Raw genomic sequence first — 72089 nt, 5'->3', positions numbered from 1 at the left:
AATCCAGAAATTATGCTTATTTCTCTGGAGCAACCTGAGCTGTCCAAATGGCTTGTTATGCCCAGTCCAGGGGTTCCTGAACACAACATGAAAATACCATCTTTCAAATTGAATCAGACTGGCTCGCAAGGTTCAATCAGAAAAAAAAAAAAAAAGAAACATATTTATTTACAATATGAAGTGGGTTAACAAAAAACAACTGATTTAAAAACAAATCAGTGAAAAGAATTCTAAAGTGAGCCAACGCCAAAATAACAAACAAAACAAATCATATGCTCTCACTCAACTTGTCTTTCCTGTCCTCTCCACCCCAACCAGTCGAGGCAGATGGCTGCCCTCCCTGAGCCGGGTTCTGCTGGAGGTTTTCTTCCTGTTAAAAGGGAGTTTTTTCCTTTCCACTGTCGCCTCATGCACTTTCAGGATGGGGGGTTGACTCGATGCAATCAGTTGGTTTCTATTATAGGATATTTATGAATTGGCTTGAAATTACGTGTATGTTGATTTGTGTATGTAAAGTACCCTGTGACAACATTGTTGTCAAGTGGTGCTAGACAAATAAAGCTGCATTGAATTGAGAAAAAAAAGAATATGAAAACAAAAACCGGTTCTTACCTCTTTATGTAACAATAACAGCAGTGAGCCTGATTTGATTGAAAACAGTCTATTTTGGATCGAGTAGAATGAAAATATTGCTGTTTCTTGTCTCTGAATCATAAAAACATTCTGACTTCTTCTACCTCTGATCTGTACATTTGGACTACTTCATTCACAGTGTTGCTAAAATAACCAAGAATTTTCTCCAGTGACCCTGCCACTGTTATTATTATTAAACTTCTCAGTACAAGAATAGTAAGCTTGACAAGTGTAATAACTGTAATTATGGCGGGGAGACGCCACTTAAGCAGTCAGCTGCTAATTTAGTCAATCATAAAGAAAGTGAATGGCTCACATAATGGGCAGAATATTTCATGACACTCAAGTCATCACAGCCTACTGCCATCAGCTCTGTCACTGTGGCAGAAAACCGATCATCCTCTGCGATAACTCCCTCTCCTTGTTGTCTATGAGCTTAGAGACTTGATGCAGAGACCGGGCTCTCTGTAGCAGGCTTAGGCTCAGATCTGTTCACCAGCTCAGCCATCTAAGCGCTACAAATGACCCACAATATGCTAGAGTGCCCAGAGGGGAAATAAAGCTTCCAGACATGAGACTCCATCATCACTGCATTCAAGTGAGGGAAATGGAGGGGCAGAGAGCATTTAACCATGCTTGCTTCACTGGCCTCTTGCGTCTTGTTAAAAGCCAATGGGCACTTATGACAGAGGGGATAACCGAGATGATGAAATGTAATGGGCCGAGAGGAAAGGAGCTTGGCTCAAGAGGTCTGGAAAGTCATGCAGACAGATGCAGATAGGGGGGTTGAATGCTCTTAATGGAAAAACAGAAAGTATTTTTTATCAAAATGCATGCAGCATGTGGGGGATGGTTAGTACTGGAGGGGTCTGAAAACTGGAAGCCCAGTAAGAATGTCAAACACAAAAAGTCATGAGGGTTAAGGATGAAGGTTGAGCATTTTCACAGTTAAAGTTATGGTACTAACAGAGTGAAAAGGATGTGCATAAGCATGTATAGATGGTTTAAAGGTGGAGTAAGATTTTCAATATTTTCAAAATAAATTAACTAAAAGAATAACTACAATCATAATTAGATGATTCCAGTCTGTCCATATTTGATGTGTTATTAAATTACAAGTTTAATTAAGGACAAAGACCCTTCTTAAATATTTGCCTACCAGTAAAAAAAAAAGTGATGCGTTATTAAATTACAAGTTTAATTAATGACAAAAATCAAATATGGACATACTGGAACCTACATGTTCAAAAAACTATCTAATTATGATTGTAGTTATTGTATTAGTTTTTTGTTTGTTTGTTTTTTTTTTTAAAATATTGAAATGTTAATGATGAGAGAGAGAGACATTTCTGCATGACAGCTGGAACTGCTTGACAAAGATCAGTCGGATCAGCAGTCTGGTGAAAAATGTTGTCACGGGCAACCCCCTGTAGCAGATGAGCCACGTTACAAGAACGCTTTTGATCACAAAAGATACATGTCTAGTAGTGTGCTTAATGATAATAACAATAATACCAAATAATTATAATTGTAATAGTCATCTTTTTTAGCAATAAATGTGGAAGTTTGTCCAGATTTGGTGGTTTTAGATTATTATCCAACCTCATGTGTTGTTTATTCATGCTTTATCTTAGTTCAATGGAAAGATGATACTTAGCTTAAATAAAGATATAAAGGATAAACGGGAGAATTATGGACTCCTTCAGATTATTTCTGAACATTAATTAAGCTGAGTCACCAACTAAAAACCATATGTTTACGTATTATATTCTACAGTCATTTAGCAAACACTTATTTTTAAAGCAACTTACATCTGAGAGTGAGAACAACACAACCAAGAAATCAATCAATAGGCGAAATCATAGATGTACTACTCAGACTGCTGCAAGTCCAGCTGGATGCAGGTTGCCATATAATCCTGGAGGCAGTGTTATTTTATGTTATGTTATGTTTTATGTTATGTTTTATGTTATGTTATGTTATTTCATTTTTTGTTCTTTTCCCATGTAATGTATGCATGTATTCTGGCTCATTTTAGACTGAACTGGTTCCCATTATGTTCCAGATGGATTGCATTCATTTAGATTGTCTGGGTACACCTGTTGGCAGGGTCCTACTGGTTATCACCCTGCTGGGTGAAAAATCAGCGCCTCAATGTTCCAGAAAGCTGTGCAACCCACCCTGGAAGCAGTCCTGCCCTTATCAACATGCTCGAAAGCTGCCTTTGTGACAGCTGATTTACCAACTGAGATAGGTCAATCACATTTTAGAAATAGATTGTATGATAGCTTTTTAAGGGAAAAAAAATAATTAAATAAATAAAGACTTCTCTTGTATCCATCTTATTTTTGTGCATAATTCAGAGAAATAGAAACAACAGCCTGAGCCAGATTGTGTGTGGTTGTAATTGTAAAATTAAAAGTGGTGCGTTCGGTAAGATAACACCGCAAATCGTCTCTCATCATCCAGTCTGAAAACTGTTGTGACTTTAGGAAGAAATGTATATCTGTGAAATGAGAGAGGTCTTCCATCCTACCATCTCTTCTTCATCCTTTGGCCTCAGCTGTCTTTGGCTCACAAAAAGAGATGAGACAGCCTTATCACAGCATTTCTTTAGTGTAATACTTGCAGGATTAGGATGAAAAAAAGAATGCTGTTATCTCTGTGGTGACTTATTTCAAAAAGGATTTAAGTTACTGAAAGTGAGGACAGTTTAGTTAATTTCTCTCTTTATGATGAAACGTTTACTATTGTGAAAAAATAATCTGACAACACATGGCCTTGTCTCAGTCTATTAATGCATAAATCCTGACTTATATAAACATGGAAATTTGAGCTCTGTTAATAAAATATTTAAAAAAAAAAAAAAAAAAAGAAACATCACCTGACATCAAATTATTGCACTTGAAACCCATAAAGACCTGACAGTGAAAATATCGTAAGATAAGTCTTTTTTTTTTTTTTTTTTAATGAGGTTTTTATCGGCCTGTTTACCAAAATATAAAATAAAGTAAATACATTTTTTGGGGGGGGATTTACGATTAATTACCATGTGATATGTCAAAATTTTTATAGTGTAATCTTTAGCTTTCTGGTGTCAAATAAGGGAAAAATAAGATAAAAATCAAATTATGCTCCATGAGATTTTGAGCGAAGTTTGTACCATAAAGTGATGCCAAATGTCTGCATGTGTCATATATTTTATCATGTGTTCTTATGCGTAAAAACTGAATATTCAGTTTATTATCTTAAAGCTTTCACATAAAAAATGTGCACAACACTGCTGTCAGTTTATTTGATTAAATTAATAAAATGCTGTAAAAATGCAATAAAAAAAAAGTAAGCAGACAATAAAATAAAAAAAAAACAAAACAAAGGATATAATGTGTACAAACAGGCAATGTTTCAGTAATATGTGCTATGTAAGCTGCCACAAAACGATACATAATCACATCACACTAAAAGGAGAAAAAGCTGTTCATTGTGACTCAAATGAAACAATAAGTCGAGCAAACAACAAACCCAGTGTGTTTTGATACAATATGGTATTTGCAGGAGGTGACTAAAAACTTCAGCCAAGTTTTAAAGCATGGCTTTATATGGTGTAATTTTCACTTCTCATCCACTGAGAACACTGGATGCATAAGAATGACAAAAGTGAGAACAAACATCTGGAGCAGATTAAATTTTACACTGAACAAGAAAGATATTTTCTTTTGACAGCTATGACAGCATTTTTTATTCTTTTTATTCTTTTTTTTTTTTTAAAGTTATACAATGTTAACATATTGTAGGATGCATTCTTGCATGTCATGCATTGGCCTACTGTTTTTTTTTGTTTTTTTTTTACAAGGATCTGGATGTCTTTAAAATTTTGGAGAGCCAAACTGTGCTTCCACTCAGTCTATCAACAATCAATTGAACAGAGAAAAGATTCAAACAAAAATAAGCTACCTCAGACTACAATGGCAGGGGTTTATTCTGTCTGTTCTATATTTTGGCTGAATATATCTAAGTCGAGGAAAACTACTTCAACTCATCTTATAGGACAGGGGTGGCCAACTCCGGTCCTCGAGAGCGCCAGTTCTGCATGTGTTAGTGGTTTTCCTGCTGCAACACACCACACCTGACGTACATCACACTTATTTAGCAGACTTGTGCAGAATTTGAAATCAAGCTCTACACAAGTCTGCTAATCACCCAATGATTTGAGTCAGGTGTGTTGCAGCATGGAAACCACTAACACGTGCAGGACTGCGGCTCTCGAAGACTGGAGTTGTTATAGGAGGTGACAAGGATGTGTTAAGTCCGACTGATTATAAAACTTCTTCCAATCTGTGCCAGCAATCCTACTAACCTGCAATCATGAGAGTTTTACTAGTTTATAGTAGTGAATGCCAGAACAGATTTCCTTAGAAATTTTATCAACAACAAAACTGCAGCAGAGCATCTGACAAAAATATTAGCACCAACGAGTGTTCTACAAACAGCAATCACATGAGGCTTAAAGGTCAGCTTGTCATCAATTATGGTGTTCAAATATTTGTGCTGCTGCACGCTCTCACCAGTCTGGACATCGATGACCGCAGGAGAAATGATGGTTGGATTCTTCTTGAAACTGACAATCAGCTCTCTGGTTTGGCAGTAATGTTCAGGAAGGATTCCCCACATTCGTCAATACAATCAATCCCTACCTGACTGTGATTTGAGTCATCGCTTTTTAATAAAGATGCAGTTACAGGGTCATCAGCGGACTTAATGTGGTGCATGTCAATTTTCTTTTTCTAAACACCAAAGTGAGAAGTTTTAAAAATAACCTATATATGTTTGTACATTACATCCTTTGTCATTTTGCTTTATGTGTGGGCATAATGTAGCCTATCAGATAACATCTGAGTGTTGCAAGAGCATAAAATGAGGTAAATACAACCTCAGATGACCAACAGTGTGTGACATACAGCACTGTGTGAACAAAATAGAGAAAATGCACAACACAATTCAGTTGTTGGTACAACATTTAGCAGCAACAACTTGAAGTAACTGGTTTCTGTGTCATGTTATCAGTCACTTACATTTTGCTGTAGAGAATATTTTCCCCACTTTTCTTAACCACAAGTTTTAAGTTCATAATGTTGAGGGTGTCCGTGTTTTCCACAGATCACCATTGCACATCAGTCAAGTTGAAGTCTTACCTTTGGACCATTGCAACCTTGAGTTGGCTTTTTCAACAATTCTGTGATGTTACGTGCATCATCAAACTTGTCATCCCTGTTATCTCCAGGTGTTTCCAAGTAGCTGAAGTGGAGATCTGCCTAGCCTGGGATCTATTGGCTGGTTCAAATTCAGATGCTCCAATCAGCACTAAAGGCACCCTTTAAAAGAGCAGCACCTGGAGGCCATCAAGCTCTTCTTTGTTTTGGCTTGTGTTTGTTAATGGCATGGTGGAACAGGTACGTGGGGAGGCATGAGGACCAGGTAAGTTTGGGCACCCTTTACATTTTCCACATGTAGAAAACATTGTATAGACACACTAGGGCTAGAGGCTGTTGCCACCCCTTGTAAACGTTTTGGTCAAGCTGGTTATTAGATCAGTTAGATAGGAGTTTATTTGGTTTTCATTTGGTTCACAGATACAGTCTGAGTTAGACCTCGTTTTGTTTTGTTTTCTTTGATTTTGGCACAGCCTAAATGTCCCATCCTCTCCCACAGGTTCCATAATCCTGCCATATCCAAAACTTGTAAATAAACGTGTCAACCCTTTATACTTGTCCTGTCTCCCTCTGTGGTCGTCAGGTTGCGCCTCTCCCAGGGGACGTAACAAGTGACTTAGTCTACATTGGATTAAGAGTTAAAGGAGCTGTATATAACAGAGTTGGAGAGGGAGGGAGGGGGGTAGGCTATGTATCATACTGATTCATAAATGAAATACAACAACTCATCAAAGGAAGACAGAAAAAAGCAAAGAATGCTAATAGATAGATAGATGGATAGGATGTTGGTCCAGCTGTGTTGTTAATTTCTTTCTTCTGAAACCCTTCCATACATCCATGCTTGTTCTAACTGTATTGTTGTGATGTTTTCTTATTTGTGAATAATCGTTCAGTCTGTAAAATAATGACATCTAACTACTGTGGAAATGACGTTAAAACTCTTCCCACATTGATGGATAGGAACAATTGCTTCTCTATGATCACTGCTGACGTCTTTCATCCTTGGCTCTGTGAATACACACCTGAATGCTCCAGCAAACAACCAAGATTTCTGCTTTTATAAGTGCCCACACTTATTGATGACATAATTATGAAGTGTATTGACTATAGCAGCGCCTGGATGTTATTCCCTCTTTTTAATCACTTGGAAGCATTGAAGGCGAACTGTTATCACACACTGCTTCTGCATTTTGCTTTAGTTTTTGTTAAATAAATAATGGCGTGATTCATGTCAGGATGTATTAATCTAACTTAAAGACCTCATAAAAATCTGATTATTATTTTATGTTATATTTCATATGTAAATCCATACAATTTAAGTAGCTAGTCCTTTCATTTTTCACTTGATTTTACTTTGTGTCTTGACTTTATGGTAACTGCCTTCATAATTTTATGAAGGTAAAAATTCTCAGTGATTTTGACAGCGAAATGAGCAAGTTTTTTGTGTTATCACCAAGCACAGGAAGCACAGAGAATAACATCAACCTGGACAAAAAGTATAATGTGTTGGAGTGTCTGATTTTTCAACATTAAAATCAAAAGCAATGATTAACAAAAGAGAAAACATAAGACTCAGATATTATCTTTATATGACTCAGATTGGCCTTTCAATTATTCCACTAGCATGATTCAACACTTACACTAATGTGATTCATATTAAAGTGTAGTGTTAAAGAGTCATGATATACAGTCTTTAAATGAGAATGTGTGTTTGCTGTAGCCTCCAGCACTGTTACTTGTTGCAGTGTCACATCTTACCCTTAACCCTTATGAAAATTTCTGCCATCTTTCTGTTGGAGAAAAGTGCTCAGGGACTCTTAATCTGTGTTCAGCTGTCAAAATGATTTATCCAGCCAGCAGAAAAACATATGGACTTGTGTTTGTGTGTGTGTGTGTGTGTGTGTGTGTGAGCAACACATACTCTCCATGCTCTGTCTTTCCACGTTGTGTGCTTATGAAGTATATGTCAGTGCAAACGAGGCTGGAGACGCTGGGGCCGTGCATCCAAAATATTTTTCCTTCACACGAGCACGATTGTAATTTCAAGCCTCTCAGGGTGTCATCGTGTGCTGCATTGACTGGGCAGAGATAGCTGGCCGAGGCGAACGAACACATCCCAGTTCTATTCTATCTTCCCGTACAGCCCACTGCTCCCCGTTTAAGCGTGCGTGTTGGGTTTGCATGTTCAGAGACAACAAAACGGAGGCAAACATGAAAAGAAGAGCTTATAGCTGTGGATGTTTTATGCATTGCTCATAATGACACGGTGTCATATCTCTCCCCACTAGTGGATACCTGCTGTCACATCTTCAGCGCGTGTGCACGCAGATATCTGCCGTCCCCACAGCAAAGCCAGCTAAGCCAGGTGCCCTTGCTCCCAAAGATAAAACCCTAAAGCTTGAATGACAGGTTGAGCACTTTGAGGCCACACACAGACACCCATACCCACATGTGCACGCACAATCCCTTCCGCTGTCTTTATTTCCTCATGCTTTCGCTTTTTATCTGTAATGATTCTCTTGTCTCCCTGGGCACAGATCAGTCAGGTTTGCTTCACTAAATGCAACTAAACACAGACGTCATCTTGTCAAAAAGTTTCCTGCCATACTCTCTCCTCACAATTCATATTTACCCTCGTATGTGTGTATTTTCTGAAATAAATGCTATATGATGAATGCTGATACTCCTCAAACCTCTTTTAGAAGCCGCTGTGGATTTAAGATTGACAGGGAAGTGTAATAGGAGGAAGCAGCGCTCACAACCAAGAAAACTTACAGTTGATAGACTGCTGTTAGAGATAGCTGAGAAGAAGCAGAGAAGAGACTGCCAGTTCTTATGTTTTATCAAGGGAGAATTCAGATTGTGCTAAAAGGATTTGAAGCTCCAGATGAATTCAAAAACATGCACTTCAATGATTGTGCTGGCAAATGTACAGGACAACATGCAACTGCTCTTTCTGCTGTTAGGGCTGTTAAACACTGCTTACTGGGAGTCTCAGCTATTTATTCTCTTTGGATGTATACACACACACACACACACACACACACACACACACACACAAACATAAACATATATATAACACACACACACACACACAAACATATATATATATATATATATATATATATATATATATATATATATATATATATATATATATATATTAGCTTTTTGGATATCAGGAAAGGATGGAAGTAAAGACAAGAAAAAAAAGACAAGGATACGTCAGACAGAAAGCAGCAGCATCAGCTGTTCAATATAAAAAGGAAAGAAGAGACAACCAGCCGCTTCATGTAAAAAGATAGACAAGCTGGAAAAAAATATATCACAAGAACAAAAAAGAAAAAAAAAGCATGAACACAACTGCAGTATTTGGTGATTAAAGTCTCAAGCCATTACAATGATTTTATCAGCCTGCAGGTTGGTAAATGCAGGGCCAAATGTTTACAAATGAATGGTGATCAGTGATCATGAACTGCAACAAGGCCCTGCAAAGATCAGAAGGAGACCAGCCGTCACCTAAGAACACATAGATTACCCCGAGCCCATGAGGCACTCTGTCCAAGGATGGGCAAAGTACTGGACCAAGGGCCCCAAGAGCGCGAGAGGCAGGGTACACCCTGGACAGATTGCCAGTCCATCATAGGGCGGAGCCAGAGATGCTCATTGATATTCTTGGGCTTTACATAATTCTTTATCATCATTCATCAATATGTATGATAACTTTCTGGCACACAATGTGGTTTTTGAAAAATTGACTACAAAAATGATGACGTCGTGGTGAACTTGAGACAAATTCTGCAGCTGAAAGAAAGCAGAAGCAGAGCTTTGCACGCTTATCAGAGATTGCAGATTTCAGTCGGAGTGAGTTGACAAGCCGAAACAAGGTGGAGGGCTGTGAACGAAGAAAAGATCCAGACACAGTGCAGTACATTCTGAGATAACAAAAATAAAAAAAGAGAAGAAGAATGCAGTGGTGAGCTCTGCAACATGAAAGTCATGTTTATGCCAGAAACCAGGAGCAGATAATCACAGCAGTCTTTCCATAAGACCCCCTGCACAAATAAAAACAACATTCTCTATAGCGGGCACGTTATTACCAAAGTACAAAAGCAGGACTACAGATGGTCCATCACAAGGTGCAAAACCTGACTAGCATTTATAATACAACTATGAAAATACAAAAACAAAGCTTGTTCAAGTCAGAGAGGTTTGAGAACAGCTTCTAAAGCAGCAGAATTGCCGGAATATACGTCAGTACTGTCCAAACTATGTTTGTAACGCCAAACGAAGTTTGAAGAAACTTGTTAGTTTTCAGAGAAATGGGTATTTCTGCTGCCCTCAACCAGTCTGAGCAACCCCCCCCCCCCCCCCCCCCCCCCCCCCCCCTTTTTGAGGGCGAAGCTAAAAATATAAAAAAAAACACACTGACAGTAGATCAAACAAGAAGAATCCCAATTTTCATAGGTCTTCGCAGTGCACACAGCCTCTCCAGGAAATGTGAAGAATAAATATAACATTAAAGCTTTGAAACAACAGCTTCTACAATTTTGTTTCTAAAACTTTCTTTGTGTTTGGATGTCATCATTCTCATATTGGAATATCTCTGTTAGTCCGTCACACCATCCATCCATCCATCCATCTTCTGCCACTTATCCGGGGTCGGGTCGCGGGGGCAGCAGCCTAAGCAGGGAAGCCCAGACTTCCCTCTCCCCAGCCACATTTGCCAACTCTGCGGGGGGGATCCCGAGGCGTTCCCAGGCCAGCCGAGAGATATAATCCCTCCAGCGTGTCCTGGGTCTTCCCCGGGGTCTCCTCCCAGAGGGAGGCATCCTAACCAGATGCCCGAGCCACCTCAACTGGTTCCTCTCGATGCGAAGGAGCAGCGGCTCTACTCTGAGCCCCTCCCGGATGACCGAGCTCCTCACCCTATCTCTAAGGGTGAGCCCGGCCACCCTGCGGAGGAAACCCATTTCAGCCGCCAAGTCTCCGTCACACATGTAGCAATAAATGAAATGTGCTCTGGTGAACAGCTAACGAAAAACCTATAAATCATATCATGTCTAGCCCCACCCTATATGTGCCAGCTATTTTGCTAAATTATACCCATGTTTTACTATAGTTATAGCAAATGTTTGATTTAGCACACCTTTAAATGGAAAACAAACATTTGGTTGATAGAGAGCTGAAGCAAACAGCAGTTGGTTGATGAGACTGGGCCAGAGCTCCATAGGAGTCGCACAAAACTCCAAACAAGAAAAGCTAACTTCAGAACAACTCAAATCATGTATCCACTTGATCTGTATAGCTCTTTTAATCAGTGTCCTGCTGTGATTAAGTGGGCATGTGAATGGGCCTGGCATGGCATGTCTAAAGTCAAGGCTACCAGAACATTTCTGCAACAGAATCACGATTCTCTGATGCTCTCATCTCTGTTCATATCAGTCTGATGACTTTGTTTCACGAGTCCCATGAGCCCAACATAAATCCCACCGGAGTAAACCATCCACCCCACTATAAATAATAAACAAAAACCAGTCAAAATAATGCTAATCACGTGACTCCAGTGACCTAAATCTTTCCAGTATGTTCATGATGGAGCTTTTAAAGAGACAGTTGGGCTTTTTCAGTTTGTGTGAGCATTGTGCAGTCTGACCTGGGGTGATCTTCCTGGGACTTCCACACCAATGAACATACACGTCATTCATTCATTTATTATTCAAACAGCTTAGTCTGATTAAGGGTCGAGGGTGAGCAATCTTTGGGCGAGAGGCGGGGTGCACCCTGGACAGGTCACCAGTCTGTCGCAGCGTCAACACAAAGAGACAAACAACCACTCACACTCACTCCTTGGTACAATTTAGAGTAACCAATTAACCTAACACGCATGTCATTGGACGGTGGGAGGAAGCTGAAGCACCAGATAAGAACCCACAAATACAAACTCTATACAGAAAGGCCACCATTTGAGCCTGATTTCATAATCCTCAAAAATGACATTTTTCCTTTATATAACAAGATTAAAAACCACCACTGGAAGTCTTATAATTCATCATAATCTCCACCTACGCCAAGTGTCTTGCTTATGTTTATACAGGCTGGTATGGTCATAACATTGGCACAGAAGAAAGACATATAATGTCATATCATATGTTTGTTCTGATTTCTAAGACCCTGTGAGTGACAAGGTGGGCTTAGGAGACAAGGTGGGACAGTAGACCTACAAGCAAAGAGTATGACGCACTAGGAGGGTCAAGCATGGATTTACACCCTGAAGCAATTTCTAGAGAAAACACCACTGTAACCAGAGTTGGTCATGTCGAGTATACACACACATGCTCAGGCAAGTTACACACATGCATAATGACCCAACACACACACACACACACACACACACACACGGTTTAGTCATAGCTTTGGCAAAGGTGCACAAGCTGCTGAAAGCATTGGCAAAATGACATATTCAGGCGTGAAACGAGGGGAAAGAGTTGCGGGGAGGGGGAGTTGGGATTTTATCAAAGGATCATTTGGAAACATCTGGGCCCACAATCAGTATCGCCCTCCTTCTAATTAACTTCCCCTGCATCCTCATTTTTGCCCTCCATCCTGTCCTTTCCGTCTTGTATCGCTCTTTCCAGCAACAAATCGCTCCTCTGCTCTTCATTTTTATTCCATACTCTTCCTTTTTTTCCTTTCAGGATACTTTTTTTTCTCCGTTTTATGACTTTCATGGAAGCAAATGCAGAAGCACACACACACAAATGCATAAACAAATGGGGAAAAATAAAAAATAGCCCAAAAAACCAAGAAGACACAGATATACATACATCTGTTTGATGCAAGGTTGGTTTCTAATGCCATCGTCATGGTAACACTCCCTCGCTTCTTTGTTTGCACAAATGAACAGAGCGCCTATCCCAGGAATCTGTGTGGATTCTTATATAACTACACAACCCCACGCACAAAAAAAAGAGACGCACGGAAAAACAGACAGATAGATGGGAATGAGTCAGTGCTAGACCACACAGTGAGAGCATCTGTCATCAACGTTATACCTTTCACTGTGACAAGAACAGTATGTACCGCTGTGCTACTTCAGGCTCATTAGAAGACACATTCTCGCACACATGCACTCACATACCCATATCAGAGGCTTCTTCAGTGCTTCACTACAGAACGAAGGGTGGGGTGGCTGTTCAACTATGGCAACACCACTGGCTCATGTATCAGCATACTAATTACAATCCCTCCTCCCTGAGGGCTCCCAATATGGATATGGCATCGGGTGGACAAATGAGAATAGGGTCAGTAAGGGCATTGCTGTAGATATAATAAAGTGACCAGTAATTTTTCGTGGCAGAGCAACATGAGATTAAATTGTGCTGGAAACAGAAGGGGGAGATAACGCCTTGTGCTGGCCTGTTTCTATGCAGTGTATCGATTGAAGTGTGAAGAAATGAGCAAAGGGTAAGTGTGAAAGCACATGAGTACATGGCATCTTGTATCTGAAAGGGAAGATGATAGATCGTTCCAGGATGCCACGCTCCACCTCCTCAGCCACATGTTTACCTTTGTAAGAATGGAGCATTTTACAACCTGTTTTAAATCAGTGTGTGATGGAGTTTAGTGCATCGGATCACTGATGTATAACCTAGAAATAGATTTTTTTTTTTTTTTAAAAGATGGATGAAGAGAAAAAGGAAACAGCTTGATACATGCCTCATGGAAACAGGGAATACCAGTTTATATCAGGTTGATGTGAGGAATCAGGATGAGTTGGATTGTGGCAGTGACAAGGCTAACATAACTTACACTAACATACTTACTGCTGAATTCATCTAGTTTGTTTGCTTTTTTATTCACAACAAGATGAAGCAGGCTTTAATATTTCTGACAAAAGTTTACATTGTCCGGCAGGAGAGGAGCTAAAAGGGGGGGCAGGGTGGAATTGGCCACCTCTGAAATCTGATTGTTATAAAGGTTTAACCTTTATAATCATTGATTTGGCAACACATTTCTTGAAGAATTTGTTCGTCATGTACACCTCATAATATTAAATAAGGCTATTAACCTAATGTCAGCTTGAAGCTACATAACAATGCTAATTTACGTCCCTGGTATTTCTAGATTGCTACTATCATTTAGGAACCACAAAGAGCTACATGATCAAGTTTAAGTAAGACAGAATGCGACCAAGGCTGGTATCTGATTTTAATGGAAGCTACAACAGAAAAATGTATAGAAATATAGTCTATAACGATTTTCTGTTGTCAGAGTAAAGACAGGATGCAATTCATATCAAAAGAGACCCCAGCCATGATGTTAGCTGCCCTGACAGCTTCCAACTTGGAGATAACCATGTAAATCATTGTCTTTAGACACGAGGATCAAGTCTACCACCATCAGAGAGTACACCAGAACCATTAATGGGAGAACCCATTGATCCCCCTACTACCAACCAACTTCCATTTATCTGAACCTTTCTGTTTCACATATGTCCACTTTGGCATCAATATTTTCACTGTAAAGATGTGTTATTTCTTATATGGTTACATGTGTTAGTGTCAGAAAGAAGGACACAATAAATTCTTTCTTAGTATCTGGCTTCCAAACAAAGTCTTGCCCACATATAAAAGTCTAGTTCTTTAGCTGTATACCAGATAGTAAATGAACTCAGTGAAGGAACAGCATACAGTCATATTCAGACTGGTTCTATGCAAGTCAGTCAGGTTAGATTTACAACACACCTCTGCATTCTGCTGCTGCAAATCCTGCAGACACATATATACCTGTTTTGGAGTTTTGCTGCCATTTGGAGGGAATAATCAGAAATATGAGGAACAGACTGAGATGTGGGAAGCTCTTTGTTATTTCAGTACTGCCACTGTTGACTATAAAGATTTGCTTTGTGTTGGAGTGAAACTGTTATATAATTGTACACTGCAGTTATTGTTTGTGATTTTCACATATTTTCCTTGCTTGAAATCTTCTCTGCTGTTTTATCCTGTTTGTTATATAAAAATTGGTTATTTTCTACCACAGCCAGGCTCTCCTGACTCCATCTGACTAATTTTCAGTCAACATTAGAGTTCCAAAGGGTAGGAAAATTTCTGGTAAGTTTCCATTGTATTTTTACAAATTGAAAATTTTCAATTGAGAATTCATGGAAATTATCTGGAATTTGGGGATAATTTGTACAAACTATCAGATCCAAATGTAAATATTAAGATTTTGTTTTGTCAAAAGTAAGCAGTAGAAAGTAGATAAATCTAAAAACAAAAATTCATGACATTTGAACAAATTTTTTTCAGACTAGAACTTTAAAACTTCAATTCTTGTACCGAACAAAAAATGATTTAATTGAAGAATAGAAACATATATATTCAATAATTTATTTCTCACATAAACCTCCAATCCCCAACCCACCCTCCCGCCCACATCAGAAGGCCAATTGGGCATTTTTCTGTAAAATGAGGACACAAAAAAGCTTTTAAAAACACTGATGCAATGGCATGAACAGATATCTGTTCAAAAACTGGGTTGTTGTTCAAAACATTATTTACAATTGATGTATAAAATAAATTTACCCCATAATATTACCAAAAGTTATTTGAATTTATGTAGTCTGCCAACTCGAGTGTGGCCTTAGTAATCTTGAGTTGCAGAAATCATCATTTTGTCAGGGTTTTGTTTTTTATGATTTGTGTATTTGCTCCTGTGGTAATTTGTTTTTCCTTTTTTCCCCTCTTTGTTTTAGGCTGTGCAGCAGCCCTGGGCGTGCCAGCACACCTGCATTTCATCATCGCTCCCTCCAGTACTTAAGGAGGGTTGTCCTCTCAGTCTTTGCCAGATGGTCGTCAGTGGTGTACAGCTCTTGGGTGTGTGTGGCTGCCCAGGACTGCTGCCTGCATTGCTCCTGAGTTAGACTTTATTGTTTTTCCCTAGTGTTTTTGTGAAGTTGCTCATTTTTTTTATTTTTTGAGCAGTTAAAAGAATTATTGCCCCCTGTAAACCTTCTGTGGTTGTGTCTCTGTCTGGCATTTTTGGGTCTGGTTCCGGCAAACATGACAGAACCATCTGGCCAAGAAGACCCCGCCAGTCCAGAGACATTACGACAAGCGTTGGCTGCACAAGGTGCACTTGTGGGCCAACATGACCAGTCCCTCCATCAAATTATGGCTTCCTTACAGACTTTGGGTTCCAGTGTATCTGCTTTAAACCAAGAGCTAAGGACAGTAGCTAGTCACGTGTCGGGCTTTGTGACTCCACCAGCAGACACCGCCACTGCTGTGTCTGTCCCAGTGATCCATCCACAGGAGCCCCATAATACCACACCTGAGAGGTATGACGGTGAACTAGGCTCTTGTGGTCGTTTCCTTCTCCAGTGCTCTCTTGTCTTCAATCTTCAGCCAACCACCTATACAAGCGACCAAGCTAAGGTCGCCTTTGTAGTCAGTTTACTGACCGGGCGGGCTGCCAATTGGGCCACTGCAATATGGGATCATAATCCAGCGCTTCGCTCATCCTTTGATCTCTTCACCTCTGAGATGAAGAGTGCATTCGACCGTCCTATTCGTGGACGAGAGGCTGCCAGTCAACTTCTTTCGCTAAAACAGGGTGCCAGGTCAGTAGTGGATTTTTCTATTGACTTCTTAACTCTGGCAGTAGAGAGTGGATGGGCGGCGACTGCTCTTCAGGATGTTTTTTTGAGGATTCTAAATGATTCAATCCGTGATGAACTAGTTCTCCGTGACGAATGTGACTCTTTGCAAGCTCTCATGCAGTTGGCCACCAAAATGGATATCCGCCTCAGGGAGAGGCGGCGGGAATGTGGTGCTCGCTCTGGCCCTCCTCCTTCCCGACAACCAGCTCTTCTACCTACAGCTGCCGTGGGATCATCCCCCACGCTACCAGGTTCAGCTCCGTCTCCGGCTTGGCTTGACGAACCCATGCAGCTGGGTCAAACTGGGCTCACCCCTGCTGAGCGAGAGAGGAGATTCCGACAGACTCTGCTTCTACTGTGGTCAACCTGGTCACCTACTGCCGAACTGTCCCTTGCGGTCAAGATTAGACCCATTCGAGGTAAGAGGAGTCCGAATGGGTCGTATCTCAAATCCTCCTCTAGTCTCCAGTCACCATACCCAGTTAACCTCTGTTTTATTAGTTGGTCAAGCTTCAATACCTTTTTCACCTTTTATTGACTCTGGGGCAGATGAAAATTTCATTGATGAATCCATTGTTAAAAAGCATTCCATTCCTTTAGTGCAGCTCTCTGAGACCCGAATCATTTATGCAGTTGATGGCAGAGTTTTGGCTATGGTAACTCATCAGACCCAGCCAGTAACCCTGTTAACCTCAGGTAATAACCGAGAGGAGATCCAATTATTGGTCATTCATTCTCCCCACTCCCCTCTCATCCTTGGTTAAAGACACATAATCCCCATTTGGACTGGTCAAAGGGTACTATAATTTGTTGGAGTACATTCTGCCATGTACATTGTCTGAAGTCAGCTTTATCTCCCCAGGGTGTTCTAATGCCTAAGGTGCCTGATCCACCAGACCTCTCCTCCGTGCCCGCTATTTACCATGACCTTGCTACTGTTTTCAGCAAGGAACGAGCACTATCCTTACCCCCCCATCGTCCATACGATTGCAAGATTGATATTTTGCCTGGAGCCAAGCTACCCTCCAGCAGACTTTACAACCTCTCTCACACTGAAAGAGAGGCTATGGAGACATACATAAAGGACTCCATGTCAGCTGGAATCATACGCCCATTTTCCTCTCCTGTTGGTACGGGTTTCTTTTTTGTGGGTAAGAAAGACGGCACTCTTCATCCATGTATCGATTACAGGGGTTTAAATGAGATCAGTCAAGAATAAATTTCCTCTGCCTTTGCTTGATTCTGCCTTCCATTTTCTTCACCAAGCCTCCCAGTTTACTAAACTGGATTTGAGAAATACCTACCACCTGGTCAGGATCAAAGAAGGAGACGAGTGGAAAACTGCCTTTAACACCCCACTAGGTCATTTTGAATACCTTGTTATGCCATTTGGCTTGACAAACACTCCTGCGGTTTTCCAGGCCCTTGTTAATGACATTTTACGGGAGATGCTGAACAGATTCGTTTTTGTGTATCTTGATGACATCCTCATCTTCTCCCAAACACTAGAGGAACATTGGAGTCACATCAGACTTGTTCTCCAGCGCCTCCTAGAAAATGGCCTCTTTGTGAAGGCGGAGAAATGCAAATTTCATTCAAGATCTGAGTTTTCTCAGTTTCATTATACAAGAGGGCGAGATGGTTCCTAAACCTGCAAAGATCAGAGCTGTGGTGGAATGGCCAGTCCCTGAGTCCAGGAAGCAACTTCAGAGGTTCCTTGGATTTGCCAATTTTTACAGACGCTTCATCAGAGACTACAGTAAGGTAGCTGCACCTCTCACTCAAATCACTTCAACACTGCAAAGATTCAAATGGACACCCGAGGCAGACAAGGCTTTCATTAAGCTAAAGACATTATTTACCAATACTCCAGTCCTCACTCACCCGGACCCCACCAAACAATACATCGTTGAGGTTGATGCCTCTGATTCAGGAGTAGGAGCAGTGTTATCACAAAGGTCGGCTCAAGATGACAGAATACACCCTTGTGCCTACTTTTCACATCGTTTGTCACCTGCAGAACGCAACTATGACGTTGGGAACCGCGAACTGCTAGCAGTGGTATTGGCATTGGGGGAGTGGCATCATTGGCTGTAGGGAGTAGAGCACCCATTCATCGTCTGGACTGACCATAAGAATCTCTCTTACCTCCGGTCAGCCCCAAGAGGTTAAACCCCCGACAAGCCAGGTGGTCCTTGTTTCTTGACAGATTCAACTTTACACTTACCTACAGACCTGGATCCAGAAATGTGAAGCTGGATGCACTCTCTCGTCAATCAGAAGATAAACCAACCAGCACCCCATCTGAGACAATACTTCCTCCTTCTTGTGTTTTGGGTGCTGTCCTATTGGAGGTGGAACAAAGGATTCAGGAAGCTCTTCAGGTACAACCTCCACCTGACAATGTCCCTGATAACCGCTTGTTTGTTCCAACTCATCTCAGATCCCAAGTCCTGCAATGGGCTCATTGCTCTGAAATCGCCTGTCACCCTGGAATTCACCGGACTCTGGAGCTCCTCCGCCAGTGTTTTTGGTGGCCATCCATCTGTAAGGACACACGTGAGTTTGTTTCAGCTTGTACAACCTGTGCCAGAGGAAAAACTTCCAATCAGTCACCTGCAGGTCAGCTCCATCCGCTCCCTATACCTCATCGTCCTTGGTCCCACATTGCAGTGGATTTTGTCACGGGTCTTCCTGTATCTCAAGGAAACTCTACAATCCTCACCATTGTTGACCGTTTTTCCAAGGGGGTGCATTACATCCCCTTACCCAAACTGCCTTCGGCCTTTGAAACAGCAGAGTTATTGGTCACCCACGTATTCCGTCTCCATGGTATACCTAAAGATATTGTCTCTGATCGTGGTCCCCAGTTTTCATCTCAGGTCTGGCGAGCATTCTGCAGGGCGCTGGGGGCAACAGCCAGTCTCTCTTCTGGATATCATCCTCAATCCAATGGCCAGACAGAGCGGGCCATCAGAGCCTTGAGACAGCCCTTTGATGTGTTTGTGCCCGACATCCTGCCTCCTGGTCCCAGCATCTTCCCTGGATTGAATATGCCCACAACTCCTTCTCCTCCTCTGCTACTGGTCACCATTCATGTGCATGTTTGGGTTCCAGCTTCCGCTTTTCCCTTCACAAGAACTGGAGGTGGCAGTTCCATCTTTCCAGGAGCACATCCAACGCTGTCGGCGAGTGTGGCAACAGGCACGGGATGCCCTGTTAAGGACAAACACCAGGTACAAACGCTTGGCTGACCGTCATCGTGCCCCCACACCAGTGTATCGGCCAGATCAGAAGGTTTGGTTATCATTCAAGGATCTTCCCCTCCAAGTTGAGTCTCGTAAACTGGCTCCCCGTTATATTGGTCCCTTTGAAGTGGACAGGGTTGTTAATCCTTCCGCTATATGTCTCAAGATTCCCCGATCTTTGTCTGTGCACCCCACTTTTCATGTGTCCTTGCTGAAACCTGTTTTTTCATGTCCTCTGAGCCCTCCGGCCGTTCCCCCTCCACCTCCCCGGGTTGTTGATGGTCACCCTGCTTTTACCGTTGACAGGGTTTTGGATGTGCGTCGTCGTGGGCGGGGCCTTCAGTACCTGGTTGACTAGGCAGGCTATGGTCCGGAGGAGAGGTCTTGGATCCCACGCCGTTTCATTTTGGACCCTGGGCTTTTGAGGGCTTTTTATAGGGATCGCCCGGGTGCACCTGGTGCTCCACCAGGTGGCGGTTCTTAAGGGGGGGGTACTGTCAGGGTTTTGTTTTTTATGGTTTGTGTATTTGCTCCTGTGGTAATTTGTTTTTCCTTTTTTCCCCCTCTTTGTTTTAGGCTGTGCAGCAGCCCTGGGCGTGCCAGCACACCTGCATTTCATCATCGCTCCCTCCAGTACTTAAGGAGTTGCCCTCTCAGTCTTTGCCAGATGGTCGTCAGTGGTGCACAGCTCTTGGGTGTGTGTGGCTGCCCAGGACTGCTGCCTGCATTGCTCCTGAGTTAGACTTTATTGTTTTTCCCTAGTGTTTTTGTGAAGTTGCTCATTTTTTAATTTTTTGAGCAATTAAAAGAATTATTGCCCCCTGTAAACCTTCTGTGGTGTCTGTCTGGCATTTTTGGGTCTGGTTCTGGCAAACATGACACATTTCTTGTGATGTAGGAATGCACAGTGCATGTACAGGAGTGGCCTTGACAGCCCTGCAGTAAGCAGTGTGCTTCGTGCATGTTATCAAACACCATATAATTGTGCTTGCCTTAAATTATGCTATTTCAGCCAACATTGTGCAACAATACATTTCCATTAACAATATTTAAGTTCTTTATTAATTCAATGAACCTTAAATTTAGTAAATTTCCATTGTATTCCCATATATTCCAGTTAATTCTTATGAAGTTTACAACTTTTAAAATTCCTAGAATTTTGCAACCCTTATCAACATTCTGCACGAATTTCAAGAATTCTGCTTCGTGTTTTTGGAAAAGTCCACATCTTTTTGGGCTGAAAAGATGTCCAACTACAGAAGTTGAGAGAAATGCAGACAGATACCTTCAAATAAGTAAACAATTACTTTTATGTGACATGTTTTTTTCCCAAAAACACTGTTGCAGTATCCTGTCAGATACCTGTGCCTCAAAAACTCAGTCATAAGCTGCTTTTGTTTTCACCATCAATTTTTGAATGCCTGTTCAACATAAATGACAGTAACTACAAACCACCACTAACTCCTTTTCCACTGCAGAGATGACATCTATCTACTTCAGAGTGAGAAAAAAATATGACTGAAGGAACACCAGAAGCACATGAAGGATGACCTCTCAGTGTTGCACTTACTACAAAGTGAATGAAAGAAGACTGCAATGTAAAGATTATAATTATCGAAGATATATTAATTCCTTTTTGTTGCTATGGTCAAAACACCAAAGGCAGACAAAAGCTCCTTTTTCACCAGGCATTCACACCTCCACTCACAATGATGTGCATTGTTGCATGAAGCTACCAACTCAATCAACTCCTCGCCTCCCTTTCACAAGGTCGGCCTCTTTTGAAATCAGAAATTCTTAAAAACCCTTTGAGCATATGTGTACCAAATGCGACCTGCTGAACTGATAAAGATACAGCTGACTTTTTTTTCATATTTCACTCATTTGCAAGTCGACCCTTATCAGATGATACTGACCTGTTTTTGATATGCATTTTGGTCAAGTGTGATATGTATGCTGAATTGTTGCGGTTTTTTGAAGCAATGTCACAACAAACTGGCAGGTTTCTATTCAGGTCAACAAGAATGTAGTGATTCCTCTTCATAAACCCAGAATAATGGTAGGAACAGGTGATTTTATGGGTTCACTTTAGAAATGGAGGAGCCTCTGATGATGCATTCAGTGACAAAAGAAAATTTGAATCATCAAGGTTAAAACTGGTGATTAATTAAACTTGTGATTAACTTAAAAAACATAAATAAAAAGGTTAAAAAATCAGGTTTTCACATCAGAACCAGTTTGTTTCTTTCTTAAGAGAACAATGAAAAGACTTGAGTTTTTGAGTAGTGACTTCAGACTTGAAAAAATCCTGTTTCATCCATCCATTTTAATGCAATCTAAAACAAGCAATATACAGTTTTATTTTTCCAGCAGCTTCTGGGTCTGACCTGGGTTTCCACCCAGTTGGCTATGCCTCAAAAACCCTTCAAAGAGAAGCAACAAGGGAACATCCTAATAAGACGTCTGAATCATCTCAGTGTAGTGGCTCCACTCCAAGCTCCCCCCAAATGTACAAGCTCTTCACCTTATCTCTAAAGCTGTGTCCAGACAACATCAACAATAGTCATTTCAATCACTGGTATCTGTGATCCCATTCTGTCACAGCCCAAATTAAAAGCTGAAATGTTGTTTTCTAACTGTGCTGTTCAGAGGCAGCAAAGAATTAGTCCATTTTGTTCAGCAATTTCTCTGGACAATCAGCTCCCGGGACTCCAAAGTTGACCCCAGCACAGAGCCAGTCTTCTTGATTAGTTTGTTCCATTTATTTTCTTAAGATTTTGACTTTGTTGGTGCAGAAACAAATTCTTGCATAGCTAGTGCACTTATTGCAATAGACATATAGAAGGGGGAATTCTAGGGGAAATCCATTGATTCATTCATTATCCTAACCGCTTAATCCAACGAAGGGTTGCGGGGAAGCTGGAGCCTATCCCAGCAGTCTTTAGGCAAAAGGCAGGGTACACCCTGGACAGCTCACTAGTCTATCACAGGGCCACACAGAGACAAACAACCACTCACGCTCACAATCACTCCTAGGGGCAATTCAGAGTAACCAATTAACCTAACATGCATGTCTTTGGATGGTGAGAGAAAGCCGGAGTTCCCGGAGAGAACCCATGCATACACTGAGAGAACATGCAAACTTCACACAGAGAGGCCACTGCCCAAACATTGCCCCAGCCAAGGATCGACCCAGTGACCTGAATTCTAAGGGAAATTCAGAACAGATGTGTAGGATCTAGATGAAGACATCGGAGGATTTTAGCTAAGAAGGTGAGGGTTGGAACAAAAATGGACCAGGAAATCAAATGCTTAGTGTTTCAGCTCTGCTTTCTTTTCACCACAACGGACCAATGAAACACCCTCATTAATCGTGACGCAGCCCCATCATTAGTCATGAACAAGATGAGGAAGAGTTCTCATGGTGAGAACTCTGAGCGGCTTTACACTGAGCTACAAATTTTCTAGCACACAGTGAAGGTCGAGGCTTGAAAAGGCAAATCAGAGTTTATCATCTGCAAAGAGTTTGTGGTTCTCAAAGCAGACATCCTTTCCCCTTGACTACATACTGGGATGTTGTTCGTGAAAACTACAATAAAAGGTTTGCGACATTGGACAGTATTGCCCAAGAAGACCAACAAATGAACTATTCAAAGCCAAGGATGCAAACAGATGTCTTGTTTTAATCACAGGGGCCTGATAGTGTGGAACAACTCCAATATTCCCAACTTATCTGGTTTTCTTTTTTCATCAGCTGGTAGAAACGTTTACACAGAAGCTGGGTTTCTATTGTAGGATAAAATTTTGCCTAATAATAATACAAGAAAATGCTGCTAACTTATATTGCTATGTCAGTTTTAGATGACAGTGAGGTACATTCCTGCCACATTTCATGGTGTACTTTTTCTTCTTTGTCTATACAAAGACTAAGACATTGGCATATTCCTGTTCAATAAACAATCTTTTGTGTGCTTCTCTCCTTTCTATCAACTTCCTCCCTGTGCCTTTTATTTTTGCAGTCTTGGTCATGAAAGTCCTGCAAGAGATTTTTAATCTCAATTAGACTTTTTCCTGGTTAAATAAAGGTCAAATAAAGCTCCCATGACCCTTGCCACAGAGTGGACGATTGCTCTTCCTGAAGCCACAGTTTGACTTTAATGATATGTTTCATAATAGTCTGATTAATGCCGGTCTTGTAAATCCTCCACCAAGGTCAATTGTAGTCAGTTTTGCAGTTTCAAAGAAATTATCCAGATATTAAATTTAAATGTGTTCTTTTATCTGGTATGGACATCTACTTACATTCTTAAACCTTGGCTTTGGAGTCACCATTAATTCATTTCATGTCAATGCTATGCTTGACGCTCATTTGAACAATAAAAACAATTGCATAATTATAACCATTATAAAGAGAATATTAGACTGAAACTATGCTAAAGTAAATTTTGAAAGTAGTAATCTGAGCATCTGTTGGTAAGATCTAGAGACAATCTTGGTTTTGGTTCACCATACTGACAAAATGTAATCTATCAGGCAGCTCAATTCTTGCAACTTTGTTACAAGCTGTTTCAGGGAGATTTGTTGAGGCTGTATGATAATTGGTGGCCAGAGGCTCACACACTATTGGCTCTTCAAGAGTGCCGCATTTAAGAAAAGCTCCTGCAGGAACCACGGGCCAATCATCTCCACTACTCCGGGACTGAGTATGTCTGTTTGTGGCATTGCCTGTGGTGCATGAAATCTGACTGTCAGGGTCTGCTGACGCACCTGTCAGCCGACATGCACCATCGCATTCACACATACAACAAGCACACACATGGACAAACATGCGTCGGAGCTGGTAATTTGGCTTGTGAAGCCAAAGGACGAGAACAGCAACACTCGTTTTCTGTGTTTGCATTGTGTGTTAAGTGTGTGAGTGTGTTTCATTTCAAATGCCTTGGCATACCGTCGACTTTCTAAAAACCAGGCAATTCCCTGTGAAGCTATCCAAGTGTGACAGCAGCAGGTGCCTAATGGGCAAAGCTTAGGAAACAGGGCATTACCACAATCCAGAAAACTCAATTGTATTAATCCTCTGGATTAACAGCTTTAATTCTCAACACGTTTCCAGTTTAAAAAGTCTTATTTCCTTCCTGAAAATGGGAGCATGATGTGCAGTGAATATTTAACTACTCCTAGTGAAGAGTTTCCTCTTTTGCTTTTCTTACCAAAAGGTTGTTTAAACTTTGACCTGTAGCTGTAATACATCGTGTTATCACTCCATGAGGAAAAAGGAAGTTTTCCCTGGAGAATATTATTACGAGTCTAAGACTCAAATGAGGAAACAGTGTGTGTTGTTTAATGCACCTTCATATCGGTGGTTTAATTGTCACTTACTTGATGAGCTTGGTTCTTGTTAATTATTCCTACAATCAATCTTATGCTGATACTAAAGACCCGCAGTCTTAACCTCACTCTGCACATTGCCCCCGAGACTGCCGAAAACTGTCAGTTTTAATCTCTCTTCTTGCCACCATCCTGCTGCCCCCCCCCCCCCCCACACACACACACACACACTCACACACAGAGCTTTCAAATAAGGGATTTAGATTACAGTGAACACTGCAAGCTTCATGATGATGAAGTGTGTGTACTCTGAGGGTGAGCCTTATTGGAATTCATATGATGTTTGTTGACTCCCTTCATATAAACAGGTGGCTGTGTGGAGATAACGTTCAGCATATTGCGCCGACGATGATGCTCCTGCACATGTACGCACACCCACACACACACACACACACACACACACAAGTGTGCAGACATTTGGTGTTGTGTTGTAAATTTGTGCATTTTTGTTAAATCCTAAAGCAGTCAGAGAGACGTTTATTAATCTCTCTGTTTCAGAAGAAGTGCGCCAAAGCCTTTCAGGTGTATGAGCAGGGATTCCTGAAAGGATGTCACCTCGCATCTACCCAACGTCAAGCTGCAACAACACAGCAAAACTAGTTTTGTTTTGTTGTCATTGCAGCAGCAATGTGCACAATAAAAGGCTCAATTTTCCTATCCCATATTGCCTACCTCCTGCACTGCCCTAGATGTGCTTCCAGTTTCTTATCATGGCTCAATTTCACCTGCTTAGAAGTCATGTAAGAAGCCTGGATGTGCCTAACAGATAGAAGAATACTTTTTTGAGAAGGAAGTGGGATGTTTGGGGGGATTCTGAGGCACATGCAGTCCCACATTTACAGAATCCATTATTCAACTTCATTTTGTCAAAGTAACAAGAACCTGTCTCCTCGGTTCCTCTCATCATGAACAGTAGTCTGAAATGAGGCAGAAGCACTCAGTAGTGTGTTTGTGTATGTCAGTGTGTAAAGCCCCATGCTTTGCAAAGACTGTATCTGTCTTTGATCCTGTTTTGAGATTCATTTTTGTTTTTCTCTTGATGTCTTGGCTGCCTTTTCTAAAGCTGCATCTACATGCTGACCTTGTCACTTTGCAGCCATTGACAAGCAAACCTCTGTATTGATCGTTTGTTTAAAAAGCCCAGAAACACAAGCTGACAGAGCCATTACAATCCATTATGGCTAATTTGAAAATCCTCCAGTCTCTGATGGAACATTTTAATGCACTTGTTAAGCATTCTTTATATTATCTCTTTTCCTCTGGCACAGTACGTGTGTGATTGCACCAAAAAGTCTTAATCAATATCATAGCTACACACTCAAAAATAGAGGTACCAGCTTGTACCTAAAAAGGTACAAATGCTTGTCGCTGGGGGTGTACTCTTTTGAGAGACATTTCTGTACCCTTCAGTTCTGGTCTATTTTTGTACCTTATCAAGTTCAACCTCACCTTATCAAGTTATGTTTTTTATGTTTTCCACAGCATTAGGCTTGGTCCATTCCACCTAGCAATATTATCTTATCTTTAATCTAGAAATAATCTTCAAAAACTCAAAATACTGACCAGCCATACACTTAGTTTGCAGCATCTGACCTTCATTGTCTGGTGTAGTAAATGACTGTTAAGTAGTACTACTGTCATCACTCAACTCTGCTCTAGTTTGTAACATTACAGCCATTAACATTACATTTTTCAATGCTGCAGGTACCCTTATGGTCAAAATGGTACAAATTTGTACTTTATGTCATTTTGAACCCTTTTTCATACTCTGAAGGTGTGCTTCTGGTCTCTTAAAGACCAGTATTGTACTTTTGAGAGAACATTTCTTTAAAATGTACCTATAGGTACAGAAATGTCCTTATCTTGTGCTTCTATTTTTGAGAGTGTAGGGACCATTTAGCGTAACCGGTTAAGCTAAATGCATGTCTTTAGAGAGTAGGGGGAATTCAGAGAACCCAGAGAGAACCCACTCATACACCTGGAGAACATGCAAAACCCCACACAGAAAAAAAGGCTGCCACTTGAGCCTCCCCCTCAAACCAGCAACCTTCCTGCTGTGATCCCACAGCGCTAACAACTACGCCAACATGCAGCCCGCATTTATAATTTTATTTTACAGAAAACTTCTGCCATTTTTTCTCAAATTAATTAATTATTTCGCGTTCCAAATGCAGCATTTTTTGTCAACCCAGTGGGCAGGCCTGACACTCAGAGTCGCTCTGCAGGGATCTTTTAGTTGGGATCAATTAGAGAAAATCTGAAATAAAAAAAAAAAAGGCAAATATTTATTCATGAGTTTTTTGCATCAATTTAATTAAATCAAACAATTTAAAAACACATTCAAATAATTATTCATTCAATAAATTATGTGTGAATTTATTTCCAGTTTTATCAACTAATGGCATATTTAATGATTTAATTAAATATTTGATTTTTTATATATGTCTTTGCTACAAATATTTCTTAATTAAAAACACATGTAAGTAATTACTGACATTTTTGTATGTAATGTCTTTATATGCAATTATAAGAAATTAAGAACATAATTAATAATTATTTAGTGCTGTGTGCATTTTATTCATTGAGGCATTTTTGTCCCTGCACCGTGACAGAACCCCCCCCCCCTCATCTAATAATTTTATATTTCATACCTCAAATATATTACAATAGCCAAAAATGGAAATCTGTGTCAGAGACAAGGACAAGATAGGGCTTCAGTTTCTTGGTCACTAATAGATCCCTATTAACACACAGATAAGCAAGTGTTTTTCCAACAAAACAATTCTCTGAAAAAGCCACTGTGACTCATTCAGCCCACACAGCATTTATTTGAATAATACAGTAAACTGCTAAAATCTCTCCTACTGTAAAAGGTCACGAAAGACTGCATCTGATTGGCTGCTGGCAGAGGAAGGTTCATTGGCTCAGCGGAGGAACACAACAGACATCTTTTTTATTTAGAAAAAATGTAAAAATGCACAGATTTGCACTTTCCATGGAGCAGGACCCCACACACCCCCTTCATGAACAACTCACCCCTCTTCCTTCAGGACGGAGGTACAGGGTGCTCAGGTGCAAAAAAGCTCGATTGGGAAAAAGCCTGATCCCCTCAGTCATAACATTTCTAAACAGCAGGGGGCGCTGAGTGTACTCTGTTCATTGTATTTGTATGTTGTTTCTGTGGTCTGTTGTCATTGTCCTTTTTGTTGTCAAACATGTGCTGTGTCCGTGAAAAAGAATTTCCCTTTGGGGACAATAAAGTCTAAGTCTAAGTCTAAGTCTAAGATTAAAACTGTTGTGATGACCACAGAGATATTCTTTCTGACTTTATTCTCTACACAAATTTAGACATTTTTCTGTCAAGTTGATCTTCATGAGTAACCCCAACCCCTTTAAGTTAGGCTGCAAACTCAAAACATTTTATGCTAAATTTAGATTGCAAATCAGAAGGCCTAAAAGGACTCAAACTAACAAGGAGTCGAAGCGAGCGAGAAAACAACAGGTAGAGCTGATTTTAAAAAAATTTAACTTGCCTTTAGCAAGAAGAAAGAAAACCATAGGTTGCGGTGTTAAATTATAATGCAATGAAGGGTTCATTCGGTATAAATGAATTTTGTGAATTTTTCAGTATGAATTTTAAAACACAACAGAAGGTAAAGGGAACGCATTGATTTCAAAAGGGGCCGATGTTGCTCCAGACTTGCTCCTGGCTATTCTAGGAATGCTGTGAAGATCATGATGAAAAAAACAATATGAATCTTTTATGCAGCATTCCTTTCTATCCATTATTGATTCCCTCGGACTGCCATCTCTAACTGCACAACACTGAGCATCTATGGCTGCATCTGAACTACAGATAGGAAGACAAATTAGTTCTTTAAAAGGTGGAAGAGGTGGGATGTCAACAGAACAAGTTGTGTTTGATCCCTACATCTCTGTGTAAGGCTGGAATTTCACAAGTTCCTGTCTATAACGAATCTCAGCTGATGGACATCTCTGTGCAGATTTCTTCATTATCTGCTTTTCTAATCATCATTTCCAACTGTGTGTTCAGTGTGTGTGCCCAACGTTCTGCGTTAAGCTGAGGCTGCATGCCACGTTGACTCAGCTCCCTCTTCTGTCTGTTTGCATGCTCCTGTGTTTTTGTAAATTAATTGATTAGAATATGTGAGGTAAATAGTAAATATTGCATATGCAGCATCAATACCACCAGTAAAATCAAACAACATGGGGCAACTTGACCGAAAAATGAAATTTGCTTTAAACTGCTTAGTTTATGATGACCCAGAATGTGAAAGTTCATGTGAGATGCAAAATCTGAAGCAAACATTTGAAATGTTCACTGAAACTACAGTTGATATTTAATTGAGTGTTATTCCTTTTAATATCTCCTCGCTCTGAGTTATCTTATCATTAAAATATGTTAATTTCTGAATGATCTGCCCTGAACGTGCATAGCAGAGGCTCTGGATTGTTCTAGTTAAGCTTTATGAGCCAAAGATTAATGGACTAACCGGATGCATGTTATTGTGCAGTCTGCAGACAAAAACCCCAATTAGCTCCTGACAGATTGAACGAGGCGTCCTCACCATCATGTATCACCACAGACACCAGTGTCTCTGGCTTTCATATGACAGACCATCATATTTTTAGTAAAACAAACATCTAATTACACATTGACCTATTCCAGAAATTTTATGACTTTTGCACTTTGTGAATATATTTTATGGCTTAAACACTCGGATCACAAAGATAAAACTGAATCACATCCTTTCATAGATGGTTGTTATTATAATAGTCAGCGATGAGCAGCTTTGCATCACACTTGTTTTATTCTTATTTCTTCTTTACATTACCCAAAAGACTGCTGGGATAGGCTCCAGCTTCCCATCGACCCTTCATCGGACTGAGCGGTTAGGATAATGAATGAATGACATGCACCATGATCAGCTGTTTGATATCACCTCCATCAGCTGTGCCTGGCACATGACCTTTGTCTCTGCAGTGATTGGCTGGGGTTTTACCCTGGGATGAATATAAGGCCACTGAAACTAAAGTTGATGTTTAATTGAGTGTTATTCATTTGAATATTTGACCCAGTAGAGGTCACCGCCAACATCAGCACTTTGCCTCTTGGTGTTGTTTGAACTGGGAGTCTCTGGCTGTCCAGTTTTTTGGTTTTTGGGTTTGATCTTTTGTCTTTTGCATGACTGGTTTGGAACTGCTCCCCTCTTTGGTTTATTCAGCCTGGACTTCCTTTTCTTTTGTCTTTGTTTTATCTAATAAACTTCATTTTTAACGTTGTTGTTTGGTGATATGGTTCCTTCCTTTTGTTCAGGGACCATAACAAAATTACTTTCAACGGCGTTTTTTGCTTTCAGTCTTACCAAAGGAGTAAATTTTCTTGCTTTGTTCTTTTGTTCATTTAATCTGCAGATAGATTTGATGATTTACTATGTCGACAGTGATCTGTAACTGCTTGCATCCATGCTGTATTTAATTTGTTATTAAGTGAAAGTAGATGAGGAGATGAGGGAGGATGCAGAAAAGGGGAAAATCCACAGAGAACTTTTATGTTGGCGTGTTTTTACACTGATCTCTGAACACAAGTATAGATACTGTATTGTAGACAATGTAGTAGAAGCAGACGCACACCGTAAATGCTAACACAGATACTTATGGCCACCATATTCACAGGCTGGCATTACACCCTATTACCTGATAAGATGTACTGTATTAAAACCATTTTTTTTTTTTTTTTTTTGGCTATAACAGTGCTGTAATCTGTGGATCTAATCTCACACTCTCTCCTCGTTCCTCATCTCTTTCCATCTTCTCTCTTCCCTCTTTGCTATTTTCCTCCTTCTCTTTTCATCTCTGTCACTGTTCTCCAGCTGGCTAGGTGAGATAACTCCTCCACACTAAGATACTCTCAACCCCTTGGCCGGATGATGGAACACAGGGCACTAATCAAACCCTGCATCATTAGTCGTAGGGAACATGGACCAGGGTAGGCCTCCTATCTGGTTTTACTGATCCTGCACTAGTCTTAACCACCTCATACATCCAACAGCTCCCCTTAAAAACATTCCAGTCTCTCTTTAAATGTGGATAAATCAAGCATGTTTGAGATAGCTACACATTCTTACAATAGCTGACAAAGTTAGAAGAAAGAAAAGGGTGGAGGAATTATTCTCTTGTATTTAAACATTATCTGCATTAGAATTTTTTTTTCTTTTGCTTCGGGGCTGATAAAAGTGCTGGACTGACTTTCATATTCAACTACAAAGCTGCCACAAATCCAGATATGATTGATCACTTTCAGTAAAGCCAAAAAAAAAACTATGGACATGAGCTCCACATCCACATTAAACTAGCCCCCACCATGGAAACCTTTAAATAACTATTATTATTCTTCGACTTTTAATGCGGAATGAAATTTTGAGCTCTGGTTGTCTTTTAAGGTGGTTTAGTCTTGTAATTTATTTTGTGTACCATAATCTTATAGTTTATTTTGCTATTTTATTATTTATGGGCCACTACTGTTCAGCATCTGCATCCTCCCAATCGCTCTAATTATGGAAAACAACTAAATATTTTACTGTAGTTAGGCTGATGACACACACATCTACATCAACATTTCACCAGAAGACTGCTCAGATGTATTGATCAGAGGTGCCAGAACCCCCTTCAGTTAAATGATAACAAAACTGAAATAATAGTTTCTGGATGCAAAGAAGAATGGTTAAAAGTCAGCACTGAGCTTTAAACAGTCAAGTTCAAACTCGACAGCAAAGCCAGAAATCCAATTAAATTTAGCTTTATTTGTATGGAACTGCTTCACAACGACATGTCAGGGTACTTTACAGGCACATCACTTCCAGCCAGTTCATCACGAATAGCCTAGTTAAAGACAACCAATAGATTGCATCAAATCTTGACTTTGATCCAACCCCCCCCCAAAGAAGATTGTTGTCTCAAAGAAGACAACAATCTTGGTCTAGTCCCGGATTCAGACCTCAATTCTAGTATCTACATCTAGACAGTTGTGAATCCAGCTTTTTTATTACTTCAGGAGCATATCGAGGTGTAAATGTGCTGGCTGGGAAGTGCAAAACAAATTAAAATTTAAAAAAAACCCGTTTTACATTCAAAAACAAGATTACATTTTGAATCTTAATTCTCCATTTAAAAAAAACAAATTTCAATTTCCAAAAAAAGTTCAAAATTAAAAAAACAAATTTAAATTTAAAAAAAAAATCCCTTTTCATGAAACATGAAAAGTTTTACATAGTACTTTACATAGTACACAGGAAGTTGGCAGTGGTTGAATATGGCTGTGATGCAGGTATTTGTGGTATTAATTCCTGCCTATTTTTACAAATCATGTGAGATTGTTGTGCTTCTTCTTCTTACTGTCATATGTCCCTTCCTTTCCGTGTGAAGTTGCCTTTTGTTCATTTGATTCAGGATTTGTAAAACTGTTCTGCTAATTGTAGATTGTCTCGGCTCTTTTCACTCTGAAATATAAATGTGTTTCCTTAAATAGGAATTTGCTTCCTTAATTTTTTTTTCCTAAAATATATACTTGTTTCCTAAAAATGTTTATTAAAATATAAAATTGTTTTTTAAATGTATATTTGTTTCCTAAAAAAAGGAATTTGGTTTTTTTTATTTAAATTTGTTCTTTAAAATTAAACTTTTTTTTTTTTTAATTGAAATTTGTTCTGTATATTGTGAAATGGTTTTCAAAATGTAATTTTGTTTTTTAATTTTGAAACGTGTTTTTTAAATCTTTATTTGTTTTGCACTTCCCAGACGCGTAAGTAAAGGACTGAAGACTAAACCGGATTTGAAAAAACTTGTCTATGCATTAATCTTTGGTAGACAAGACTTCTGTAACACTCCCGTTAGATGTCTTCCTAAAAAGTCCATCGGCTGCAGAACACTGCTGCTCAAGACCTCACTAACCAGGAAAGTGGATCTTATAACTCCAGTCCACATATCTTTACACTGGCTTTCTGACTGTCAAAGAATTACCCTCAGAATCCTGCTGTCAGTTAAAAAAGCACTGAATGGTTTAGGAAAAGTCAGTGCAGGATCCTCTGGTTTGTTATGACTCAACCAGATCCTTCAGGTCATTGGGACCGAATCTAATTTCTGTTCCAGAGTCAGAACTGAACATGGAGAGGAAGCATTCAGTATTTAGCTCCTCACATGTGGAACAAACACCCAGATACCTGCAGGTCTGCTGGAACTCTCAGCTGCTTTAAATCAAGCTTGAAAACCTTTCTATTTTCTGCCTTGTATGCAGACAATTCCTGAGATTAACTGCGATTTCATGACTTCTGCTTTTTATTTAATTTCTTTCATGTATTCATGCTTCCTGCACCCTGCTGTAATGCTTTCAAGGTTTTGATGTAGAACACTGAATTTCTGTGCAAATAAATTTATCTGTCTTCCATTTTCTTCTTCAGCTTTTTAGTGTAATTTTGTTTTTGTGCCTTTTATGGTCTTTAAATGTAGGAGTGTGTAGAATGCCAGAGTGTTTTCTACATGTACAGCAAATGAGTGAACTCACTTTGTAAGACGTTGTCGTGTCTTGTTAATTAAATGATGCAAACCCCACAAAAATTATTTACTTTCATATTGTGGGGGGGATTCAAATAGAAAAACGGCAAAAAGGGTAAATGCAAGGAACCGGATTCAGTGAAAATAACAGTACTTGTAGCTCTTTTTTACTTGCAGTACCTTGCTGTCTTCATGTTAATTTAGATCTAAAGCAAAGCTCTGGTAGTTCAATCACACCTCTAAAATTAGTCAGCATGCTATGTATGTGTTAGTCCATTCAGTAAAATTTCATCCTGCAGTCTATTTGCTCTTATGAGGTTGCCAAGCAACCAGCAGATCAGACAGTCAGGCTTTCAGGTAGGTTAGGTAAAAAGAGTGTAGGAAAGGTGATGTGGACTTTAAAGAAAAAAAAATCAAACGCAAAATACATAATTAATATCATAGAAAAGTCTCTTCTCAGACTCAAGAGCCTTATCAGTGTCTCCTTGTAATGTCTGACATTAGGCCTCCAAAGGGACAATAGTCAATAAACTCTCATGTCCTTTCAAAACATGTCAGTGTGTTACTCTGAATTAGCTGGCTTTTCATTTCTCTTGGAGTTCATAACACAGGCTGCATACTTATTAAAACAATAAAGACAGTGTGGTTTGAGTACTTTAAGCTTCACCACTGAGTCTGAAGCTTCCAGACTTTTCTCCTCGTCTCATGGTGAAACTGCTGAGACATCTGGGTTAAAACTCTACAAGAGACAAACATGGACTGAACTGTGCTTGCAAGTGTGAGGAGCTTTCACAAAATCCCATTAGTGACAGTAGGTCTCAAATCGCTGCAAACTGTTGGTTAAGTGTGAGAGATGTGTGCAGTCTGGTTGTCCCTCACTTCGCTACAGATCGGATTTTAAGCAGTCCTGTGCTGCCATCCTGTGTTTAGTTCAGAGATGGACATGAGTGCTTCATTATCCAGCAGCTAAGCTTTCCAGCACCTTACTCACTGCAGTGTGTTCATCTCTGGATGCATCATTCATCCAGACACAGTCAAACAGAAGAGGCAGCGGCTTGATTCAAGACAGGTTTGCTGGTCTATTGCCACCCAGCAACATTCAGAAAGCTGTCCGATTTTTCTGACAGGTCATTTGGTCTCTGCGTCTGACCTTTGTCAGGGAACATCTCATCTTCACGCTTCAACCATGATGACATTTCGTGCAGAAAGGTTAATAGGAGGGCCTGGGCAAATGAGAGAAGGTCAAAGATCTCTTCCCCTCTGAAGCATCACACAGACACACAACAACTCGATGGAAACATGCACCTGATAGGCTGAATCGCTGATGATTTGAAAAGCGCTGAAATATAATGAGCGCCAAAGGGCAAGCACATTACTACGTGTGCACTTCAGAGGACATTGTGTCGTGTCAAAGTGTAACTACGAAGCAGTGTATTATTCAGATTGTTAGACCAGTAAATCTTCAGCCCTCAGTGGACTTACATGAAGCAGCTCAGGACTTTCACCACTAGATGGTGCTGCAGCATCATTACAGAGCAGTCACGTGCAGCAATATGACGCTGATCTAATCCAGACGGACCCTGTCATCCAGGGGATATATATATATATATATATATATATATATATATATATATATATATATATATATACTTTTTAATCCTGCTCCTCAGCATTTTAAATACTTTTCAAAAAGTTAGTGGTGTGTAAGTTGTAGAGGGAAGGGATATTTTTATATTACTGGCCTGATAATTTCTCAATAACTGAGGTCATCCTGAGTCATGCTGCTCTGAGGTGAGCTTTCTTTTCTGAGACACGTTTCCTCAGCAGCTGCCATCAGCAGGTTGTAATCGTTCCTCTGGGAAGATTAAAGAGCAAAGACCAGCAGGTTTCATGATGTCAGCGAAGGACCATGAGCTCTTCACATCTCACCACTTTAATATGGCATGACATGATTAAGAGATGCTTCATTGGGTGCAAAATAAAGAACTTGACACATTTAAAACCACTCACACACACACAACAAGTACTAACTGTTTGGAGTTTTGGTGAAATCTCAGGGAAAGATTGCAAATATAACAAATGATGGATTGAATAGGCCATATAGCATGCTTTACATCAGGGACGGAACTTTTTTTCTTTATATAATACCAAAAGCACTCATGTTATATGGCTGGACTAAAGCTTGGGCTTTTGTCAGCTGTTATAATGCGTTCACTGTTGGGGAACGCATTATATCTGTTTTTAAACTTGTATGAGAGTATGAGATGATAATATTATGAATTTGATGTTGATAATGATGATGATGTGTTTCCTGTTGATGTTTGTTTGTGTCATATGTTGCTCACTGTATGTTTTTTGTTATCTGTTTCCATGTGCTTAAGCTTGTTATGTGTCTATTTATTATATGTTTTCTGTTTATTTGTTTTGATTCTCCGACCTAATGTTTCTTTTACATGGTTAAAAATGCAGCTGAAGGTTGCAGAACCATGTCTGGCAACCATGTCATAATAAACACAGAGTCGCGATGCCATCGGAAGGCTTCTGCTGGAAATCCAGTGGGTTTCTCCGAGTTTCTTTTCCTGATAAGTTGGAACCCGCAGAGTTGGGTTGAAACACCCTAGTTGTCCCAGCTAAAACAGGCATTTAATAACTTTGCACACATTTTTTTATTTTTTGTAAAGGATTGACTTTAGCATTTTAGGGTACAACAACCTTAACGTCTGCTTTATCTATTCAGCAAGCTTTGATGTGTGAGATTTGGTCATTGTCCAACTAGAACAACAACCTACATCCAACTTGGCAACAGGCTGCAGTCAGTCATGAACATTAAGAGGAAATAAAGAAGCATGATGAGTCAAAAGGTATTTTGTAACTTTGAACACAAAACTATTAATAGAAGTAGATATCTTTAGGCCCACAGTCAAAACTTTTAAACCTGCAAATGTTTATTATCATATTGTCTTTATGCACTTTATTGCTTTGCATATTTAATTTTTTTTTAACTTCCTTTAAGAAATCTGTTATAAAAGACACACACACACACACACACACACACACATATATATATATATATATATATATATATATATATATATATATATATATATATATATATATATATATATATATATATATATATATATATGTATATGTATATGTATATATATATATATATATATATATATATATATATATATATATATATATATATATATATATATATATATATATATATATTTCTGGCATTCTTCCTTAGCAACAAAAAAACTATCAGTAAAAAGGACTATTCTGTAATGTTTTTGTGGCAGGTATATCAGCTAAAGTTGTCATTGCTCAATACATGCTAACTTAACAAATCTATTTCTACATTAAATTAAATAAAATTAGGTTAAATGTAGAAATATTTATTTAAATGCTAAAAAGAAAATATAATCTGATAAAAATATATATTTATAAAAATATTATATCTATAAATAAAAATTGCAACATAAGTATACAAAAGAAGCATCAAAATTTAAGTTCTTATTTGATACATTTAATGTTGTTTAATTTGCTTTGAGGCTCGTTTGCAAATAACTTTATTATAACAAAAAGGGCTTTGTCAGTAAAATTTTGTCCATATAATATGCTTGTGCCAAAATACAATAACAGTTTGGTGAATATTCACTCTTCATGTGACATTTTTGGAAGTTATCAGTAAAAGCTAAGGACTAACATCTACCCCTACATTATACGTAATTTTTCATAAACCATTAAGAATCACACAAATGAAATGCTCCTTCCAGTATCTATCACTCAGCTTATACTATATGGGATAATATATAATACATAGAATATGTTAATAATTAATCACAATCAGTCTCGCATTATCCCCACTCAACAGCTGTTCCTATCAGTGACTGCTTTCCTCTACTATTTTTCTTTGAGATTATTAATAATAATGATGCAGGGAGGTTGACCAAGCTCTCAGTCACTCTCTCTCTGCCCTCCCTCCCTCTTATACCCACACCCTGGATGCAGGAAGGCGTGCACACACCGGCAGTCTGCCTCCGCTTCTGAGTCGCTCTCCTGCATCCATCTCTGCATCTCCCTACACTTGCCGCCAGTGGATTTCAGCCCACAGCTGTGTGAAACCTTGGTAAGAAACATCTCTCCTTCTGCCTGTTATTCATTTCTCTATGCTTGTGTGACTTGTTTTGTCCATATTATCAGGCTTCAAACAAAGGATTGGGGTGTGGCTGGATGGGCAGAAGCTGGCTGCCGGTGGCAGCAGAGAAAGCATGTGGAAGATGGGATGTTGTCGTTTATAATTATGGCAGCATTAATAAAGAAAAATATATATATATATATTTTGTGTGATTAGGTTTATTAATGAACTGAAAGGGGTTGAGAATGTGATATTAAAGCTTATATTGCTAAAATTATGCAGACTGCTTTGTTTGAGAAAAAATGGACACCTTAAAAAATCCATGCTTGAAATATCTAATTCCATGTTTAACAGATTCTGATCTATAAGATCCCATTTAAATTTACACATCCTCAGAATAATTTAACAAACAGGATGGATGGCTTATTACCTACTGGAAAATGTGGACTTGTCAAATCAGATAGAGAAGTGGTTTTAAATAGGCATTAGTCGGCTAGCTGGTGAAAGACTGATTAGTCAGACCTGACACAAAGTCTAACTGCAGTGGAGCTTGTGGAGCATTATAGCATCCTTAGGGCTGCAGGGATGGATGCAGACAGGCAGACAGGGAGGATATAGAAGGGGGAGAACAAAGACTTGAGCTTCAGAGAGGGAAAAAGCAGAGACAAAGGAGAGAACATGTAGCACATGCTAGCTACACATGTGGGAGAACCGCCACTCACAGGCTTGCATGTGGACATCGTCTGCACCGCGCATGTTGTAGCCACTCCCTGAGGTGTAGTCACTTCTGAAGATTAAACATGTTACGTATCAGATGGCAATTATAGCTGCAAGCTGACCTCTTAAATTATTATTTAAATTTTATTGCATGTGTGTGATGTTATGCAGCATTTCCAATATCACGCATGACAGGAAAGGTCAAAGCATTTCACTCAAGAACCTGTCTCATTTCTCACAGCCAACATGTCTGACAAGCCTGACATGACTGAGATCGCCCGTTTTGATAAGACAAAGCTGAAGAAGACAGAAACAAAAGAGAAAAACCCTCTGCCCACCAAAGAGAGTGAGTGTACCCTGAGTACGTCGTTGTGTGTTTGTCAGAGGAGTTTTTGAAACCGCAAGTCCTTCATTGCCTGCGGCAGTTCTCCTGTCAACCCCCACTCATCACTTTCACACAATCCCAGCAAGCAGAGCAGCAAAAACAAATAGTTGCTGGATCAGCATGATGTGCAGCTAATCTAAAAGCTGCTCCCACTAAAATATTCTGTGCCTTTCAACAGAATCTCTCTTTTTTTTCTTCTCTTTTCCAGCAATTGAACAAGAGAGGAAAGGCGATGCCACACCTTGACTTGAGCACATGAAGAGAAGAAGCCGAGATGCCGCAGCAAAAAGCACTTTCTTTTAATTATTACAGTATTGAAATCTCTTTTATTGTTTTCAGAAAAGGGTGCTCATGAGCTCCCTGGGGTGCTATAAGGGTCTTTGGCATCCTCACATGGGGACTCTGAAAACTCCTGCCTGACTGCCTGCCTTGCACTGTTAGCCTATAGCTAACATGTCTCCAACATTGCCAAACTGGGGAGTGGTGTAGTGATGTAGCACAGAGGGAGAGGCAGGCATTCAGGCTAGGGGTAGGCGGGAGTTGTCAACGGACGTGGGATCAATCAAAATCAACACATGTGGGATGTTTTCTTATTAAACTTTTTACGTTTCTTTAAGAAATAAATATGAAGACATGGGAAACATCTGTCCGGCACATTTTGATCTGTCATTCATATAATTGTGTAAGGGAATAAATTCATGAATACGTATGAACAATGTAATCATGACGCATGGATAGCTGATGCACGGCCTTACAACTAACACACAATATGATTATAATAATCAGTTTTTATCACATTTTTTTTTTCATATGCATGTTCAAAGAGGCCCAATGTCTTCATGAGATTTGAATAAATCAACATCATTTAGATCAGGTTTTGGAGCAACATAAGCTTCAATATAAAACAAAAACATCAGTATTTCAGGGTGCGTGGCAGGGCTACTCCATTTGGTCCTATAAGAGTTACATCCTCCTGGTTCAATGTTTCCCTGATCCATCACACCTGACTGAAATTAAATGGATCCAACAGCTTATGAAGTTCTACAAATGACTCATATTGAGTCTGGTGTGTTAGAGCAGGGATACAATGAAAATCTCCAGCACTCATAGGACCAAAATAACTCCTGATCTGACAGTAAATTCTCCGAATTGCTAATGCTCAAAATGAAGAAATGACTATGCATAGCCTACAAAACTGATAGCCTTCATAACAAATTCATCATTGCGTTGTCCTCTTGTTGAACTTATGTCCTTCACTAAAACATTTATAATGATGTAGGAGCTATGAGTGAAAATTGTTTTTATTTATACCTTATCCAGCACAACTCACATTTTTTGGGCCAATGGTTAAAGAATTAACTTCTATCATTACCTACCTGGCATTAGTGATAAAATAATTGCTTTACAAAAACCAAAATATTTAATTAGGCTGAAGTACACTATGACATTTTTTTTTCTTAAATATAAATGCATAAGCTTTAAGTTGAAAGCTGCTGCTATTTCATGGGCCTATGTTTAGTATTTTAGCAACCAGTGATGAAACGTCTTACAATAATTTCCAAATTCGAATAAAGAAAAAGCAGCTTGTGAAGGTGAAAGTAAGCACACCATTCAATGAAGTAGGTAAAGAAAGATGTGTGTGTTTATACTGTGCTAACCTGGCTAAGATAGCCTGCAAGCATTCACTTGCTGAAACTGTGGTTGTTGAGTGAAATTGGTCACTGTCTGTCATACAGTTGGCTGGTTAAATGAATAAATAAATAAATAAACAAATCCTAACAAGAAAAATAATTCTTAATAAACATAATAAACTTAATAAGCAAGAAATTATCTAACCTGGTTTTGATCAAATGCCGAAAAGGCAAACAATTCATGACTGTCACTATTAAATAGAGCATTCAATTAGCATTGGTGGATTTTTTTTTTTTAGTTTTTTTTTTTTTAATCATTATTATTATTATGATTTGATATTACACACTAGGCATCTTATTAAATAAAACTACAGCAGTCAACCAATAAGCCCGCCACTGCAACTTTATCCATAACAACAAACCCTATTTTGAAACAGCAAAGTGACTAAAGTGCCACAATGGCCTAGTTTGTTTTTGTTTTTTGTTTTTTGTTTTTTTATTATTCTGGCCACTTGCTGACTGGCGTCTCCACTCCTGCCACCCTTTTTCTACCTGTCAATCTTATCACCCTCTGAGCCTTTACTGCTCCATTTTTCTCACCTTTCACTGCAACCAAATCATCCCTAAATGCTCTAATGTATTTAAAATGTCTTTAAATATAATCCCATTAATCTACGTCTACATTAGCTACGAGAACTGGATTTAATTATCTATGAATGTCACGAGCCAATCCTTCATACTTAAAAAAGCCTTGTTGCTGTGACGTCATTTTATTAAGACAATCCCTAAATCTCCTATCCCACATAGGCAAACAACTTCCAGTCTAATCTTACACATCCTTTATCATATATCATTTGTATAGTGTTGTGAAATTACCTGGCAATGAAGTAAAATAAATAAATCAACTCAGACATACGACCTAACAAACCCACGTGAGATGTTCCTGACAGTATCGATGTTTATGAGACATGCAGCACTTCTGCTGACGCTCGCCCATCTGGGAAGAATTGTCTGCTGTTATTAACCACTTAAACCCGTTAAGGCAACACTTACTTAAACATGAATTACAACGACTGATTGTCAGCCTGGTGCTGAAGGGTACTAAGTTTCAGTCTTGCTGGAAAATGAATGTGGGTAATATCTAATTAGTCAGGATTATCCTCACCCTCAGCCTTCCTCCATTGTGCTGAAGACCTCGCCCAGCCACCCGGCCTTTGTCCAGCACACTGAGTGAATTGTTGTTTTAAAGGATTTTGAGTAGCTTAGGGAGGATTTGACAAATGTGAGCGATTTAAGTTGGGGAGCAATGGCCATGTTAATCATTAACTTCTCTCACATTAAATCATAGTTATGGTATGAAATGACAGAAACTGGCTGTGGATAATGGCAAATGTCCGGGCACCTGTGAGGAAACCAAGAATTTAAAGTTGAAGTAAATTAATGAATCAGATTTGAAAATAAAATGTTTACATCAAATGAATCATACAATAAAAAAATAAATAAATAAATAACTGACAAAACAAGGAGGCTTAAAACAAAAGCAGTTCTGTGTTTGGAGAGTGTAAATTCCAGACTATTTTCACACCGAGTTGTTTCCCAGGAAAACATCTATTATCCTATTATCACTACGATGCCAATTTCGCCAATGTGTGAGGCAGTATTTGCATGACTATATGGGGTTACCAATGAAAAGCTTTAAAGCTTTGTAGTCACTGTGTGTCCCCCTGGGACACCGGTGCCATTTCCCAAATGTTTCAACAAAACAAGAGTATCTCCGCGAAGCATTCTCCATATTCCCTTTATTTATAACTAATTAGTCATTTTTCATATATTTTGGGGTGAACAAATTATCTTTAATGAACATTTTGTTTGTGGAGTGACACTTTCATACTGGCATAATCAACTTTGTATTATAAAAAGAAAAAACTCATTAAAAGTATCCAGGGTGTCGCTGAACCTCATTGGATGCTGCGCGCAATAATCTGATCTTTGTTCTCTGCAAACGCTTGAATTCGTGGGAAAAGCATATAAGGATGACGGCCTGGGAACGACAGGTGAGTGAATGAGGGGCTGTTTAAATGTCTGTGTCACTTCTTTGAAGTGCACTTATCCGACGGCTCCTGTAGGACTCGGCAATTAATGTTGTCATTGACGCATTTTCACAGTGAAACGTTACTTGCAGGACAAATCTGTCAATCAAAGTGGAAATCCCATATAAATATCATCAGTGTGGCGTTAGGCAACGGCATCAGTGCTGTCCCCTTCCTCCTGGTACGCACATCTGGAATACGGGCCTCCGCTGGACTACGGCTGCCATGAGACTCCGTTCAGCCTTTGCTCTGACCATGCTCTGTCATTTTCAGTTTGTATCATCATGGTATGCCGTTTATTTATTTATTTTTTAATAAATGTTAATTTTTTTTTCTAAACATTTGATTAACGCAGATGTCTTTTTCTCTCAACAGGACAGTGAACAATTTCCTTATGACAGGACCAAAGGTATATTTTTTATTGCTTAGTCAAGAATTGCGTCATGCGTAAAAACGTCTTTTGAGAAAAAATCTCATTTGGACTACATCAATGCTAGGTTTTGTTTTATTGTTTAGGTTATTCTTTATTTATTCTTCTTATTATTTAATTTCTTTTATTAGTTCGAAGCAACATCAACATATTTTTCTCCCTGTTTTAAGGCTTTTCTGACATATGCCAAGAGTGTGCAAGTTGGTGCACAAAGTGGAATACAAGAGTGCAAGAATCAGTTCACTTGGGACAGGTGGAACTGTCCAGAGAGCACACTCCAGTTATCCACTCACAACGGCCTCCGAAGTGGTAAGAAGTCCAAAAGTCCAAAATCTGAATTCATTTATTGCAGGTTATGTTCTGATTGGATGTTGTGTGTTAGCATGTCAGCTTTCCTGAAGCGCATGCTAAGAAAAAAAGGCGCTGTTACGCATTTGTGCAACCATCATGGACAGTCCTGTAAAGTTTTATTTTTGTCACGTTTTGTAGCCACAAGAGAAACGGCATTTGTACATGCAATCAGCGCCGCCGGGGTGATGTACACTCTCACAAAGAATTGTAGTATGGGAGATTTCGACAACTGCGGCTGCGACGACTCCAGGATTGGTCAGACAGGTACACTTATGAGTATTTCATCTATTGTTATGCTGAACTATAGATATAAAAAAGACTAAACTTTTCACATTTTTTAACGTTACGCTCATTATTCTAAGGAGGTAGAGGATGGATTTGGGGAGGCTGCAGCGACAACTCAGCGTTTGGAGAGAAGATCTCCAAACGGTTTGTAGACGCGCTGGAAGGTGGGCACGACTCACGCGCAGCAGTAAACCTGCACAATAACGAGGCAGGCAGACTGGTAAGATCTGAATCCATGTGGCATTGGACATATTTTCGAGGAATAGTTTTTAATAAACCAAGCTAGTGATGCCTGAGCAATTCGTTTAGTTGTTTTTACGCACGCGTAAAAATCTGTAACAACTTTCAATCTCCTGGCAGGCAGTGAAAGCAACCATGAGGAGAGCCTGTAAATGTCACGGAGTGTCCGGGAGCTGCAGCATACAAACCTGCTGGATGCAACTGGCTGACTTCAGAGAGGTGGGCAACTACCTAAAGATGAAGTACGAGCATGCTAAGAAGCTGGAAATGGACAAGAAGCCAGCGAGGGCGGGCAACAGCGCAGACACCAGAGGACCCATTGCGCACACATTCCGGAGCATCGCCAGAACGGAGCTCATATACCTGGAAGATTCTCCAAATTACTGCGTCAAGAACCAGAGCATGGGAGTCCAAGGAACCGAGGGACGGGAGTGCTTGAATGGCGACAGGAACGTTTCCCAGTGGGAGAGAAAGAGCTGCCGCAGGTTGTGCCATGACTGTGGCCTCAGAGTGGTGGAGAAGCGCTCTGAGCTCCTCAGCAGCTGCAACTGCAAATTTCACTGGTGCTGCACAGTCAAGTGCGAAAAATGCTCACAGGTTGTGACTAAGTATTACTGTGCACGCAAAGGTGGGAGAAAACAGCAGAATAAAACGAAACGGAGGCATCATGCACGCAGACACTGATTACATTCAGGATAATGGACTAAACAACTTGTGAGAAATTTAACTTAACTGTCACATCATCTGAAATTTCTATTGCACTTTTATCTTATAGACTGGAAAATGTATATGAATCAAATGATTATCTTAACGCAACCCAAGCGCATAGTTTGAGTTTATGCCATGCTTGGATCATTCATTGGGTCGGACATCTCTAATGCCTTAACTATGTAAATATTTTATACTTAAGTTTAATTGAAATAGTTTCATAATAAATATTTTTCTACAATATGCACGACTCATTGGGATCTGTCATTGGCAACACTCTGATTTCATTAAGTGGAAGTCCTGGTGTCAAGCAGCCTCGGGGAAGAAACGCCATGCTTTGAAGTGCGCATAAAGGCGTTTCCCCGACCTGGTCACCCAATCAGCTTTCTCTGGCCTCAGGGGAACAAAGGACAAGAGTTCCATTTGTTCCTCAAGCAAATAAAGGGGAAAGTTGCAGCACACCGGGACAAAATAAGGTCTCCATTGACTGAACGCTACAGATGAAAATGGCGCATTCAGTATTTTGGCTTCTGCTTCTGCATTTCGGGATGCACCCGGGACATGCTTGGTAAGACGTGCATTATCTCTACATCTTATTAAGTAGGAAAGAAAAGGGGGAAAAAGTCCACCCAAAATCATGTATCCGTGTTTTTTCTTCTCAGGATGGCCAGTAACTTCCTTATGACTGGACCAAAGGTAAAGATAATTAAAGTTATTATTAGTTGTAATGGTTTGCATTCAGAACACTTTTCAAATGAGAATAATAATAATAATAATATAGCTCATCCTAATACGGAAAAAAACGTCACTTTCTCTCCTGCAGGCCTATTTCACCTTTGCAAGAAGCGTGCAGGTGGGCACCCAGAGAGGGATTGAGGAGTGTAAACACCAGTTTGCCTGGGACAGATGGAACTGTCCTGACAGCGCAACCCAGTTGAAAGGACTAAGACTCGGTAGGTTTTAATTATCCGGGTATTATTGATACATTTTACTTTCTTTTTATTAGAAAAATATTTAAAGTTATGTGAGCAAGTGTAGAGGTAGCCTATAAACAAAAAATAAACCATTTACTACAAATACCACAAATGAACTTATAAAATGAAGCATGCCCTTTGTTTAACAAACATCAAGTTTTACTCAAAATGATATCTTCTGAGGACTCACTAAATCAACTAATTCTAGGTTTAAATGATTGTTTGTGAGATGATTATTGTTGCTGTGCACTTTTCTGCTGATATGTATGATTGGCATTGTTTTTAAATTACGTATATCTGTCTATTTTATTATTTTATTTACTTTTTAAGCCACCAAAGAGACGTCTTTCATCCATGCTATCAGTGCAGCCGGAGTCATGTACACTCTCACAAGGAACTGTAGCATGGGAGATCTTGAAAACTGTGGCTGTGATGTTTCAAATAATGGAAAAACTGGTGAGGTTTCAACACCAATGGTCTATTATAGCATCATTAATGTATCTCTGGCTTCTTTGGTGCGTGAAACGCATCAATTCTGACTCTATAAGTATCCAAAGTTGTGATGCTTAGCCCACTCATTCTACAGGATTAAATTAATTTTGACATCTTTCCAGGAGGTAGGGGCTGGTTATGGGGTGGATGCAGTGATAATGTGGATTTCGGGGAGAGGATTTCCAAACAGTACGTGGATGCGCAGGAGTCAGGGCAAGACTCAAGGGCCGCAGTCAACTTGCACAACAACGCTGCTGGACGGCAGGCAGGTTTTCATCACAATATGAGAAACCTATTAATCATGTTTAAAAGCTGCATACTTTAATCGTTCTGCTTTCCAACAGGCCGTGAAGGCAACAATGAAGCGCATCTGCAGATGCCATGGCATGTCTGAGAGCTGCAGTGTCCAAACCTGCTGGACGCAGCTGTCCGAGTTTAGAGAAATCGGCAATTATTTAAAAATCAAACACAGTCAGGCTCAGAAACTGGACATTGACAAGAAGAGGATGAGAGCTGGAAACAGCGCGGACAACCAGGGAGCCATCTTGGACGCATTTGGTGACATAGCCCAGACAGAGCTCATCTACCTGGAGGACTCTCCGGACTACTGCAAGAGGAACACCAGCCTGGGGCTTCAGGGCACAGAGGGCCGGGAGTGTCTGCAGCAAGGACACGGTTTGACCCCCTGGGAGAGAAGGAGCTGCAGAAGACTGTGCCACGAGTGCGGCCTGAACGTGGAGGAGAGGCGGACGGAGGTGATGAGCAGCTGCAACTGCAAGTTCCACTGGTGCTGCAAGGTGAACTGCGAGGACTGCTCCCAGGTTCTAGTCAAGCATGTGTGCGCCAGGAAGGACGGCGGGGACGGATTTAGACGGAGATATCGTGGCCCCAAATGAAAATAACCCATAATCTATATATGTGCACTTTTCACCACTTGGTCATGTCTCATTGTTATAAACACTGGAATGTATATTTATAAATGTAGTTTGCTTAAATGTTTAAATGAAAAAATTAAAGAAATACTCTGAAAATTGTCTCCAGAAAACATGATTAATTAATGCTTAATTTAAAATCCTCAGTCACTGAATTTGTGGCAGAAGCAACACGTTAGAATAAGAATGATCTGAATACACTCTACAAAGGATTACATGGCTAACATGGTGCAGCTCACACCCAGCCAAGGTGTTGATCCAGAGCTCATCCACTAGCACTTTGATGTCAGTGTGTATTGACTTCATTCAAAGAACGGAGAGGCTTTGAAAGACAAATCAGGGAAAGATTTCCACTACTAGAAGTAGAGGATGCTGCTTGGTGTGATAATGCTGCACAACACTGACCAGTCTGTGCATCCCATAGGTGATGCATTAAAACAGAACTTCACAGCATAATGGAAAAAAGTAAAACCATGACCTGCTTCTTTTACTCAGTAATGTGTGGTCCAACTGCATTGTAAATGTGAGAGGAGCAGCGAATAATTGTTAGCCATTTTTCTCCTGAAGCAAGTTAATTTCTAATCTCCTAATTTAAAGGCAATAAGATGTAAGAGGATTCTTATCTCCTCCCACTGGCCTGAAGGAGTCATTCATGTTTTTCCTTCTCTCCTCTACCCCCTGTATCTCCAAATATCTTCCTCTCAGCTGGATATGTCATAAATCTGCCATGGTCTCAGTTAAATGAGGGACGGCATGGATATTGCCCTCTTCAGGGGTCTCTGCCTGAAGGCATGGAAGTTTAACAGAGATGGGCAAGTAACAGGGCTGTTTCTTTCTCTTTACAGACACGTCACCGTTGGGATAGTAAAGGAGAAGTTACTAGTAAATTATCATTACTAGTAACATAATAAAACATATCGATCAATCTATCTATCTATACACATATCTACATCTATATCTATATATATATATATATATATATATATATACACTCAAAAATAGAGGTACCAGCTTGTACCTAAAAAGGTACAAATGCTTGTCGCTGGGGGTGTACTCTTTTGAGAGACATTTCTGTACCCTTCAGTTCTGGTCTATTTTTGTACCTTATCAAGTTCAACCTCACCTTATCAAGTTATGTTTTTTTATGTTTTCACAGCATTAGGCCTGGTCCATGCAACTTAACAATATTATCTTATCTTTAATCTAGAAATAATCTTCAAAAACTCAAAATACTGACCAGCCGTACACTTAGTTTGCAGCATCTGACCTTCATTGTCTGGTGTAGTAAATGACTGTTAAGTAGTACTACTGTCATCACTCAACTCTGCTCTAGTTTGTAACATTACAGCTATTAACATTACATTTTTCAATGCTGCAGGTACCCTTATGGTCAAAATGGTACAAATTTGTACTTTATGTCACTTTGAACCCTTTTTCGTACTGTGAAGGTGTGCTTCTGGTCTCTTAAAGACCAGTATTGTACTTTTGAGAGAACATTTCTTTAAAATGTACCTATAGGTACAGAAATGTCCTTATCTTGTACCTCTATTTTTGAGAGTGTATATATATATATATATGCAGCAAAGAACGAACAAGAAAAGATGCAAATATGACTCTATGCCCATTTGTCTGTTTACATCTGGGGAAGTTGTGTGTTTCCCATGCTGTCCTAAGTGTTAATGAAAGTTTCACTCCCCTGGAAGCCTTCAGTGATCCGCCTTTTATCTCTGCTTTTCACTCTGTACACTGGTTCCATCTTAGCCCCACATGACGCTAAAAGCCTGGTCTTACTTCAGAGATGTGAATCTACATCATAGGTATAGCATCTACTGACCTTCTGAGTGATACTGCAGCTTTTTGCACATTATTTTACAAAGATACTGATGCCTCACCTGCTTTTTAAGTTTTACTATATCTAATGTCTTCCACATCAGCAGTGTTTTGTCTTTCCTGAGGCAGTATTCTCCCTAATCAAGTCAAAAGAGGGAACACAGGGAGGAGAAGTGGTGGGGGAATCTCCCATGAGGACCCCCTAGGGGTACTCATGTATTGACCCAGACAGGCCTGGGGGTCTGTGTGGGTCTGAGAGTGATTGATGATCACCCTGTTCTCCCTGCTGCCCTCCTCTATCACCTGGGTGTGAGATACCAGGAAGCCTGACAGAGCTGCAGCTGGAATTCAAGCTTGAAGGAAGCTTGCAATGTAACAGATCAGGAGAGAAAAGTGAATGATACATGATCCAGAAGTAAACAATACATTTAACATTTTTTCCATGTCAACATTACATCCACATGCATCTCCAGCAAATTCTGTCTGTATAAACTTAACCAGGTTTTTATTCAATGTGCATTTTGTTAGAAGTCTGCTTTTCAGTCAGAAACATGGAAGAAAATGCACATTGCACATCTAGAATAAAGGTTGCAGAGTGATGAGAAAGGAAGTGCGCAGCCTCTAAGTTTAGAAACTGATACAGGCTACAATTAGTGCATGCTCTAAATGACCACAAACTCTTTTTTTCTTTTTTCTTCTTTTGCATGAAGGAGGCTTCATGTAAAAGGTGAGAAGACGACACGCTCTGAGTGGGATTGTTGAAAGTGTTTTGCTTTTCTTATTACTTTACACATCAGGTCAAGTGTGATGTAGATGGTGCAGCGAAACCTACGTTGTAAAGAAACAAGTATGAGCCTGAGGAATGTTCCTTCTGAAGACGAGGTGATGAGATGGAATCCACAAAGTCTAGCTGACTACATGAGGAAGGTGAGTCAAGTTCAGCTTTTGTAGTTGTGTTATTAGTATCAGATTGTGTCCTGCTATGAGAAGGCTACACTAGATGTGTAAGAATAAACAGCTTGTTAGAAAATACAATAGTCTGATTCTGTATATATGTACTTTAAACTCTACATGACTTACTTCTGGCTGCTTACTAGATATAGGTGATAATCACGCTCTTTTAAGTGGTGGAAAATGAAAGTGGCTTTATGATCTCAGGTTGTGTGGGGAGCAAAGACATAGCTGAAAAAAGTTCAATTTAAACAGATGAAAAACTTTGTAAAGACCTGTTGATGGTCCCACAAACCCGTTTTAAAACCTGGGGAGACCGTTCTTTTAAAGCTGTCGCTCCCCATCTCTTGAATGAGCTTCCCCCAGGATCTGCTTATGCTTTTAAAAACCTCCTAAAAACAGATTTTAGCAGGCAAGCATTTTAGCTCCAAATAGACTCTGTGACACTGTTATGTATTTATATTGTTGTGTTTTCTCCAAACGTCGCAGGTTTTCGATGTTTTTATTGTTGTGAAGCACTTTGTGACCTTGTGTCTATGAAAAGCGCTATATAAATCATTTTTATGTTATCTATAATCAAAGGAAATACTAGACGAGTCACAAAAATACAATGAAAGACAACCAATGCAAACCATGAAGTGTCAAAAAGCATAAGAGGGGGATGATCTCAGAGGCGATATCAAGTTAAAGGAGGCTGTAAAATAGGAAAGAAACAGAAAAACATCAAGATGGGGAGAGAAGTAATGGAGGTAAACTTACTAGACTGTAACCTTTATGTAGAGCAACGCTTTTGTCGAGATTACTTAAAAATGCTTTACAGCTGGTTGCCCGACTTCTGTAGGTTCTCTAAACTAATCATGCTTTAGTTAATAATGTAATCTGTATTGAGTCAATTTATTTTCTATTCACATTTATTCTAATGTAGGGTGTGTATAGTCCACGCCAACAGCTATTAGATGAAGGAGAGTACACTTGGTCAGATTGTCCTCCATCACAGAGACATTCATGCTTCCTCCAAACAAGAATCAACAGTTAATAATTAATCTTTCAGTCTGTGTGAGAAGGCTGGAGTACCTGGAAAAACCCACACATACCGGAGAAAACATTTAAACTCTGTATAGAAAGACCTGGCTTAAACATCTTTGAACAGCATGTGGGCGTCTGTGGTAGTGTTGATGACAAACAAATCAACAGATGTCATGGCTACAAGGCTCTAAAAATGTCCATACATTATAGGTTTTCTTGCACAGATGAAACTGTGTCATTTGGCACACTTGTGTGTTTCCTCTGAGAAAAAAAAAAACAAACTTATTTTTTGTTGTACCATAAGCTTTCATGTTTAGAGACATTTAAAAGCAACATATCTGTTTTTAGTACAATAATATCCACCTTGATCAACCTTCTAAAACATGACGTAATGGGTGACGTTGAGAGATGATCAAACTGTGCCAAAATGGCCAATGACGTCATCAGAACTGTCTATATAAAAACCTGACCGCTTTACAGAGTTTGGCCTTTGCAGATATAATGTTCACATTTCTTAATATAATGTAAAGGAGCTTTAGAGCTACGACTGCATCGTTCTGAAATTTATTTATTTGTATTTATCTTAAAACTGGTTGAATTTGTTTAAGGCAAATCTGACACTGTCTTCATTTGTGCTTTCACCATTAAATCTTCACCACAAACACACATATTATATATAATATTATATATAATATATAATATTTATATATTTTAACAATTGTATTACTCCAAGCATATTCACATAGACCTTGGGGTTGCAGAAATGTACTCATTTTATTATAGGCATGCAATCTTTTTAAGAAAGGACCTAAAAGAAAAAGGTACAGGGCTCAAAAAGTCATTTAATAAATAATTTATATTTTTACTGCAGTTATTAGCAAATGTGTGGTGGTATGTATTTACTCTTGTTGTCTTGACTTTTTTTTTTTTATAGCTGAAGCTTTTCATTTTATTTCTTTTTCATTTTCTCAGCTTAAATTATCTAGCTGTGATGAAGTGGTGCTGAAGAGCAATATAACTGGAGCTCAGTTCATGGTATGTCAGTTTAACCTTTTAGATAGCTTTACCAATCTGGAACACTATCTGCAACAAATGTTTTTTTTATGAATTTTCATAACATTTCTAGAAAATGACACACTGTGAACTTGAAGTGTTTCCTGGCCTCCATGTTCCGTGAGTCTGCATAAAATCTAATTCATTGAAACAAGTTAAATATGTGAATATAATAAACATTTTTTATTATTTACCTGACTGGCTCTGCATCTTTATAGATCACTGACTTCTATCCAAATAGAAATCACAAGTGTGCAGAGGAAGGACTTGTAAGTTAAGAGTTTTTTCAAAGAATCTGCAGAATCAGCATCTAAACACACAACAATACGTTAGACTCAACTTTATTTCATGCGCAGGTCAAAGACACAGAATCATTTTGAGAGTCCTTACCAGAATGACGAGGATGAAGACTACATTTGTGCTCTTGCTGAGCTGCAAACAGCGGAGGAAAAACACACTGACAAAACCAGCAAGTGCAAGTACGAGTTGGCAAACTTTGCACATCCAAAAAAGCCGCCTAAGCAGGCCAGAGATGCCGCTGTTCTGGACTGTCGTGGAGGTAACGGAATGTGAATGTGAAAGCAGTGCAGAAGACAGAAATGCAAATACACCTGAAAACATCTGAATGGAAAAGCTAGTTTAGAATCTATATGCTTTGAAATCAGGATGTGTCTTTGTTCCAGCATAAAGGAAATTAACAGGTCCATACCGCCCCCCAACAAAAAAAACTGACAACCAGAGGATAACTAAACTTTAAATTTACTCTGAGCTGCACAAGCAAAGCCAATGTCTTTAGAAGAATTTCTGCAAGGCCAGGCAGCTGCATTAATCTGCAATAATTAACAGTTCTCACCCCCCCATTTGCTGTGATAAACTTAAAGATCATCTCAAACCGAAGTCCAGAACCCCCCTCCTATGAGAAATTAATCAAAACAATCAAACTAAATCACAAAAATAACAAATGTCATGTCACATTTAAAAATGGTTCATTTAAAAATCCTAAAAGAAATAGTTTGGCATCTAAAATAACACAACCACCCAAGTCTCAGACCTCGGTGCGTTAATGGACTCAGACCTGACTTTCAACAGCCACACGCAAGCTGTAAAAAAAAAATCAGCTTTTTATTGTTTGAGAAATATTAACAGAATGAAATGTTTTGTCTATTTAAAAAAAAAAAAACAAAAAAAAAAACCAGACCCATTGGCTCATCGATTACTGGGCTTCCCAAAAAGAACATTTAACATTTACAAATTCAAGAACTTTTTAGGCCCAGAATACATTTGTGTTATGTTCCGAGAATATAAACTTTGTTTGGCACTTTACGTCCAAGGACTCAGGTGTGCTGGTCCAGACCAGAGTCCATGCTAAGCAAGAAGAAGCCGCATTTAGCTGTTATCCTGAAACAACCAGTGAAAATAAAACATTTATAATGAACTGCTTGTATGATGAAATATGCTACAGATACAACTGCGTTGGGTTAATGGCAATTAACTATATTTTCTCATTCCTCATCTCAGCTCTATATTCTGATTTAAAAGTTGTAAAGATCAAGAAACCCGAACTTCCTGTAGCATCCCCTAGGTCCAAGACTAAATCAAGTAAGTTTGTTATGATTTCATGTCATGTTGTGGATGGCGATGTATACTTCTATTCAATATCACTAATGACCAAAAGAGGGCAGCATTGTCTCGCCTCCTAGATCACCTTCCATGAGGCCGCCTCAACCACAAGCCCCAAAGCCTCCATGCACGTCACACAGGTAGTGCAAATTAAAGCATATATGAGTCTAGAACACTGTCTGGTTATTGAAGTCACAGAACTTTTCTTAGTTCTTGCATTTTATTTTTTTGCTTTTTAAGGATGTATACTGGCACTCCAGCTCCTCTGATGGCAGCAAAACCTTGTCAGGAAAAGAAATTAATACCAGGGCCAAAACAGATGACAACACAACTTTCAGCCACGCTTATGGGAACAACACACAATGTAGATGTGGTTAGTTCCATACCGTGAGCACCTTCAGAGACAAAACAGCAGATGGTGATGTTGTCAAAAAGAAAAAATACAACAGGAACCTCCATGGCTGCTACAACAGAGAGAACTGATTTTTATTAACAATTTTTGCTTCATATTTCAGCTTTTTTTTTTATTTTATTTTTTTTATTAAAGAAACATATCAGCTTTAGTAACAGAACAAGCAGAATTGGGCATGTTTTGCTAGTCTCTTACTACCACTGTTCTATCACGGTGAATCCAGGATTTGGATCCCAGCTGGTATGGAGGAAAGGTGACCAGATCTGCAGCTGAAATGGCCCTCAGAGAGGTGAACAAGGTGGAATACTGCTTCTTCCTTCCTACACACAGACAGAAATCCACATATAAACATGCTGATATTGCACAAGACAGTAAAATAAAGTGAGAGTGTTTTGATCGGTTTGTGCTTTTGTATCTTGAAGGACGGAGCATTTCTGGTGAGAGACAGCTCAAGAAGCTTCACTGACCACTGTTACACTCTCATGATCCTGAATAAAGGCAAGGTTTACAACATTAAGATCAGTCACCAAAGCAACTCCTATGTGCTCGGCAGCAGCCTCAGAAACATGCAGGTAAATGTACAGCCGCGACAGCACTCAGGACAGTGACATATTTTGTGTGCTCCCTCAGATTAAACTGCAAAGTTCCCGTCTTGCGGCATGCCTCGGGGACTGCTTGATGCTGACTTGTGCTGCGCTGCGTCATTAGGTCTCTGTCATCTTGAGTGTGTGTTGTTGTGCTTTAGAGCTTCCCTGGGGTGAGGGAGATGATTAACCATTACACACACACCCCGCTGCTGCTTATTGATGGCAGAGACCAGACCTCCGAAGAGCAGTGTCGTCTGATGCACCCTGTGGGACTCTGAGCAACACCAAGCTTAATGTGGGTGTTTATATTAAGTCTGCATTTCTATATGCTAATTTGTTATATGTGACTTCTTTAGGTTTTTTTTTTTTTTTTTTTGACAAATCTGACCAAATGTCACAACTTTCGCCCTTTCAAAAGGTCATAGTTACATAACCTCTGATATCATCCACTTTTATTACATTTAATAAACAGAATGAAAAACGCTAATGATTTTCTTATGATGGTTTATCTGTTTTCCTATAGAATATACTGCAAATATACAGCATTTCCTCCATTCTCCATGCCTTCCAGGCTGTGTGCTGCTGCTTCTTTACCTCTGGGATCTTTTTGAGAAGCGCCAACTTGTCAGGGTGGCCAACACAGATAATCAGATCACATTGCTTCAGATGGGTTCGCACTGCAGGCAGAAAGAAAATACTGTGTGTAACAAATGCCTCGGGTCTAAACCAATGCTACTACAAAAAAACCCAAAAAGCCGAGGTGACAAAATGTAATAGTATATACTTTGTCTCTGCTTTCTCCTTTGATTTCAAACAGCACTAGTATTTCAGTCTAATATATTTATGCCTGTCTAACAGTTAAGTATGTTTCTGTTTAATAGTTGCAAAACAAGAAACGGAATAATTTATACAGAAAAGGTGAAAAGTTAAGACATCAGTTTCATTTTAAGGCTGGCTTTCATCCTCAAAATGCACTGCGTTAGAAGCTACTAAAACAAAGAAAAATCTGAGTTAAAACATGTTATCTGAAATAATATTTAAGCATTATTTACATCCACGGCAATGTCTGTAAACAGTGCTGATTTATTCCTACTGGAAAACTGTAAAATGTATATATTTTGGCACACTCGACATAACAGGACTGTATTACGTCACAAGTCTAACATAAGCGTCACAGTAACACAAACATTGCCACCTATGGAGTTTACAGTTCTCTCTGTCAAACTTCAATGTTTGTTTCCATGCTTTGAGCCGTTCAAGTGAGCCGATAGTTAAAACTGAGACAACTGTCTCCTGTGGCAGAATAAAAGCTGCAACATCATGTCTCACATTGACAGAGTGATAAGAGCATGTGTGAGATCCTTCAGAGGCTCATATCTACCCATCAGTGAGGCAAAATCAAACAGACATGTAGATTCATGTACTGTAAGGCTGGACAGCTTAACATCTACAAGCGAAGATAAACGGGTTGATCTATTAATTCACTTTTTGCTATCATATTTCAAATCAAGGAGAAAAGTTTCATCATTTGCTTTGCATGTTTGAAAAATAATGGGTTTTTTTTTTGGTTTTTTTTTTACATTTTAGGGTTATGGTAGTGGATGAAGATAAAGAGTCAAACATACATGCCAGGTGATCCATACTGTCAGACAAAGAGTCGAGCTCTCTGAGGATGTTCTCCAGTTTAATGCAGGCAGTGGACTTAATTTGTTCGGCTTCCTTTTCTGTCTTTTCCATCTGGGGGAAAAAAAGCAGTAGCAAACAATTTTAGCCAAGTTTTAACCCAAACTGACTAAATATGACTGAAATAAATTATTTTTCTTTTTGTACTTTAACTAAAAAGAACTTATTACATCATATCTGAGCAAGAGATTAAGTCAAGTGTATGTTTACAAAAAGTCACTACACATTTCATTCATATTTAAGAGTCTTTATTTAGATAAACAGGGTCAGCAGCTAAAAAGTAAAAACATTTGGATGCTGAAAAATCAAATAAAGGACATGCTTATAACAAGTAATGCAACCAGAGAACATTAAAACCCCCATTTTCAATGCACAAAGTTAAAGAAATACATTAAAATTAACAACATGAACAGTACAATCACAGACTAAGTGCATCTTTGTCATCAGAAACTCTTGACAATACAAATTGCAGTTAAGAATATGTTGTGGCAGCATTCTCAGTACAAAGATCCATGTTTGTCTTCTGTTTTGGGTCTCCACAGACAGCAGCTCTGCATCTGTTATAAGCCTCTTCCAGCTGAAGCATGGAGGCTCCCAGTTCGGGACTGGTTCGCAGTGTTACCATGTCAAAGGCCATCCAGGTCAGCTGCACTGCAGGTGGACAAAGAAGAACATGTCTCACCTGCTTTCAGATCATCATGAAGGCTTGGTTACTGCAATGATATGTACAACACGACATTTTGTCACAGTTAAATAAAATATGGTGACACACCTGATGTGTTTTCAATGTCTTCGATCATTCGCTCTAAATCCTTATTCAGCTCCAACATGTCGGTCTGCGAAAGCTCATGGGTTGAAGATGACTCAGTCATCTGTCACAGACGATATAACCCTGTTACCACCTGCTAATAAATCAGATTTCTTCGCCAAAAGTTTGTGAAAGTAGCCAACACTGCTAATACGTCATGGCAAGCTAAAATGCTACTTTATTACGAGTGCTAGCTAGATAGAGCTTGTGAAATTAACACGGTAGTTATAAGTAAAACTTATAATAAAATTTAAACACAACTTCATTTCTGTATAATTAATGTATTTTATGTAACCTTTAAGATCGTATAATAACTTACAGTTTATAAGCAGAAAGTTGGTTTACTACTGAAAAGAACAACGGTCGGGCTAATTTGAATAAAGTCCGAGCGCGAGCCCACAAAGCCGTTGGACAGATCCCTTCAGGGGCAAACACGTAGTTATTCTTTTTGATAAAGAAATATACGACAACGTAATCATAAATATCAATATAACAATGTAAAACAACCATTAAAAGTCCCAAATAAATAGTTAGAATATAGTATACGCTTCAACTGGTAAAAACACGACAGTGTAGATGTGAAACGGAATATAGAAGTCATTTGATGCATTCACTTGCACTTGGGCATCTGAGATGTGCTCAGGTTTAATATGGTTTATACTAAAGTAATGATAATATTAATACTACTATAGTTTATACTAATACTGGAATATAATGTTTACGTTTTGGGTGATCCTTGGGAAGTAAGCCACAGATTAATCCCACCGCTGAGAAAATGTTTGAGAGGAGAGAAAAAAAATGCACAATCCGAAACTGTGATACACAGTTATTCTTTTTTTCTGATTAAGACTTTATCCTCTCAGTGTTATTCCTTTTAAACCGATTTTTTGTTGTCTGTTATGTCAGACGCCAAAAAGCTTGTAAATGGCTTAACTCTTAACAGTATATTAATCGTGTAAAATTATTATAAATATCAGAACATTTAAGCATTTGCATTAATGTGGAAAATAACTGTACTCATTGAACAAATATGTGTACTAAATGCCAGTTGATTACTATAACGTATACTGTCTCTCTGTATTTGTAACATTGCAGGAAAGTGTAGCTTGATGGATTTGTATGTCCAGTTAAAGAATTTTTGTCGTGAATAAAAAATAAACCAATTAAAAAGACACAATCTGAATATGGATAAGATGATAAATTGTTGTTATTAGCCTTACCAGTGCAATTGCAGTAATCATTTTGTTAATCTTTATGTACTATTTATGAATATCAGAGGTGTAAAAAAATAATAAAATGAATGAAAATAAAATCACAGATGACTGAGTTCTGTTTATGTTAGAGTAACAGCATGAGTGGAAAATTATTTAAATGACTGAAGAAAACCCCTGGGGGGACTGAACTAGCTGACAACAGGAAAAAAGGGGAGATAAAGCAGATAGACTTCTCACCTGAGAAAGCAACCAATCAGATTCTGCAGGGGGCGTTTCCAAAGGAAAAGATAAAGCAGGTGTGACAGGTGACATCTTGGCATAAGGCAAAGGCAAACAGTCAAGAACGGAAACGACCCGACTCTGAAATTCAGAGACAGTCATTTGGATGTGCTCACATTGCAGTTCTTACAGAGGAACAAGAAATATACTTTTGGGGAAATCAGCAAAGAGAAGAAGGACAACCAACGGAGAAGAGTGAGAACTCGACAATGTCTTCATTTGAGACCCAGAGCCAGTCTCCTCCACGATGCGGCCCACAGTTCCCAAACCTGGGTCAGGAACCCCCAGAGCTTAGCATGTACGGCGACTGTTACTACCCTCCTCCATCACTCCCGAGTCCTCAGCGCACCACGCCACCCTCCTACGACCTGAGTGACTACGCCACGACATCCCCAAACCCTTACATTTGGTTTAATAGTTCTGGGATCAACTCGCCGTCATACCTGTCGACTCCTGTCCCACCTGGTACTCCTGGCCCTCCCTTTGTCCCTCAGCACTATGGCATGCAGCGGCCTTATCTGGGTCCAGCTGGACCTGGAGGTCCAGGAGGGGAACTCAGCTGGTTTTCCCTTCCCTCACAAGAAGATTTGATGAAGCTGGTAAGGCCTCCGTACTCATACTCTGCTCTCATTGCCATGGCTATCCACGGAGCACCAGACAAGAGACTGACACTGAGTCAAATTTACCAATATGTTGCTGACAACTTCCCTTTCTACAACAAGAGCAAAGCAGGCTGGCAAAATTCCATCAGGCACAACCTTTCTCTCAACGACTGCTTCAAAAAAGTACCAAGAGATGAAGATGATCCAGGTAATATTTTCTTATTATTGAGCTTTGGTTGTTTTTCTTTTTTGTTGTTCAGAAAAACACTCTGATCATTGATTAATTTAAACAATTTCAGAAGTGAAATCTGAAAACTGAATCTCATCCTACAGGTAAAGGGAACTACTGGACGCTTGATCCAAACTGTGAGAAGATGTTTGACAATGGAAACTTCCGCCGCAAAAGGAAGAGAAAGTCTGATTCCCTCACCGGCGGTGACGGCAGTTCAGGGGCTCCGGAGTCAGGTGACAGCGAGAGGGGAAGCCCCAAACACCCAACCCTCAACATGTCCCCAACACCGGACAGGATTCCTTCCCCTTCACTGACAGGCCCCACACCATGCCTAAGCAGCTTCTTGTCTGAAATGTCCACAGTTTCTTCTGGAGGAGCCAGTGAGGTGGGAGGAGACGGGTTAAGCAGGCCGCTGCAGATTAACCTTCCCACAGATGGGCCTCACAGACCCACCCAGCCTGGAAGCTTTAACAGCTACTCCTCCAACTCAGGTGGATCAGAGTGGGTACTACAAGTGCCAGCTCCCCCTGTTCTCACTTCCTCACCCACCCACTCTTCTTTAGGTTACTCTAATCCAATCTTAAGCCAGTACAATGGGTCTAGTGGGCATTTCTATCCCACACTGGGATCAACAGGAAATATCTATCATCGTGAGGGTACAGAGGTTTAAGAAGATGTCACGGTGGGGGGGTGTAAGCGAGAGGTGAGGGGGTAAGTCGTGTTTTAAAAAGCTGTTGAAAGAACATTTCACCTGTCTGGTGTTATTTTTGTTTCAGAGATTTTTACTGTGAAGAGCAATTCACACAGAAAAAAAGTATGTTTGCGCTGACAGAGACAGTTGGGATCACTAGCGTGTGACAGCAAAGTAGTACGGCTTTGATTCCCACAGGAACAGCTGAGTCATCTGCAGCAGCCTTCCACTGTCTCTCCTTGAAACCACAGTTAGCCATCCTATCAGATCCTTCTCTCGGCTTTTATTCTAACTAAAGCTAGTCTCTATCAGATCTGACTCATTTTTAACAGATCCTGCTGACACCAGGCTATTCCATATTTGCTATCTGGGATGCTTTGATGGTATCACCATTTACAATGCACAGGCAGCACATTTAGATGAGTGGTTAAATTACACCACAGTCATCTATATGCATGTAAAATAAGATTAAACAAGTGAAAAGTAGTGTTTGTGTCGAGGATTTTTACTCAAGTGAAAACAATCTGATTAACTTACAGTCTAGATGAGTGATAAACAGCTGCTTATTGGTTTTTTTGTACATAAATATATGTGTTGTGAAATGTTATGCGTGATTGTTGGTTTCTTGGTACAATGTTTAATATACATATAATGTGTGGTACATACTGGAAGTTGTGTTCTTTTGTATATGAATAAAAGGTTTTAGAATTACACTTTCTTTTTCTTTTTTTTTCTCTTTTATAAAGATTAATGTATAATAATGACTGGATCCATCCCATACCTTCAAAAACACAGGAAAAAAATAAAAACAAAGTTGGACAATAAACATTCACTGACAGAAAACAGTCCTGTCAGGAAAGCGATGACCAGTCGTGTGGAACCTGCATGTCAGTGTAACCTGATCTTTGTGTGATGGATAGTTAACTGATTCTCCTAAACGGTGAAAATCCACATTCCCATGCTGTAACCCCTCCATACACTCAACACTAAAAGCCCCCTGTGTCGCACAGGCTTTATGGATACTGCTGACTGGATGTAAGAAGCTTTATTGAGGAAAAGGGAAGCAATCATGAAGAAAAAAAAGCAGTAAAAGATCTGCTGCATGAGCAACTACTTTAAACACAATCACACAGCACAGTTTACGAGCTCCATGAGTTTCCCAGATTAAAAATCATCTTAACAAATAATTAATTGAATAATTAAAAGGTATTTGTTGTGAAAAAGAACTTGACTTCCTCTATATTCATAAAAAGTACTACAAAAAGTGAAGCATATGTACATATAGAAACATGTGACGGCACGGAAGAAAAGTCAAGGCACGTTTATTTGTATAGTATGTATAGATGCTGAAGAAGGGCTGTAGATGAAACAAACAAAAGCATTACAGCAGGTTGCAGAAAATTAAAAAGTACTTTAAAATCAAAACAGAAAAAGAAATAAATTAAATAAATACAGACAAACTTGAAATAAAATGATGATGATTGAACTCCATTCATCTTACAGGGGAAAAAAATCCCAATGATAGAAAGAAAATAGGAAGAAATGCAAGAAATAAAAGTTACAGGTTGAGGAATTAAAAACCGTTTTGATGAAAGACAAAGACAAACAGAAAAGTTTAAAATCTTGATTAAAACAGCTGAGAGTTTCAGTAGATCTCAGGAGTTCTGGAATTTTTTTTTTTTTCCAAATTTGAGGAGCATAAACCCCAAAAGCTGTACTAAATACTATAACTATAATGGGCAATTAAAGGAGTATTTTATTTAATTAAAAATAGCTGAAAGCGCATACAATTTTGTAACCAATTGTGAGCAATAACAGAGATTTATCTAAATACTGCTGTATATAATTGCTCATAAAGAAAAAAAAAGAGCTTTACATAATCATCCGCAATGCTAAGGAGATGGACATTAAACTGCGGTGAGATAAAATCATGTCATGTTCTCAGATTTTTTTTCCTGCCCATTGGTTGATTGATACGTATGTCGTTTAAATAAATAAAAAGTCTTTTACTGCTGTCACCGTGAGGCCTTTATTTACCCAGAAACACAGGCAGCATGACACCCATTTACACTAAACACAACAACAAAAAGAAAGCAAAATTAGGAGAAGAGGGGGAGAAAACAAAAGAAAGGATCAAGTGGAATTTAACATCTTGGCACTCGTAGGAAAGTATCTAAGCAGTGTGAGGTCAACCTGTCAAATTTGCATAACTGATTCTAGTGATGTTGCGTTTGGATGGATCATAAAGTTCTCCTTTATTTGTTGTGTGAGACTTTGCTAGCATATCTGATTTAACTGTATTTAACTGTATCCTACTTCACTGAAAATGTTGCAACCATCAGTAACCAATTCTCTGAGCCTGAACAATTCAGCCCGCCCCAATCAGCTACCGGCGCCTCACTCTGCTCTTTCAGCTCTGCAGATGAGGACAAAGTCTTTAAGCTTCTAGTCAGCTCATAACCCATGACCTGCCCTCTTGATGCTGTTCCTACTAACATCACATGGAGCATTTTACCAACAATAAAATCTGCAGTAAGCCATACTACCATCTCCTCTCTTAAATCAGGTGTCTTTCCCTCTGCCTTCAAGCAAGCTCCAGTTACCCTGCAGCTAAAACCCACATTCAACCCAGCCCAGTATGAAACTACTGGTCGGCCTCACTGCTTCCATTCCAGTCAAAACCGCTTCAGCCAGGTCTCACAGTTCCTCCATGGCAACACCCTGTTCAATCCATATCAGTCTGGTTTTAGGCTGAAACTGCTCCCCTGCCAGTTACTGATTCCCTACGGCTTAATAGATCCACTGGTCAATCCTGAACGCTCACACTGCTGGATCTGTCCGCTGCCTTTGACACGGTTAAACACCAAATTATCCACTCCACACCTAGGCCTCTGGCACTACATGGTAGCACTTGTGTCAAACTGAACTCACAGCAGTCTGACTACCACTAAATTATGATGCCCCCTGACCCCTAATCCCTAATATCTAACCCTCCCCACATCCATTCTCCCTTTTTTTTTCCCCCTTTTAAGTGTTCTTTCTCATCTTTTTTCATCTTTCATTCCGGTCCAGTCGAGCAGTTATAAGCAGAAATAAGGAAAATACATATCTATGCTATAAATAGTAAAATAAAGAATAAAATGTAAGATTCATTTGTAAGAATTGTAATAGTAAGAAATGTAAGAACAGAGATATGCTGAGTCTTGGTGTGCTGCAAACTCAAGAAATGACTCAGAAAATCCTGATGCCAGATTCCAGTGTAAAGAGACTAACTCCCCCAATAGTTATCATGCTTTCACTCAAAAAATAATCAAACAAAACCGTGGATGATACCACATATACTTGTATTAAAACAAGCAAAGTAAAATAAAGAAAAACACAAAAGAAACTAAAAATATTACAAACCAAAAATAGGCCAAATTTTGAGCTTGACATTATGAGAAAACCTTTTCATAGAAGACCATCTGGTCTGTCAATCAAACTGACATTCATGCTGAGCTATACTGTGCTGTGAATGAGAAGAAGGAGATCCTGGACTGAATTCTGATGTGTACAGAGAGCTAAAACAGGGATGATCCAATCTTTTTATTTTATGTTTGGGAAAACACATGGCTACATGAAAGAAATTAGGATAAAAAAAAAAATAAAAAAATCCTGTCATAATAATTAATGAGAAAATTCAGATCCGTCTAAAAGGTCTCATTGTTCTCCACATGAACAATTTGTTCACAGTACGCCGGTTGTTTCCAGAATTTCTTGGTCTCGACTAGAGGAATACAGAGCCCTTTATTTGTTCCTTTTCTTATCTTCAGTCTTTACTCTATTTGTCTGTATTTTTTGCTCCTTAAAGCACATTTAGACTTGTGTTTGAGAGGTGTGTTTAAATAGGCTGAACAGGAAAAAAACCAGAAGGAACAGATAACAAAATAATTTCCGCAATAACACTGTCTACATAAACTGACAGTTTTCTTGTTTTCTCCCCCCCGTATCATGTTCAGCCTTTGTGATGACACGTATAAGATGGTTCATAAAGAACAGGGGTGGTCCTCTGTCTAACCGATCCAGCCTGAGCGCCGCTGAACAGAAACATTTTAGGGTCTTTTGTCTCAGGGACTTAATTAACAGCAGACATCATCTTTGCTGACTTATTCAGGCAGTTTCACAATGATGCAAATTTGTAACAGTTAATCGCACCTTGGATGAGGGTGACATGTTCAGTCGGAGACTGTGGCGTTGCAGATGCAGCTTTGCAGATAAGAAACGGTAAAACCTGAGGAATTTACTCCCTCAAACCAGAGTCAATTTGTTTTTATTGCAACCCCACACCACTATATCTGTCAATACCTTCAAAAAGTCTTTGTCCCTTTCTTGTTTTAAACTGAATATATTCCAGATATGGACTAGCAGCATCATGTAAAAGTTATGCAGCTGCACATAAAATCCAGTCATTAATTTTTTCGCTCCTGGCACTTCTTTCTATTTTTTTTTTCTTTTTCTATTCCTAGTTCCAGCTGGAAAGCTGGTGGTTTAGCAGAAAATTGAGGCACTTACAGTGCAAAACATGCTATGTCAGAGAGTTATAGTGCAAGTTGGGCTGCAAGGAGTCTGAGGATATCCAGCACAATATCTAGCAGTCATCTGAAGACTATTTTTGCCCTTGGCAGTAGAATTAATGTTCAACAGAATGCCACGATTAAAATCTATAAATCCTCATCTCCACCTGCCGCCTGGCTCGTGGCAGTCTTCCACACACCTGTCGAACTAACGGAATGCACCCACACAAAGCAGTGCATGCAAGTGTGTGGTGTTTATAATATAAACTCAAAGAACAATATACCAGAACTGCTATGCAGAAGAGATTTGAACATATAAGAACTTCCAGATTATAGATTATAGAAAAGGAAAAGTCACATCTCGGTGTGAGACAGATCAAGTCTTAACGGTTACTCTGTTCAAGTTTCTGCATCCAGAATGAGGGGATCTAGAGGCTCACAGAGGATTATCTGAACAGAAGGTGAGTTTTCTTGGTACCAGTTCAACCCAAAACACACACAAGGGCACACACTTGCGCGTCCTTCGTATTTACTAAAACAGTGAAGTCCTATCAGGCCTGTTTAGTAAACGGTAGCAAAGAACGTCAACCCTGGAGACATGTCGTTATGGCCACTGCCAAAGCAATGGATCACCAGCTTGCTGTTATGGGTAAACATCTACACACACTCCAGACACACGAACACAAGTGATGAAAGGAACAGAAAAAGGTTTCCACCGGTCTGGAAGTCATTCGACAACCTTTCCGTTTTCTTTGCTCTTTAAAGGTCAATGAAAAACACAAGACTGCGATCTGCTGAAGAGGGAATTCTGTGAACTGTAATATATCTCTGACTGCAGTATTTAAGACATGTTCACAGAGGTTTAGCGTCCATGAAATACACTCACATTGAAATAGTTTTTCCCAGATTTTACAAAGAAAAGATACGGGTTTGATAATGTAGCTTTTAAGTCTTTACAATGTCCAAATGTGCAGTCAGCCAGGTCACCACCATCAATCCTCTTTAGATTATAAAAAAAGTCCTGGTTTGAGAGAATTTGATGTATTCCAACAAGAAAGCGCAAAAGTGGAGCAACTCCTTGGCTGTGAAAATGATCAAGATGTATCCCAGTGTCTCAGAGTCTACAGAATAAGAACTTCCCTTCCTAAACATGGTTTATATACACGATTTGGGGAAAAGTGAAGTTTGAAGACAAACACAGGAGGCAGTGAGACTATGTGTATATATGAATCAGTGCTATTTCTCCCTAAAATATTTTTCATGTCAACATGCGGTAAACATTGAGATATGAACAGGGCTTTTCAGTGAGGGAGGTAGAGGATGGAAGGTGAGGTGGGGTCCAGCGTATATGAATTACAAAATTAAGAAATCTTTCTGCATTTTTTTATGCCTATTTTTAACTTATTTGTAAACCTTGACATACTTTCACTGATAAAAATGGGTCCTTGGTAAAGATCCAGAGCTGAACCAGGTCAACAAGATGCTTATAAAAGGATTTTTTTTCATATTGGATGGTGGTTGTGCGAGTATGTGGTCGGACTTTGCTGGGTTTGGACAAACAGAAAGTTTGCTGACTAACAAAAACTACTTGAAGGGGCCAACAATATTTTCCCAAGTATTGTAAAAGATTTTCAACCCCCAAAAGTTTAATAGAAGCTACAGTAAAACAATGAAATTTGAATCTTTAAGTTATTTTTTTCAGTCACATAATTAAGTCACATAATAAACAACAAATTTGTTAAATATAACATTGTATGGTGAATGAAAAGGCACAGGCTGAAGCGTAATACTTAGATTTAAGCCTGTCTTTAAATAAAGACAAGTCTGTCCTTAAACAAGGACAGGCTTGGGGTGGTAGTGGCTCATGTGGGAGAGCTTCTTGCCTAACAGTTGGCAGTTTGAGTCCTGCTCCTTTACTCTTCTGCAACCCTGAGGGGAGCATGATGGTTCTCTGAAGGCTAGTCCCAAGCCTGGATAAATGCAGAGGGTTGCATCAGGAAGGGCATCCGGTATAAAACATGTGTCTGTGCAATGATTTGACCCCTTCGGAGGGGCAAGCTGAAAGGGAAACTACTTAAATAAGGACAGGAGAAATGATGTGCAATCTGAACGTCATATCACTTTAAAATAAGAGTTAAATGGATTGGATAAAAGAAAAGGTCCATGTTATCAGACTATTCTGATGTTGTGTTTTCAGGCCTATACTGGTGGACCTGGGTTGCCCAGTGTGTGATAGTACTGAGGCAGCACGGTGGAGTTGAAGTTTATCTATCATTTAAAGCTGTCCCAAATCATCAATAATAATCTTCTTTCCACGTTGTGCAATTTCGACTGCAAAACCTAAGACTGTTACTGTATAAAGGCTAATTCATATACCTGTATATGCATTCCTCTTCTTTGCTGGAATCACTCTGCACCATACTGCAGATCATTTATAAGGAATTTCTTTGGAAAGAGCCACATGTTATAAAAATCCAGGTTTTATTCTAGACAAAAACTTAAAATTCAATGAACACATTAAAAACTGGCAACTTAAAGTAAAAGAATCTATTTTAGAAACAAATCTTGTTTCCCTCCGTGTGAGGAAGCAGCTGGGGTCCAGAAGCTTTACGCTACTTTGATTATGGCAATATGAGTTGCTTCAAACAAATGTCTTCAATCATTAAACTTTGTATTCCACTGTGTATTAAGACTTATAACTGGTTGTAATTTCTCAACTCACTGTGATCTGTATGAAATTGGTCGACCGTCTCTAAACATCTAAAGGAAACTCACTTGCTGATATTAGTGTATAAAACTATCATTGGTCTGGCTCCTTCATACTTAGACATTTATTTGTAAAGGATTGTAAGCCAGTACATCCTGTGCTTTTGTGACTTTTACAAACTGTCTGTTTCTCATGTTCACACTGAGCTAAGGAAAAGAGCTTTTCGTGTGGCTGCGCCATCAGACTGGAACGAGCTACAAAATGACCCGAGGCTGTCTGATCTCATTACGTTTGATCATTTTAACGGCCTCTTGCATGAAAAACAACGTTGGAGAAGTGGGAAAGGCCCATGTTTTTAATTTTTAACTTGTTAATCTTGTTTCCCGATTGCATGTTTGGAATTTCAATTTTATTGTTTTAGTGTTTGGTTTTCATACTCGACAAGCAAGGCCTCTTGGCCAGGTCGCCCTGTTAAACAGATTATGATCTCAATGGCTTCTTATTTGGTTAAATAAAGGTTATATGCTGTATATTACATGTTTAACTGTTAGAGCTCAGATCTATTTTTTATTCTTTGGTGTTCCTGGCTTTTCACATGAAAAAATGCATGCAGAAGTTTAAGCCTTTTAAGCACAGTCAACAAACAGGTATTACTTTTCAGGACGTCCTGAATCCTAAATTATGTACAAAACATAAATTATTACTGGCAGTACTTTGTAGAATTAGCATATAGATGAATGATGAAAACCCCTTTTTTTTATCTGCATATCAGTCTTTCATCTTCTGGCTTTTTGGAGAAAACCATTGACAGTGAAATAAACACAAAACAGAAAATAAACTGGTCAAAACAAACAAACAAAAAAACAAACATAACAAAGTCACCACCTGGATTAAAAAAATGCACAATAACTTATTTTTTCTATCTCCTGATTGTTCATATCTCTTTTATTTTAAATTTGGTAGTTTTCATTTCTGGTTTGATACTGACGTGTGCTGCAGGCCTCTTGTCCAGTTCACTGTTGTGAAACCGTTTATGACCTCAATGGGTTGATATCTGATTGAATAAAAGTTCTATATCTACAGCAACTGCACCTCTGACAAGGTAACAGAGGAGGAGAAAGCAAAGTGGCAACCTGAAACTCACCCACCGTTAATGTCTCTGATTCTACAACATAAAGTAAACATGTTTGATGCAGAGGTAACCAGGGATGTTTGGAATTGGTGTTTTTACTGATATGTGATATTGGTATATAATTATGACATACCAATTTTTTTTTTCAACTCCTCATTTTTGATAACCATATTAACTGATATATTTGGAAACTGGATTTTTGTGTGCATGTGTGTGTGTGTGTTTATGTGAATTTTAAGGCTGACATAATCTGATGTCGGTAAACCAATAATATCAGACATCTCTTGAAGTAACACATGTAAAAATCTGCAATATCAGTCTTCAAACACAGGTTGAACTTTGATGTTTTAGTTGTTTAGATTGTGAAAATGTTTTCTACTGGTGGCTCTCTACTGGGATCATTTTCTTTCCCCAGTCTTCATACTACATACTTTTAGTACTATATGTAACTGCTGCTTATAGTTATCACAATGAAAGTAAAATTTTGTTGTTCTTATTTGTTTTGCCAGGCTTGCAGTAAATTATCAAAAGGATGATTGTTAAATGAACAAAAATAAGGCATAAATAATGCTACGCAAACTCTGTTTTATTGGACGTTATCTGCTAATACATAATATACAACTTATATCAAAGTATACATATAAAGTACGTAGGGATGTTTCAAGATAAAAAATTAAGATAGTTCTTTCATACTTGTACAAATATTGATTTTTATTAAAAATTCAATGTTTTCTTTGAAAAGTGAAATTTTATTTTAAATGTCTGCTATATAAATGCTGTATAAAGTTGTTCATAACACAATTATTTGAATAAGCACATTATCAGATAAATCTGAATTTAAAGTACAACTTTTCAACCATTTAACAATTGTTTTTAACTTTACTATAATTGTAACTAAATGAATTTCTCAAAAACTAAAGTGTCCTCATGCTTTCCATAGTGACTCTGTGACCCAAGGACACTGAAAAATGTACATAAGAAAATATGTACTAATTTTTGTGTTACCAATAATAATGAATTATCTTATCAGTCCCTCAACACATGTATAGAATTGTGGAAAATAGTTTAGTCCACACCTGTGGCAGCAGTGTGCAGCCAGAGAAAAAATTCATGTCTTTCCTTAAGAAAGTGAAGTCTGGATCCCCCCAAAGATTAACAAAGAAAACACAGAGGGAGGGAAAGCATTCTCAAGAAAAAAGTTAGAGCACCTGAACTAACACAGGTTTGTGAAGATGCCACAGTCGTTACCTTTTATATGAAAAACTAAATGCACCAGACACCCAAAAATTGCCCTTTCTATCCCAACGAATCAATCGTAATTTTTAAATAAATCACATGAAACAGAGGAGAAAAATTTTACAACTTCAGAAACATCATGAACAATGAATAAAACATAGTCCTATTATTATAACCTCTTCTGTTACTGCATCTGACCTTGGAAAAGGGCTAGCTCATAATTATTCCTACTGAAGTGCATCATTATAGAGAATAGGGGAGTGGTGTAAATGAAAAGCTTCCCAACCTGCATGTTATAAGATGGAGTAAATTCACAGACAGACAGGAGATACAAATAGAGTTGGTTGGCATGTTACCATGAGTTTATGGTGCATTGTTTGCACACTGTACAATTTATATAAAACTTGAGAAAATCAGTACTTGAAAGAGATGTTTTTGTAGCAATAATAAATTCTACTAATCAGTAAATAAAAAAAAAAAATAACAACATTGTGGCGTTGGGCTCTCGGGCCATTGTAGGATGGCATTTCTGGTTTGGAACTGTGTTTATTCAATAATCATCAATCTAAAATTCTTCTTATTGTGAGTCTTATTTGAATCTCTGCTTACTACAAATCATACATATGCATTTATTTTTATTATGATATGTTTTTTTCCAGCAATACCTGGCAGCCCTGATGAAAATACTGAGAAAACAATCAATTTAGTGTGATTAGCATTGATCTCAGGTCATCTTAGCTTCTATAATTTCCGTCTGGATTGAGAACTGGAATTGCTTTCTCAGTACACGGTCCAACTGATTAGATTCAGATGGAATTGAAAAAAAAAAAGAGAGAGAGAAAACTAGGAGCCTAGAGCTTAGGATGCAAGGTGAGGACTGTGGCTGTTTGGTAGGCAGTGCACATTAATACACGCCATATGGCAAAAAGGAACTCACATTTATTTCCATTAGCTACGCCTGAGACTCAAACAAGCCACCTGAGGAACATGCAGACTTTATCCTTTCAGATGACGCATTGCCTAAAAGAAATCCAAATGAAAATTAAAGCTGCAAGCAGCAATGAAGGCCGTCACACCTCCGGTACCACTTTGGGCTGCAGCCACGACTGTGATCATGCAGGGGCATCATGACAAGGTCATCACTTCTGTCATATTTAATGAAGCCCCTCAGTTAATGTGAAGGCCATCATTACTTCTTGGAAAGCATGAGTGAGTGAAATGAGTCAGTATAACCTTTTGTCAGAGCAATGCAGGTCATTGAGGCTTTAAAATGAGTCACTTCCTTCTCAGGGGGGATGGAGTTATGGCGTTGACAAAATCTGGACATGTAGATGTCATCAGGACAGAACTGGATTGAAGGATGCTTAGTGTGACGTAAACTGGGTGTTGTAGGTAATGCATACCTGGACTAATGGTGAAACACCTAAATTTGAGAGCCAATCTCTGGGGGTCACCTGCACCAGGAAGCCAACGGGCCAAGGCCAGAATACAGCCAGCCAGAATCAATATCAGCCCCCAGTGCCACTAAGGAACAATGGAGATGTAGTATTAAAAACAAAAATATTACATAGGCTAAGATCATCAGAATAAAAATTAATAAATAAATAAATGATTAAATATATAAATAACTAATAAAATAAAATAAAATAAAATAAAATAAAAAAAACCTGCCAAAGTAAATAGGTACAACTTCTGTCTGCCTTTAAAATCGTGAACATTTTTAACTGTATAAAGCTGAACATATAATTTCATTGTAAAATCTTTGGTCAAACTCTTGTTAAACACAGTCTGATGCTTGTCTTCTGCCTCCTAATGGATACCTGGAAGCAGAAGATTACAATATTATAATATTGACATATCATGTGGTAATAAATGGCATAACCACAGAACAAAGGTTAAGTGCTTTCTAGCATTTTGTTCAAGGGCCAAGTAAAGATACAAAAAAAAAATACTTTTTTAAAAAAAAATTTTTTACCATTTTTTCATTGGTCGTGCTTTAAAGGATTAATTCTGATCAAGAGGTTAACACAAAGCACACGGCATGTCTAGGGAGGGTTCCAACTGTCAAAATGGCATGCTGCTTCTTAAATGACACATTATCAACATAACAGGAAACAGCCGTACAGACGTCTAGCTTGACCCTGTGTGGCCCCCGTCATGAGTGACATCACCACTGCAAGTAAGATCATTATAACACTCCAAGAAGGGAAACCCAGACACCGCAGAGCCGGACATTGCATTCGCTCAGCAGATATGATAAGTGTACAAATTCCAGATAACTAAATAAATTGATAAATAAATAAATTCCATTGCACCTACCAACTTTCATTGTCACATGCTTTCAAATACTGGTGAGAGAAAACACATCTCCCCACAGA

At 39.1% G+C, this 72089-nt stretch overlaps 5 protein-coding genes across 5 annotated transcripts; all 5 read left to right on the top strand.

Moving 5' to 3' along the window:
• The first annotated feature begins 37780 nt into the window (after window positions 1-37780).
• On the top strand, window positions 37781-39304 carry tmsb2 (thymosin beta 2). The gene is made up of 3 exons (XM_079249621.1): window positions 37781-37851; window positions 38819-38923; window positions 39171-39304. Exons 2-3 carry the CDS (start codon window positions 38824-38826, stop codon window positions 39206-39208), a joined length of 138 nt encoding a protein of 45 aa, XP_079105747.1. The 5' UTR covers window positions 37781-37851; window positions 38819-38823; the 3' UTR covers window positions 39209-39304.
• A 3322-nt stretch (window positions 39305-42626) lies between these two features.
• Window positions 42627-44673, top strand: LOC306763399 (protein Wnt-8a-like; the record flags this gene model as incomplete). Its single annotated transcript, XM_079250191.1, has 6 exons — window positions 42627-42647; window positions 43039-43092; window positions 43284-43422; window positions 43603-43728; window positions 43827-43969; window positions 44110-44673. 6 exons carry the CDS (start codon window positions 42627-42629, stop codon window positions 44671-44673), a joined length of 1047 nt encoding a protein of 348 aa, XP_079106317.1.
• Window positions 44674-45245: 572 nt separating this feature from the next.
• LOC306763398 (protein Wnt-8a-like) lies at window positions 45246-47059 on the top strand (the record flags this gene model as incomplete). Its single annotated transcript, XM_079250190.1, has 6 exons — window positions 45246-45265; window positions 45360-45393; window positions 45521-45650; window positions 46002-46127; window positions 46286-46428; window positions 46508-47059. The coding sequence occupies 6 exons, from the start codon at window positions 45246-45248 to the stop codon at window positions 47057-47059; spliced, it is 1005 nt and encodes a 334-aa protein (XP_079106316.1).
• Window positions 47060-49774: 2715 nt separating this feature from the next.
• Window positions 49775-54852, top strand: lcp2b (lymphocyte cytosolic protein 2b; the record flags this gene model as incomplete). Its single annotated transcript, XM_079250189.1, has 5 exons — window positions 49775-49852; window positions 51875-51937; window positions 54211-54285; window positions 54410-54559; window positions 54733-54852. The coding sequence occupies 5 exons, from the start codon at window positions 49775-49777 to the stop codon at window positions 54850-54852; spliced, it is 486 nt and encodes a 161-aa protein (XP_079106315.1).
• Window positions 54853-58767: 3915 nt separating this feature from the next.
• On the top strand, window positions 58768-60062 carry foxi3b (forkhead box I3b; the record flags this gene model as incomplete). Its single annotated transcript, XM_079249874.1, has 2 exons — window positions 58768-59368; window positions 59494-60062. 2 exons carry the CDS (start codon window positions 58768-58770, stop codon window positions 60060-60062), a joined length of 1170 nt encoding a protein of 389 aa, XP_079106000.1.
• Between the last annotated feature and the right edge of the window lie 12027 nt (window positions 60063-72089).

This window comes from Telmatherina bonti (genome assembly GCF_933228915.1).
Source record: "Telmatherina bonti genome assembly, chromosome: 12".
Taxonomy (NCBI): domain Eukaryota; kingdom Metazoa; phylum Chordata; class Actinopteri; order Atheriniformes; family Telmatherinidae; genus Telmatherina; species Telmatherina bonti.
Note: the sequence above shows the minus strand (reverse complement) of the source record. Positions and strands in the feature narration are given on the sequence as shown.

Bases quoted from the DNA above. Each gene is read 5' to 3' on its own strand.
- tmsb2 (XM_079249621.1), top strand. From the start codon at position 38,824: ATGTCTGACAAGCCTGACATGACTGAGATCGCCCGTTTTGATAAGACA. The intron at 38,924-39,170 runs GTGAGTGTACCC...TCTCTTTTCCAG, and splicing joins CCCTCTGCCCACCAAAGAGA to CAATTGAACAAGAGAGGAAA.